Genomic DNA, 60,618 nt, shown 5'->3' on the forward strand with positions numbered 1-60,618 from the left:
GCAAGAACAGCAAGTTTTGTTCAGGCTCGATGCAAGTTCTTCTTGGATAACGATACAAATTTAACTTTATGCAAACCATTATTGGAGTATCATCCTCCTGCAACTGTAGCCTTCAGCAACACATTTGGAGAAGCATATAAAGAGGCTTCCTTCATGCAGCAATATGTCTAGAGCCAATCCTAATATATATTATGCTAATTTTTTGGCAAGACACCTATAAACTGTTATAAAGATGGCTAAGCTGAGCCTGGGCTACAAGCATCTACTCTTTGGTTAGCAATGCCTCTTGCAGGAGGAGGTAAGACTCAACTCAAGGCCTGTCTGATGTCAGGCAACTATCCCTTACTTTAAAGTCTCACTGTTACCTACTAAAAGGCACCAAATATGAGACGAAATTATTCCCTTTTGACTAAGACCTGGATGAGGTGAAGACCTTGCGATTTGTTTTTAGTACTTGTCTCCCTCTCACATGATGAGTTTGTTCCAAGAACACACAGCTCTATCTCTAACAGGTGATGGCTCTAAGAAGCAGCCTGGGGATTTGTTTTCTCCATGGTAGGGAGTAATTCTCCTGCTCAATAAACAGGCACAGTTTGGTTGCCAATCAAAAGCCACCCAAGGATTCAAAGTGAACATAAATCTCATGCAGGACACCTAGGTAGCAGCTCCCTGAATACACTGCTGATGCAGGACTGTTAGCTGAGGCAAAACCCACCAACCAACATGAGCTAAAATCCAAGCTGTTTAATGTTGCCATCAAGCAACTCCTCCCAACCCCAACAAGAGGATCCTCCAGCATCACATAAATCTGGAATACCATTTCTCCCATCTCTCCCGGGAACAGAGCAGCTCTGTGCTCATCCCTTCAAAAAACTTCAAGGCAGATTTACCTCCAGTAAGACAAATCCATTGAGGATTTTGCAACAGAGGCCTGTCCCAAGCTGGGTAGCATTTCATTAAAATCAGAAATACAAGTGCTGTGGTGCCGAGGCAGATACACAGCTCAGACTCCTCCTGCCTTACCAGCTCCTGCTGCTTTAGTAATTGTACTAATGTTGTTTCATTACCTGTGTCTCTCCCTAGGATGAAGTCTGGGTATTTCTGGTATATGATGGAACCTTCACCACAAGCTGCTGAGCTCTTTAATGTATGATCAATAAACAATTGTTGAACTCCATAACCCTTTGAAGCTGAGGACATGCTTGGTAGCCAGGCCGTGTTGTGTGATACATCTAAGGTGTATTGCTCTTGGGGCCATTGGCACAGTGAGCAGCATGGACTCGTAGCTCTTCCCAGAACAGAACTCCTCAGAAGTGTTCATTTTCATTTGAAGAGTTGCCACAAGCTGTGAGGCAGACACACCTTCCCCCTGCTGTGCATGTTTATGTATAAATGTAAATCTTTCTTACCTTTCATCTGTGAAAACTGAAACTTTACCAAATGTTCTCGTTTACTGAAAACCCACATGCTGGGGGTTTTCAGAGAAGCAGCTTTCCATCCAGCATTATGTAGATTCCTCTAGACCTGTGCTAAACCAATCCTGTGTTTTAATAAACAATTGCACTATTATTTTTACATGAACCATGAAGGCAATCACTATATATTGTAGCTAATGTGTTCTATACACAGTGAAATGCAGGAATACTTTTGGAGACTTGAAGATATTTGAAAGATTAATCATTCCTTTTTAGGGCAGGCCTAGCATGGGGCAACTATATTTGGGTTAAGAAAGGATTTCTGAGTGGTTTTTTTACCTCTGCCTAAGATGTCACCCTTTCAAATCATGTTTTTGCATAAGTAATTTTGACAAATTGCCCACAGAGCAATCAAGCCAGCCAGCCAATTCTGCAGTAGGGCATACTGAAGCATCAAATTGGAAATGATTATGCCTCTCTAAGGTGTTCAGCTTTTCACACCACTATTTTTAAATGGATGGTGAGATTTCACCCCCCAACAGTGTGCCAAACAATAACAAATCTTCTGCTAACACAGAATCAACCCTACTAAGTGTCACTCTGCCTTAAGTTCAATAGCCTGCAGTGCTCAAACAAATTCAGACCAACTACAGATGGGACAAACATCAAGTAAAAGCAATAGTGGTAACTAAAATTATCCTGGCATTTGACAAGAAAACAAAAGAGAACCAGGGTCAGGGCCTTTTTCACATCCTACCTCTCAAATGCTAGGCGGCGAGCCATAGCTTCAGTTTGTTTCTCATGGTGCTTCTAAAGAGATGTCCTTTAACACAGGTGACCTACAGCACAGTTAATTTTAAATTCTGAGAAGCACTGGTGACGTGCTTAATAATTGCTATTCTATAGTACTTGGAAGTAGTCAAAATCAGGGAGATTGACTATAAAATTGCTCAATATTGATCCATAGATGTAGAGTTTACAGTATGCAAGCTTGTGTTTGTGAAGTCTATACTACAAGACACAAAGAGCCTTCCCTCATCCCACTGTCCTCTGGGGAAGAAGCAAATTGCAAATTATTTTCCCACCTGAAAATAATTTTCAGGAACTGAGAAAAATTCTCCACCCCTAATCAGGATAAGCAGTGTTTGTATCAATTGAGGGAAAAAAAAAAACAAACCACCAGAGTTTAAAATAGATTTCAGTTCAGTTTTGATGATTTGGGGTTTTTTTTCATCATCAATTTCAGTAGAAAAGTCACTTTCAAATGAGAAAAATGGAACTGTCTACATGTAAATCTTGAAATCTCTCATTTCATATCTCCAAAGCCAATGGTTTTTCAGCTCACATGCCTCTGACTGTGGCACTACCTTCTCTTGTTCTAAGTTAGGTGTGTTATGAAGGGGACAGAGATCCTATTTTCATTCCCCATACAGCATCCAGAACAAGTCCTCAATGTACTACTATCAACAAGTGTAGCAATAATACAAACAATAAATAATAACTGAATAACTGGAAGAAACAGGTTGTCCTTTATGTCAGCAAGTCATGATAAATGTAAAGCCTTATAAAGACAAAACCCATACCCCAAAGGCCAGGGAGAAACATAGAGGCTGTTGTACATCACAATGAGGCAGCAGTGCCCTGGCAGCCAGGAGGGCCAACCCTGTCCTGGGGGGCATCAGGCACAGCATGGCCGGGCAAGGGAGGGGATTGTCCTGCTCTGCTCTGCACTGGGGCGGCCTCACCTCCAGTGCTGGGGGCAGTTCTGGGTGCCACCATATAAAAAAGACATTAAAGTATTAGAGAGTGTCCAAAGGAGGGCAATGAAGATGGTGAAGGGCCTTTGAGGGAAAGACCCCCTCATGGCTGAGGTCACTTGGTGTGTTCAGCCTGGAGAGGAGGAGACTGAGGGGAGATGTCATTGCAGTCTGCAGCTTCCTTGTGAGGGGAACAGGAGGGGCAGGCACTGATCTCTTCTCTGTGGTGACCAGTGACAGGACCTGAGGGAATGGCCTGAAGTTGTGTCAGGGGAGGTTTAGGTTGGATATCAGGAAAAGGTTCTTCACCCAGAGGGTGGTTGGGCACTGGAACAGCTCCCCAGGGAAGTGGTCACAGCACCAGCTTGGCAGAGTTCAAGGAGCATTTGGACAATGCTGTCAGGCACATGGTGTGACTCTTGAGGATGATGCTGTGCAGGGCCAGGCGCTGGACTCAATGATCCTTTTGGGTCCCTTCCATCTTAGAAGATTCTGTGATTCTGTGTTTCTATGAATAAACTGATTCTGATTTGCCGATAACTTAATTTCAAACTTATATCAAGTAGCAGTAACAATAGTAAGGAGAACACTGCAGGAGAGCTTTGTTAATGAATAGCAATATGAATTCAAAGCCCTATGGTGCCAGTGGAAAATCTTAAATATTATTAGATAATATCACTAAGCAGAAAGTATTCTATCAAGATGTTGATTCATCTTCAGTTTCAGAATCACAAAACCAAAGAATTCTTAGGTTTTTTACATAAGAGCCTTCAGTCCATCTGTCAGGTCCTGTAGCTGTGACCCATGCAGGGTCTGCATCAAAACAACTGATCAAAAAAACTTATTCCAGTAGGCTCTGCCCTAGGAATCTGAAGGTGCAAGGACAGTTTATACATGAAAAATTAATTAATCTCTGTCTTCACAAAGACAAGTATGTCCTATCTTTCCTCTCAGATGACTTTGAATCCAGAATATTAAAGCAGCAGGAGCTAAATATGATGTTTCTAGATGAACACTGGAAACAGCACATTAAATAAATTTTCTATCTTCAGTCTTAGTTTCTGTCCTTGAAATTTTGATTATTTCTCTAAACCAATTATAATCATGTGAAATTCAAAATCCCAAGTTACATATGCCTTATGTTCATTATTAGTATCATAATGCCATTAAACGTAGGGTATGATCAAAGTAGCATGGATTTATCCCAAATGCTCTTTGCAGTTACCCATGCATTCTCCCACAGTCCTAACATCAGTCTGGTCATTTGTATTTCATTTTCCTTGGTATTTCATTTGACTTCAGACAATTCACTCTACTTGAAGTTTGTTCTGTAATTCTCAGAAAGCTGTTCTGAGTTTCATATAGATTGATTGACGGATGAAAAAGTAGAAGATTCAGAAGCAATTATCCTCCATCATAGGAGGTACTATAGAAATAAGGATTTTTTTAAGGAACTATTATTTAAGCTGTTTATAAAAATAGAAATGAAAAGAGTAATATTTCTGAACACTTAACTAAATGGACTGTATTTTTAGATCAACTTGCTTTTCAGATACATGAAAAAAATCCTCTCAGTATTCCTCCCTCATATGTCAATTTGAAAATTTACTCCACAACTTCAAGAATGAAGATGATACCTTCTTAAACCTGCAATAAAGATAATAAAAGAGCACTTCTGGCATATTGTTTTGCATGCATCTTTTTTAAAGTATTGTAGACATAAAACATCAAGAAAGAGTCAGCACTCTTTTGCTGCTATGGCACCTGCTTATTTCGATAATCTCCCACCAGGCCTTGTGGCTCACTGGTATGCAGCACTCAGCTTCACAGCAAATATAGCCTGAAGTAAGCAACACAGAGCTGCATGTGCTGCTTTTGCTTCAGTGGTGATGTAATTGGAGAGGGCTTTTCCTCTTATCAAGTTTTCCACCCGCCCTCCTAAAAGATAAGCTGAGGTTCTTGCAGACGATGTTTAATGTCATGCAGTCTCTCATCCAACATGTGCTTAGTTTCAAGTTCCTTATTATGAGAACTATGTGAACCAGCTGAAAGGATCAAAAGAGGAACAAAAAGGATGAGTTGGAAATAAACAGTGTTTAAAGAAATAGCAACTGGTTTAGCCTTTAGAAGAGAGAAGCAACATGAAAAAAATAAGGATAAAGGGCACAAGAAAGAGGACAGGAATAAATTGCACTCCATCCTTGTCCTATGAATGAGACAGAGTGGAATGGTTTTCAATACAGATTAGACATTAGGAGTGTTCTTTTTATCTCAGACAGGTCTAAAGGCCCATCTGTAGACAAAGAATAATCCATATCTCCACTTCTTCTAGCAGAAACTTAGAAGCCTACAGTATTTGTAGGTATGTACCAATAGACATGTACAATTAGATAATTAATCCTATGATGATTATTTGAAAGGCATTTCCCAGGGAAACTATGAAAACAGTGCAGACCAGTCAGTACTAGAGAGTTTTGCCTACAGAGTATATGGTGTCTCCATCAACACACATTATCTAGAAGTAGGACAAACGCCTTCATCACTAATTTACATGGAGATGATCCTGCTGTGGAGTATAATGATGGGCCAAATAACATCTCTTCTCATACTAGTTTCTATGATTTCTGTGATTCTGCTTATAATCACAAAAGCATAGAATGGTTTGGGTGGGAAGGGACCTTAAACACCATCCACTTCTAACCCCTCTGCTGTGGGAGGGACGCCTTCCACCAGATCAGGTTCCATCAAACCTTGCCTTGAACACTTCTAAGGATGGGGCATCCACAATGTCTCTGAGCAACATGTGCCAGTCCCTTACCACTACCTCAGTAAAGGACATACAAAGGTGACTAGGAATGGGGGGAAAAGGCTCCAAGCGACTCAGAGGGTGGAGCAGAGTGAAGGGAAGTGTCTAAATTCAATATTGCTCCCCAGCTAAAATACAGACACTGGAAACTGTTCTGCTGGTTCAAAAATTGTTAAAGAAATCAAAGTGAAACAAAGTCTGACAACATGGATGCTCAGTCTCAGCTATCATAGCATTTCTATCTCAAATATAATGAATTAATAAATACTGTCTTGAATTTGCTTGCTTTCAGGTCTTCGTTCAAGACAAGAGGGCAGAAAATTATATGAATGGAGGGAATAAAGAAAGTAGAGATTCTCACCTCCAAGGAGATGAAGTAAAAAGAACAGCAATCATTAGGAGGGAAGATATTACTGCTTTCTCATTAATGATATGCAAAACCACTAAGAAAATGGTAGCATGTTGTTAGCAGCTTTTGGGCAAATTGCACAGTTCCTGAAAAAAACATATTTTCACTGCACTCAAAGGCCATTTTGTTCATTTATGGTAACTGTTATGTTCAGTTCTGAGCCATTATGAAACAGAACTCTATAGGAAATAATACTAACTCCCCTCCAGGAAGAAAAAAAAAAGCACATGCATTGGTGTTTGGGGGGGGCGGGGGGGGTTTGCATCAGTAAGATCAGATTTCACCAGAATTAAGGAAACAAAATGGTATCACTTCACCTTAAAGAAACACCAACTTCTCACAATACTGAGGTATAAAAGTTATAATAAAAATACTATCTAGTGAAACAGCAAAATGTGACTAAGACTCATATTGCTTGCAAAAGAACAGAAAAGAGCTTGTTCCTCAGTAATTCTCTGGCAATTTTTGCCTGCTGTGAAGAAAATAAAACATTTGAGTATCTGAAAATTATCTCCCAAGTGCTCTTTCATTTGACTTTTTAGCATTTAAAATATTTTCAAATAAACTAAAGGAAATTCCAGTGCAAATTTATTCCTAGTCAAGAAGTCAAAACCACAACCAAAGATGGAAGCACAATTTTTTTTTAATTTAATACAAATTCTGTAAAACGTATGAATGCAAAACTGCTAAATGTTTTAAGGTTTTTGTTTCAAAATTTGAAATGTTGTAGCAACTACTTTTGCTTGAATTTTCATTGCTTCCAAACACCCAATACTAAATACATGGTATGAGGTAATTTTATACTCCTATATCCTTCTCTCCTTATTCACTAAACACAACATGACAGTCACAACAGATGAATATATGGGGTAAAGACCTCCCTAAACTGTTTTTTCACTGCTGGGTTGCTCCATCACCCTCTACCAGTGTTCTCCACAGACTAGAGGGTCACCCTAGGTGTAACCCTAATCCTTGGCAGAGCAGTAAAAGCAGCATTGGGCTAAGGCTGGTTCAAAGGAGAAAGCTATAGTAAAAAATGCAGTGAACCCCAGCTCAGGGAGGAAATGAATCTGTCTGGCTCAGGATCAGAAGGCAGAAGGATAGCATTATTAAAACTATACTATATTACATCTATATACTATTTAAAGAGATCCTATACTACATACTTACTTCATACTAACCTAACTACCTAACAACTCCTGACACTCTGCTGAGAGTCTGAGACACAGCTGGATCTGATTGGTCATTGAACCCAAACAATCTTCACCAGAATTCCAATCAAGCAATCACTTGTGGTAAACAACCTCCATACAACATTCAACATGGGGAAAAGAAAGGAGCAGACATAAAGATTGTGTTCTCTTCTTCTCTCTGTTTCTCCTAAGAGAGAGAATGATGTCTCTCAGTCCAGAGAATGTGAATGTCACAGAAAGCTGTGGAAGAAGCTATTTTTTGGCGGTTCTGTGTTCCCCTTGGCATGCCTTTTGCAGCTGCAGAGCCTGGAGCTCTGGGCTTTGTGGTTTTCAAAACCCTAACCCTAGGCAGAGCAGTAAGACCATCCATGGTCTCAGGCTGGTTCAAAGGAGAAAGCTGTGGAGGAAGCCATGTTTTGGCAGTTCTGTGTTCCCCTTGGCATGCCTTTTGCAGCTGCAGAGCCTGGAGCTCTGGGCTTTATGGTTTTCAAAACCCTAACCCTTTTCCTCCTTGATGCAATTTAAGTCCATTACATCTTACCCTTCCTACCAAGAATAGATAATTCCCCTTCTCTTTGCAATGGCTTTTTAAGTATATGAAGAGTCTTAGCATGTCCATCTTCGGCCTTGTTTTCTCTATCCTTTACAACTCCAGGTTCCTCTGTCTTCTCAGTCCTCTGTCCACCCTGCATTGACTCCTGTTGGCTCATATCTTCTTGAGCTGTGGTGCACAAAAGTAGCTCTCCCACTGATGTCCTACCAATATTACATAGTGCCCACAGATTTCTCCCCACATCTATATCTTTCCAGAATGTTTATTGTTTTTGCCAGGAAAACACATTGCTGACTCATACTCAGCTTGTGACTTATTGTAGACTCCAGATTCCTTTCTGGGAGATTGCTTTTTCACCCCTTGTTTGCTGTATTGTGTTTTTACGTTTCTGTAACCGTTCTGTAATAGTTTGCCCCTTCATCCCCCATTTTCTCCCAATGGTTTTACCCCAAGTTTTCCCGCTTCTTTCCCCAATGTCAATCATCCCAAAACTGCCAAGTCACGCCCCCCCCCGTCCCCTCCCTGGTACCTTGTCCATCACTCGGCTCCCCATCCCACTCTTCCAGAACCTTCTACCTTGGGCGTCAAGTGATTGGGCGAGGGCCAGGGGCCCCTCCCTTAAACTTCCCCTATTGGTTTGTGTATCTGTCCATTCCCCCACCTTCCACTCACCCAAATCCCCTCATTGGTTGGAGGGTGATCCCTTCCCCCTGTTATCACGCCTGTATTTAAGTTGTTGCGATAGTCCTGAGCTCGCTCTCAGCTGCTGGATTACCTGGAGTTTGGAGCTCCTCGGAGCCCTGGAATAAACTTCAGACTATTACCCCAGCCTTGAGTTGGCCCCTTCTTTACCTCCTCGGACGCCACCTCTCCTCCATACAAGACTGACAGTGCAGCGCTCAGCCTTAGCCGCTCCCTGAATCTCCCTGAGACACAGGGAAGTGTCCCCTGCAGCCAACCGTGCCTTTGCTGGGTGGGTGAAGCCAGGGGGCTTTCAGGTGGGCACAGCGGCACTTGTTCACTTCCTAAATTTGTGCAATTTTTCATACCTATCTCAGCTCACTGTTTTTTTCCCCCCAATCTTTGTCTTATGTTTTCTAGACCAGTTTTCTACATGTCAAGATCCTAATACCCTCTTCCAGCATGCCTCTAATTTCTCACAAAACTGAACAGAACAGGATTTCGATTCCTACAGGATCCTACCTGCTATGCCCATTTTGACAGTAGCTATTGATACCTACTCGATAGGCACGGTTATCTACCTAGTTAAGACCCAGCTCCATAGCAGCTGCATACAGACTACATTCCCCTAGCTTTTTATCAGAATGCCAAAGTGCAATACCAAACAATGAAACACTACATTTTTGCATGACTCAGTTGCTGTGGTAACATAAATTAACAAAATGTACATTGTTGTAGCAGCTTTGTCATGTAAGTACGTAGGCTTTTCCACACAAATAATGGCAGAAGCATCACAAGATTCTCTGATGAAAAAATATCTGGGTAAAATGTGATGGCTAAAAAAGGTAAAAAAATGCCAGGTGAAGGCTTAAAAAAGAGTTGACGAACCATCTGGATATTTCAAGGATATCAGTTTGGAATCAAGGACCATAATTGTGGTTACATGGAAGGAAAGGGTAAGTGTCTACCTGCCAAAGGAACTCAAACAACCAGTGCAGAAAGCCAACAAGAAATACACTTAATGTTCAGAATCTTCAAGTAAAGCAGCAGTTATTTAAGAAGACAAAAGCAACAGGCACTGATACTGATGACATTATGCTGAAATCAGTTATCTGCTCTGGCATATCTGATAGTCTCAAGCACAAGGTGGATGAAGAGAGTTTGGGGGGTTACCTTAGAAACACGTTGTTGTGGATAGAAGCACAAAACACAGGCTTCCCAAGCTGAGAGGGTGATGAGTAGGTTCAATTAGAAGGGCTGGCCAGTGCATTGGACAACCAAAGGAATGAAAGAGCCATTCCCTGAGGCAGAAAATATTCAAGTAATGGAAAATAGCTAAAGTGCCCAACATAATTGAGAAGGTAAAGAAATTCTGAAAAGATGAATGTGCATTTCTTACTCTAAAAAGAGAGATAACTGATGTAGAGCTGTTAATGGAAGTTTGACTTGACAGAGATTGATAAGGAAGACAAGGGAAATCAGAGTTAACACATACAGGAGATCAGTTTTACAGAAAATGTATTGTTTATAAATTTTTGCTATTCTATATTACGTTGTAGTTATGCCCATACAGATTCTGGAAACAAAGGAGGTTCTGGTTTCTAAAGAGGGCAGCTGCTCCCGCTTTCCCTTTTCTTGCTTTTTAAGTACTGATTAATCCTGTGAGTATGTTCTCATTTATTAACAACTTTTTCTTTCATTAGCTGACTAGGAAAGTGTTGTGAAAGTCCCAAAGAAGCCATGGAAATCCTGAGTTTCAGCAAAACCCGAAGAACAGTGATGTAGGAATGACTGGAGACATACAATGGGGAAGAAAGAAAGAGATGCGGGAAGTTCTGAAGGCATATAAATCCCCAGCCTCTGACTGTCCTACTCCGAGAAAGTCTTTTAACACTTACAACCCCTCCTTCAAAAGTACTATTACCATATCGTGGGTGTGTGGTCACAGAACAGAACAATCCTGGTTTCTGACTCCCAAGTCAGAATCCTGTTTCTGTTTTAACTGAGAAACAAGTTGTTTCCTAAGGCAATAAGGAGGAAATGAGGTTTTACCAACAAGCAGTGCAGCGACATCAAGCACCTCTCTTCATTTTGAGTAGCCCTCCCATTTGAGCAGACGTAACTCATGCCTATGAGTGGCATGTTTTAATCACTCACAATGTACTTTAGGTTTACAGAATCACAAGATCTTCTAAACAGGAGACAAGGTCAAAAAAAAAAAAAACCACTTCAGACGAACTCAGAAGGAGCTATAGTACTAAGAAAAAGAAGTTAATGTGAAATTCTCATGATTTTACGTAGTTTCAAAATCAATTCCATATTGCCCTGTTCTCTCTTATTCTGATAATTGAGAATCATTTTCTCCAGCACTGCAGTGCTTTTAACTGACTCATATGCTCCTCAATCACCGGCAAAGGCTTCCATAATAAGCAGCAAAGTAGCACTACAAGTGTCTCATTCTTTTGTTTTGCTTTCACCAATTTCCCCTATTAAATTAATATTCATAGTCACATTTGGACACCACTCTGGCTCTGAAACAGCATCAGCATATGGGACTGAGGAAACAAGCATTTTAATTTCTTAAGTAGAAACCTCAAATTCCTTCCATACAGCTAAGCAAACTAACCAGGGGAGAGAGGTCATTTGCATCATGAACTGAACCCTCCAAATTTGTGCCTGGGATGGAGATGAGATCCACTGAGAAATTCAACAGACTATGTCATGAATGAGTCAAATGAACTAAATCATGACGTCATTCTACAGGCTATGTCAGCTCTAAGAGAGAAGGTTTGTGGAAACATACAGGAAAGCAACATAGCCCTGTGCCTCCACAGTTATTTGTTGAGGCAAATCTATCACATTTTATTGAAAAAAATAATCCCTTCAAAGTGGTGTGTTGGGCTCACATTTCTGTGTAGAATTTGTGTAAATTGGATGCATTTTTTAAAAAATTAGCTTATTTTCTGGTGGGTACCAGAAGAGGTTTTTATAAATTCCAATAGTAGAATAGTAGTGGGTGACAATTATACACATACATATATATATATATACATATATACACACACACAGACACATTTGCAGCCTGTGAGTAGCAATGGCTGTATGTCGTATCTTGTATACGATATGCTCCATCAGCTACAAGCCGTAATCACAATACCAGACTTTCATTCATATCTTTAAGCAGCTCCTGGCGCTCAGCCGCCTCGGCATAAGCACAGAAGGCTGGGTGGGATGGTGAGAGGTAGATTACTTCAACTGCATAAAAGTAACTGCGAGGTGGGAGGAAACATCTCGTAATTAGAACACGGGACGGAAATTAAGGTCTCTACCAACTCTGTCACAAAGGGAGTTCGTGATCTTTGGCGAAAAGCTTTCCGACCGCCCTCTCTCCACCTGCACAGCCGGGGCGGTGGGGCACAGGGCCACTTGCACAGCGAGCGCCCGTGAGCACCCGGAGGTTTTCTCCGATGGCGGCAGGACCTTTGCCGGGCCGGAGGATCAGCTGCCCGGGCCGCGCCGCCCAGGCCCTCCCCGCTGGCCCCAGCCGGTAACGTAGCGGCGTTTAGGGAGGGGGGCACTGCGGAAACCTTCGGGAATTCACGGCGGGAACCCACGGCGCGGGGGGTGAGCCGTGTCCCTCGCCTGCCCGGCACCCACCAAAGCCGGGCCGGGCGGTTCCCCCGCCGGGTTTCGTGGCGCCCCGGCACCAAGTCCCCTCTCGTCCGTCCGCCCCGGCCGTGCCCGGCGAGGGGCGGCCCGCGGAGCGCCGCCCGCGGCACGGCGGGGATGCGGGCGGCGGCGCCGCGGCGGGCGAGGTGAAAGCGACCTTGCGGCCGCTCCTCACGCCCGCAGCGGCGGCTGCCGGCGGGCCGCAGGTGGGTGGCTGCGGGACCGCGGGGCTCGGCGGCCCCGGGCGGGCCCCAGCGATGGCGGCGGGGGAGCGCCGGGCCGAGGCTGCCGCGCTCCCACCCCGGCGCCGCCCATTGCCGGGGCCGGGCCGGCGTCGCGGCCCCGTGTTGACACACGCGCCGGCCCGGCCCCCGGCGCCTCCCCGAGGTCGCCCGGTGGAGGTCGCCCGGGCGGCAGAGGCCGCGGCGCGGCGGCGCTTCCCGGTGAAGGAGGAGACAGCCCCGGCCCTCTGCCCCGAGGGCCCGGCGGGGTCGCCCCGCGCCTCGGCAGGCCCCGTCCCTCCGGAAAGTTTTCCCCGACCTGTTCGCTGCCGACCCCGGCGGGAGCCGCGGGCCGAGGCGGCGGGGGTGACCGTGCCCCCTTGCTAACGCCGGGCTGGCCCGCCCGCCGCGCCGCGCCCCGCCCGCGGCCGTGCCGGAGCTGCGGCCGGCCCGGGGGACCCGCGTACCCACGCGCTCCGGGAGCCTGACAAGGAATTTAAAACTTGTTTCAGGTACTCTACCTACCCTGCCGTTCCCCTGCTTCTAACTTTTGAGGTTGTTTTTGTGGCTGTTTTGTTTTCAATTTTGTTTTCTGTGAGGAAAGTGTAGATTTATTCCCTCCGCTTTGTGTGAGAGGACAGGCTGCATAATCTGGTTTGCTCTGTTTAACCGAACCGCAATATGTGTTGGTTTCACCATTCTCAGATCTGGTTGTGGCTTCTAAGCCGTAATTTCTCGTAAAAATTAATTTCGAATCACCCGTGTGTTTTTGGGCATAATTTTGCAGGCATGTCTGAATAGCGCCGGGCATGTAAGGTTTTATTTGTGGAGCGGTGACACTATTTTATAATGCCCCGGGGGAGGAAACTCCGCCGGGCTGTGCTTGTGCAGCACCTTCTGCAGCCGGACCTGGCCCTGCCTCACACTCCCCTGCCTGCCTCTGGTTTGGTGCGTCTGACAGGGCGAAATAGCCCTGAAGCGATACTGTTGCCAAAAGTTGGGTTAAGTAAATGCATCCCGCTGAACGGCAGCCTACATTTCTTGAACAACAGATGTATTGAAATGTCGTGTTTACTGTGTCTTGTCCTCTTGATCTGTGTTTGCAAAGTGGAGACATAACTCATAGTTGCAGCTCTTAGGGTTATGCAATTAACAACATACTTAAGATATCAGTAGCACAGTCTTTTGATCTGCAAGGAAAATAAAGCATTCAAGTATGTCTGGGTTTTCAAACTGGCAGGGTACTTCCTCTTCCACTGTCTCCTTACCATGTAGCATTTGCCTGTATAGCAAGCCAGTGAGCTGACACATAAGACTTCTTCAAGGATTATATTAGTCTTAGTAAACTGAATTTTCTAACTGGCAATGCTCCAGGTTGATACTACACTTCAACAGAGTGTAATCTATCATTAATGAATCTGAACTCACGCATGTTGGCAAAACTCAAGCATCTTTTTAAAATTCTTTTAAAAAGAATTTGTTTTGTCAGTGTAAAACACATTTGCAACAATTTTAGGGAATTAGGGGGAAAATTTTCTGTTTTCTCTCTCCTGCTCCCTCTTCTTTATTACTTAGACCACTTACTCTTGAAAATTTGAAAACTTACTTTTTGTTTTTTACTAATGGATGTAGTTGAACCAATTCGAAGTACTTCATCTCCCTACAAATCTTACCTTGGTTATTACACCTTTATTGCTACACCAGGCTTTGGGCAGCAGTCACACAGTGGAGCTACAGTTACCATTACCATTTGCAATCCTTTTAAAAAGGCAGTTATTATTTGTAAGATCCTGATAGACAGAATTCCACTAACAGTATTTTTACAAAATCAAAATACGCATTCAAAAATTTTTCTTAAAATCTGAATGCAGAGAAGTGGAGTTTATTGAAGGTATGCAATTTAAAAACAAACCTCATACTCTCAACCTGACAGAGCATGAAGGGATTATCCAGACTTGACTCATCTGTGCAGATTGTGCATTTCATGCTGACTGCTGTGCTGAACAACACTCTGCTGCAGTGATTTCATTGCCTGCTTCTCTGGGTTGTACAAACCTTTAAAAACACTGTTGGTGTTCCAGAGTTGTTGATACTTTTGAAGAAAACTAGGCTTGCAGTTGGTGAGACTTGAAAAGATTGGAGGTACAGTTAGATATTTGATGAAACCTATTGACTATATATTTACTGTTCATTTTTACATGGGTAAGTAAAAAACCTTATGAAATTTTATTTTGTGAGATCTTATACATGCTACGTACAGTTGAAAGTACTCTTTAACCAAGCAAGCTGGAGAAAAAGCAGTTCAAAGTCAGTGTGAAATAAAACGAGGAACTTGTTTGGCTCGGGTCAGTTTTTGTTGTACTTGGAAATGGCTGCAGCTAAGCAACTCCATTTGGTGAAAAAGAGATGTGTGATTTAGTTTGACTTCTTTCATTACAGGAGTCATAAAATCTTGTTTAGTATTTTCTGCATCATCTCCCTAACTTCTGTCTTGAACCAGTTATTAAAAAAATTCTGCCCTTGAGAACTAAAGACTCTGTTTCTTTTTTTTTTTTCCCTAATTGTCCTTTATTTTTAAATTAAAGCAGATCATAATCTGGATTTTGTTAGCTTCAGTCTCCAATGATCAATCTCTTCATAATCTGGATTTTAAATAATTCTTAAAAACTGAAATGATTGTGAGTAGTAAAAAAAGGGGGAGGAAGGTTTAGTTACTGGGAGGAAGGGTATAAAATGTGTGATGTAAAACTGCCTTTCCTCTTCTGTAAATATTATTCCACTGCTTTTGCTCTTCTCTGAAGCAATGTCTCACATGTAGCTAGGTAGTCATAGATAAGAGTTTTTCTAAGTTATTCAAGAGATATTTCATCATTCAGTCATTTCCATAGTATTTGTCGCCATGGGAGCTAGCCAGTGGCCTTACTAATGACCGAGGTGATTACACCTTGTTTCTTGACTTGGGGTACTGAAAACTGTGCCTGAGCTACTGTAGGAAACAGATGTTTTACAAAGACTGCAGTGAGTTGCTTCTATGAAGAGACGGAACCATTTCTGTCCTAGGACTGAAGTTGTAGAATGATGCTTTATATCTCTTATCATGCATAGTTATGTGTAAAATGCCTCATGTCTCCAAGCTTGCTAAATATTTACAATAAATATTCTACTTCTACCATATGTTTGAATCAAGAAACCCATTAATTGAACAAGCCCATTTTTTTATGCTTGAAAGAATTGACACTTCGTTTTAATTGCTAAATTATATGTTAAAAGTCGACTACAAAAAAAGCAAAGGTGAGATGGTGTAATAAGAATCAGAGTAATTTTTCTTACTTCCTGGCCTCAAACTGTAGTTATTTTCAGTTAGAAAATAGATAGAAAATCAATTGTAATCTGCTCATAATTGCCTTCCTGGTAGAGTTATGAGGCATTTCACTCCCTCTTCCTTCCCCTCTCCCCCACTCCTTTTTCTTCATTTTTTTTTTTTTTTTTTCTCATTGTCTGTATTTTTTCTTCTGTATGTCTTGTGGAGTAAGCAGATCTCCAGAGTTAAAGGAGATTTTTCATTGAAAAGCTCTTAATCTTTAAATTATTTTGTGTAACAGCTTGAGGTTCTGTCAAAAAGCATGTTCCTTAACAAGTTGTTCAGTGATGAGTAGAAATTGACAGAGGTTTTCCTAACCTGGGGGCTTTCTGCTTAGATGAACCAGGCATTTCTCTTTCACCTATCAGGATTGCTTACTTCAGGTTAGATCACATGTCTTATGTAAAAAGTTTAGCTTGCACTGCCAAAAATCCAAATTGCTTTTTCCTTAGCATGAAGTGCTGAGCTTGACATTTGACAATGACTTTTCACGTTCTGCTAGGGTGTTGTACTGCCCATTAAAGAATTATTTTAGAGCTTTGGTAATCTCAAGCTCCATTCATTCTTGAGTTAAAGCTGCAGAATGAGAATGCTTTGAGAGCGTACCTCAATTTTAAGACTTGCATCTCTGCTCTCCTGACTCAAAAGGTGCAGACGAGATGTTTTTGAAGTTTCCCCTGGGGAGTAACGTAGCTCACCCTCTGTAACTGTGAGGTTCATCATTCTTCCAAGCTTATGTCACAGCAAGCACCAGTCTACCTCTCCTGATGGCTTGACCATTTTAAGGTAATATTTGCTTGATTTATGATACCAGTGTAACACTTTAAAATTTGACATACATCATCCTTTCTCCCTGGGAGAGTGGGTGTCTATTTATATATTTATATGTACATGTGTGTGTGTACAGGTAGATGGATACAGAATAGAATGCTAGACCATCCCAGGTTCTGCTGTCCTTTAAATGTGGAAGCCTTCTATGTGCTTATAAATGTAGCTCCCAATACCTCTGTTTTAGACCAAAGTGATTGGGTTCTAAATTCTTTCAGGATAAAGATGTTCTTTGCATAAAATTTCTGCAGTATTATACAAAGTATTTAAAATGTATTCTTGCTTAAAATTACAGTTTTCTTCAGAGTGGATAATGAGGAAACTAAAGCTTTATTCAGGAGGAGGGATTTTACTTTATGAGAAGTTGGTATTTTGAGAAAAGCGTGGGTAGAGAGGAGGGAGGGGCAAGACATTCAGTGGATGGGAGTGCAGAAAAGTTTAATGGATGTTATTAATCCTCCCAGTGGAAGAAATAGAGTTGCTTCTTTTGGTATGAAAGGAATGTCTTGGGAGGTGGTTGAAAGTTCCAGAAGAGTGCCAGAGAATGGAGAATCAGTGAAGCTGGAGGTGTTCAGTAAATGTGACACAGGTTATTGCAAATACCTGAAAAGCATTTTACTTGCTGTGAGTAGGTAAAGCTCAGAGTCTGGGGAGCATCTTAAGGAGTAAAATCCTTGAGCCCTTTACTGCTTGACAGAAACTCACGTGCTAATTCCTAAATGACCATTTGTATGAGCCATGCTCCCCTATGAGCTGTAAAAAGTAATGTGCTAAGTTGTGAAATCAATGAATCAGTCCCATGAAGCTTTGAAGTTTTGTGATGTATTGAAAATTTCAGTGTTGCTATGACTTAGACCTCTTATCTTAGGATTAATGAAATTTGGTGGTTTGGCAGAGGTTGTCTGGAAAAGGGCAGATTGCATTTCCTTTAGCAGAAGCTACTTTCCTAGTCTACTTTTGTTCTTTAAACTGTTAACACAAGTAGCTGGTATCTAATTCTTTATCTTTCTGCTCTCATAGTTGCCATTATAGCTAGTGCCTTGACTCTCAACAGGTCTCTTCAATCTTTTGTCATCTGTAAAGCTAATATTTGAACTGCTGAGTTATCTATCTTTCCAGATTCAATACATGGCTTCATTATTGATGAGAGACACTTCTCTTATAAGAAGTGCCATAAACACTTACATGGAGATCTCAACTTTATCTTAGTGGAGAGCCTTAGAGCCTCATAGCTTGCAGAACATCCCCTAAGGCTTTTCCACCTTAAAACATTCAACTAATTTGGAAATCTCAGATGATTTTTCCTTCAGCAGAAACTCCAATACATGCTATTTGTAATGCCATATATACCTCTGGAAATGGTTTGTTCTGGCTAGGGAAGGACTGTGATGTGCAAGTGCCCAGGGCTGTGCACCTGGGTTCACAAGTCTCTGTATCAGCTGCTTCTGGGGTTTGTACTGCCATTCTTGCTGGGTTGCCAACTAGGCTTTTGCCATTCTTGCCGAGCTGTGAGTTGGACTCATTAGTGCTGGAACTGTCATTGTTGGGATTACAGTCTGGGTTTCTTGAAGTTGTTGAGCTACAGCCCATGCTTTCTGGTGAAAGATTAAAATCAGAGTCTTCTGCTTCAGCTGCTGTTTCCCAGCCACTTGTTCACTTCTCTTTTCATAGTTTTTTACTGTAGCTGTCCTGTGGAAGAAAATAACATCTGGTATCATGCATACATTGATGGGACTTTAATCTGGCTCCAGGCAAAGACTGTGTGTCTAAATGTGTTTAGGTAGTGCTTACTTCCTGGAGCTTGACCTTACTGCCAGGACTCATTCAAAGTCATGATTTTTGTCTGAGCTCTTTGCCCTCTTCTCTGAATTGAGCATTGTTTATAAATGAAACTTGGTAAACCACCTTTGCCTGATCATTTAGGAGAAGCTAAACTACAGATCTCACAGAGATTTAGGGTGTGTTTGCATTGTGAAATTTTCCAGACAGTTTTTTTTCAGGAGTGAGAATAATTGTTCTTCTATAAGTTTTAATGGTATTGGTGGAGTGCATGGTCTCTCCCTGAGATTTTGTTCAGTATTTGGTGATAGTCTGCCATCTGATTTGTTCATAAAACTGGCTGCTCCATAGTTTTATAAGGCTGTGGTAGGACTCTATAATTAACATGTAATGCCTTGATAAATTTTGGACATTACTATGTTACAAATCAGTTTGCTTTTGATATATACATATGTTGCAAGAGAGACCTCAGATAAGCAAACTCATTAGTGTAAAATAAGCATCATCATCTTAAAGTTGATCTTTGTTGCTACTTCTGTGAGCAATTTGAATTGTTCCTCTACAACTTGAATGCACTCATCATTATGCCTGCGAGATGTCTGATGAGAAAATGTTTGTAGTGGGCAGACTGAAAACAGATGCCTCCAGTGGGCATTGTAAATAGGGTTTAGTTCATCTGCTGACATGGGATCCTTTTGTGGACCGTAAAGCCTCATCCCTTGATGAGTGTAAGATGATGTTGCAGAAATAGATAATAAGGCTAAAGAGGGCATATTAAGAAGAGGATCGCCATTGGGCTAAGTGGAGTGATCATTTACCTCTTTTTGGCGCTGGTGAGATTGTATTTGGAGCACTGAGTCCAGTTTTAGTCTCTAAAGGACAGGAGAAGACACTGCCTTATAGAGGCCAGTCTAGTGGATGGCTACCAGGTTGATTAGGGGGCTGGAATACATTGCGTAACAAGGAGAGACACCGGGAGAATTGAGTTTGTTCAGCCTTATTTAAGAAAAGGCAAAGGGGGATCTTATTGCTGTCTTCAGCTCTGTAACTTGTTTGGAGAAGACAAAGTACTCTATTTGGAGGCATGTAAAAAAAGGACAAGAGGCAGCAGTTGGCAAGGTATAGTGAGAAATTCTGGCTGAAGATGAAGAAAAATGTCACCATGAGAATACTTACACACTGGGGCAGGTTCTTGGGGAAGTTGTGGAGTCTCCAGCCTTGGCAAAGTTCAAAAGGAAAAGACACAGAGCAATCTAGTGTAGCTGAACCTGTCTTAAGTGAGGGTTTGTTGGACTAGTTGACCTCCAGAGATTCCTTCCAAACGAACTTATTTAATACTAAATGTTAATAGCATCACCAGTTCTGAATGAAGTATTCCCATTTGCTTGTCTTTAGCAGATCTAACTTCATGACAAGGACTCTGAAGAGCAAAGTATGAGCACTGAGGGCTCAGAAGGGCTCAAAATGTTAGCCTAATTAAATAAATGTATGCATGAATTCACAGGTCTAAAATCTATCTGGCTTTTTAACTAAATACAGGAAAATTTGGTCAGCAGTATTAATTACTACTTTAAAAGCTGCAGACTTCTGAGCCCAGAATTACTCTGAGACTGCAAATAGCTGGAAAAATATGATAAATCACTAACACAGTTTCTCTTTCTGATGTATTAGGTTATTAAACATTAGCAAGCTGTTTTATTAACATGTAAAATACTAGGATTTCAAAGCCTGTATGTAGCTCAGTGTGGAGACTTTCTTGTGGTCTTTCCTGAGTTCAGGAATACAGTAAATCTGAAGAAAAGCTATACTTAAAAGACAGGTAGTAAGGTAGACTTCTGTGCAGCTATTTTCTTTCATTCCAAGAATCCAAGTTCATTTGAAACTTTGATTTGCAGCTACAGTAACCCACTTCGAGTAAGATCTGGCTATTGTTGCCACTTGTCAGTTCTATTAAAAGCTTCCTCAGAAAGTAAAAAAGTTATGTGCTAAGTGTGTCTCAACAAACCACATGATCATCTCTGTCTTTTCTGATTCTTAGCTTACTAAATCGAGGTAAAAAATTGAACCTTAACATGTTCTCTGACTCTTTCATCCCAGTAAAGAGTGAATGGCAAGGCTGAAAGTCGTGCAGAAAATCCACTGCTGGCAGCTCTCTCGCAGAAGGCTCCAGGCCAAAAAGACAACTGCAGCCGTGTGGTACAGGCATAGGAATTGTGTCTCAAATAAGCATAACACTGTGATGCCATTTAGTTCGACACAGAGTCCAACCAACACCTTGAACTGTGTCCAGGAACCCTGGAGATTATGGGGCTCTATTGCCAGCAACATGGCCTGAAACACAACCTGGCCATGTCTCTAGACAGTTTGAGAGGCCTATTTTCCTCTGACAAACCTTTCAAACTCTTAACAATAGTCTGTGGCACAGATAAAAGATATTAAGTTGACTAGCTAAGTGTATTTAAGTGAAGAGAATACTTTTTTTTTTTCACATAACTGTGTTAGTTTTGTAAGAGGATTTTCTTCTGACAGAAAAATTTGAATAAAAGTACTTTGCTAAGCATGATGTACACTTTGTACAGTTCTAGGCATTGTCTGGCCACCACATATTGTCAAAGGGAAAGTTAATTAGACAGTTTGAATTTTCATGCTCAGAAAGCATCCAGACAACGTGACTCTTTCTGGAAGTGGGAGGAGATCAAATCTAACATGTATTCGTGGAAACTTTTTTTCCCCTTGAATGCTTTGTAGCTCAGTGTCTCCTTCAATTCATAAATAATAAAACTAAAAAATAAATTAAACAGTTACAGTCTTAAAGTAAGCATTGTTCCCCCATTTGTTGCAGAAATGGACAGTGTGTTTCACACTTGAAGTTTATGAGATGGTGTTGATGAAAGCAGTTGCCCAACAGCCACCTTAGTGCATAGAAGGGGGTTTCAGTGCTTTCTGGCTTGCAAACCCCTGAATACTTTCCAGTAGGGCTTTGTGTCTATTCCCAAAAAAAACCCCAGGAATTTCTGGCCATGTGATTTACTGCCCTCAGAAACAAGACTTCTGGGATTGTCCATCTGTGTGCATGCCCTGGTGTGCTTGTGCAGGTGTGGTTACAGTACCTTGTATGTTTGTGCTGGGGTTTAAGCACATTAGAGCTGGAGCATCCGCTTAAAGATGGGAAATGGCATTGTGCTGGAGGCAGTCAGCAGTGGCCTGGTTGTGTTAGGAGGGGTTGGGCAGCAGGGCAAGGGAGGTGATCCTTCCCCTCTGCTTGGCACTGGTGAGATAAATCTGAGCCTTCCGGTGGAAGAGAGACATGGAGTTACTGGAGTGAGTCTAATAAAGGGCCGGAAAGTTGATGAAGGGACTGGAGCATTTCCTCTAGGAGGGAAGGCTGAGAGAGCTGGGGCTGTTCTGCCTGGAGAAGAGACTTGTGATAAAAATCAGTGCATACACACCCTGAAGGGTGTATGCAAAGCAGACAGAACCAGACTCTTTTCAGAGGTGCCCATGGACAGGACCAGAAGCAGTGGGCTCAGACTATTCCTTCTGAACATTAGGAAATGCACTTTTTCTGTGAAGATGACCAAGCACTGACAGCTGCCCAGGGAGGTTGTGGAGTCTCCATTCTTGGAGGTGCTCAGATGCTATCCAGACAGGGTCCAGCATCTGGCTCTTGGTAGCCCTGCTGGAGCAGGGAAATTGGACCTCATGTCCTACAGAGATCTCTTCCAACTTCAGCGATTCTGTGATGTTGCGGAAGGAGCACAGCTTAGGAATCCATGCCTACAGTGAATATCTGTAAGTTACAGTACTGAGGAAATCATCATCATCTTAGGTAAACAGTGGAGGGTTTTTGTCACATGATCAAAACTATTTCATTTTAAAATTAAAATCTGCTTCAGCAAATGTATTTCATTTCAGGTGCTACATCTCAGTGTGGTAGTGAGGGGTGACACCAGTGTTTTTTAGTGTCGCAGAATGCTGCTTTATGCTTTCTGTAGTTGGCTGGTGTGGCTCAGGCCTCTTGGGCTCGTCACGTAGGCAAACTGTGCAGCTGCAGGCAGGTGCCTTGTCATGTTGTGATGAGCAGCTCATGGTCACTGGCTTTGTCTACCAACAGAAAAGTGAAGACTGGATCTGTTTTACCCGTGATTAGCAAAAAAGTAATCACTACTTATGATAACACTTGGGGTTTTCTGCTTCTCTTCAAAACCTCAGAGGACATCCTGATAAATGTTGCAATGGTTTGCTCAGGTCTTGCATGCAGCCAATATACTGATGATATAATGGGATTATACCAGAAACTTAGACATTCTGACTTTCTTTTCAGATGACGCCCTGCTGGAAAATGCATCTCTGCTTTTTTAATTTTAAGGATAACTAGAGATAGAGGAGTCTTTTTTCAAAGAGTGAAAGAACTCTTCACCACTTTGTTTTAATGCATTTGAAAGTGCATATTTTTCTACAGAGCAATTGCACTGCATTTGAAAATACAGTTGAACCTTATTTTAAAATATGGTGGTTTTGAAAGGTTAGTTATTCTCTAGGCAAAACATTACTCATCTTTATCATAATATCAGTTCTTTTTCTGAATTCTAGGTACTCCTTACGGATCATTTAATTCCTTTGTATGGCTGTAGACTGCTGGTTTTTTGTCTGGTTTTGACTGTGAGTAGATCCAGTCTAGAGCACCACTTACCACTCCTCAAAACCAGGTGAACTTCTTTCAAGTGTTCTACTTAAGATAGTCTATCTCTTTGTATAACTTGAAAAGAATATTTTTTTTTTTATTGCCACCTTGTAATTTTAAACATAAGCATTTGCCTTGCAGCTCCCAAGTCCAACAGTAAACATAAGTTTTTCACTTTTTTTTGGGCTGAGTTTTGTCTGTAGCCTATAATCTTAATTTCTATTTCATAAATGCAGTGGTACATGATTGATTTTACTTGTGCAGTGTGTTCTTGCAAAGGCATCATTTAATAAAGGAGACTTAGCAAAAAGTTGTAAAATAAAAGATAATTAAACACATTAATGGAACAAATTGCCTTTCTAATTGCTGCAATAATACCACTGGACTGACAGCCAATTTTATGTATGCTTCTATATTTTATGTATGCTTCCATAAAATAATTCCTTTGTCAATTAGGCTTTATTTTCAACGTGTTTGAAACAACAAGATTTGTCTAGCAGATTTTTGGTTTTTTTTTTAAGGTTTTTTTCTGCCTTATAGTAGTGCTTCCCTAATATCTTCAGCCTCTGTTGTCTGAATTTCCCAGCTGCTCCAGCTCTCCCCCCTTTGGTCTCTCTGGTCCTTCCATGCGTGCTTTTCACACCACACTGGGCAGTGGTGAGGGGGGGAGGATAAAGGGGATGCTCTCTTTCCCACCCCTCACCCAAACCAAGAGACACCCTGGTCTGTGTCTCTCTGCAGCATCCCATCACCTCCAGGCAATTCAGGATTTTATGCTGGCCTGCTGTTTAATCAAGTGGCACTAAGGACCCGATAAGCACTGTACGAAATGTCCCATACCTAGCAGCCACAAATACAGGATTTTATAGCTTACTCATCTTGCAAGACCAGAAATTTGAATGAGCTGTTGCATTTGCTGTGTCTGGATTTAATTTACTACCTCTTTGTATTTTGAGTGTTGCAATAGGAAGCTGTTGAACTCGTTATTGGATTTGGAGGTTTTAGCACAAGAAGTAGAACTTGCTTTGTCCTTTTGTGCTGTGTGCCTTGTGCTTGCTTTGTACTTTCTGGTGATGCTCTTACAGCCTTTCACAGATGTGATGGCAGAGCCCCACTGTTTCCTACTAAGGTGTCTTTGGTGAGCTCATCATTCCCACAAAGAAGCCTCATGTACTTGATAAGCCTTAATATGAATGCTTTTCTGTCATCACAAGCATGATTTCATAGGATGATCTGACTCCTTGTAAACCTTCAACAACCCAACTTCTTTTAGGGAAGAGCTGAGAAGATGCTTCCAGAAGAGGAAGCTGGTTTAAGTAACTGATGTTGTGCACAAGATAGAATTAGAAAATGTCTTCTTAATTCACCCAACTATAGCTTACTAGAATATTTTCTGTAAATTTAACAATATAATGTAAGTCTTCAGATTGTATCCATTCTCATTTTGGTCATAGTGCTGCAGCATGGTATTTGTATGAACTTTAATCTGCAACTAAAGTTCCCTGGTTCCCTGAAAACATGCACTTGGCATGTGGAGAGTTTGGGGGTACACGAAGCAGGGTGATACTGTTACCGTAGAAGGTGTAGAGGGGGGAGGTCTTTGCAAGTTAACTTCTTGCAGCATTATTTTTAAGGCAGTTTTCTAAGCTGGGTAATACACTTGCACTAGCTGTAGTTGTAGAACCATAAGTACAGCACTTCTCTGCCACAGAATTCTCTTTTATAGATGTATATAAAGGGTATATATGTGTATATATGTGTCTCTGCAAAGTAAGCATCTCTGTATTGCAAAAGAAATGCCTGGCTCTAATCAGGGAGATAACAAGTGACTAGCCAAGTGATCCTGTTTGCATTTAAGTGCAGTTCTTGGACATAGGTAAACTGGACTGGCTTCCAGTTTTGCCTACAGAAGTTTTAATATGCTTAACGTTATCCAATACCGGCAACTGAGGTAGTCTAAATACCACAGCAGGGACTGATTAGCTTTTTCAGATCACTGCTTTTATTTGCTGTTTGCAAAGAGGCTTAATCCAGTGCTGGGGATCAGGCATCCCACTGTGCTTGTAGGTAGCTTTCTCTCAGTCTTTGTGTTCACAGTGGCAGAAATTAGTGTGGTGTCTCCTCCTGTCTCTGACTTAAAAGCTCCAAAATTGTGGTGTTAGTAGCTGTTTTTAGGGGTGTTTAATGGACAGTGTGGAGAAACTATGGTTGGAGTTTCTTCTTTGAAGTTTAATATCTGGGCACCTGATAAGTGCATCAGTGTAATAGCATGACAGTATGTAATTTCATTTACTGTGTTGAATTGCTTTAGTATCCACATAAAGCTTAGAAAATTACTCGAAACAGTTCTAATAAACCTATTCTCATTCTTCTCTTCTGTTAAATCACAGTACATATTTCCCAGCAGTTTGCCTGTCCTCACAAGCAGAGAAGGACAGCTGCCTGTGTGTTACTCATTATTGCTTTTAGTCTTGTAATGATGCTGAAGTTCAGTAAATATGCTTTTCTAGTAGTCATTCAGATGAACATTTGCAAATGCACAATCTCTTCCTTCTCTATTTTGATTTGTCTTCAGTTGAAGTTATCAGCAGTGGCAAATTGTTATTTGAAAGTCCACAGTGCACCACCTTTTTTAATCAAGCATCAAACCTTGCTACAAGTATGTTGCTAAATGTCTGTGTTGGGCAACAGAAATGTTGGGCAGTGAGGGGAGATGTGGACTGGAGTTTGTGTTTCTATGTGGATTACTTCAATTGAAAATAAAAACAATAAAGAGCTGGCTATAGCCTAGCTCTAGACTTCTGTTCAAATATTCTGTCATTGAGAAGAGATGGAAAGATCTTGGCATCTAGAACAGATCTGTGAAAAAGTAAAAGAGGAAAGCAGTTGTGTTGTAAACAAATATGAGGGACTCCAGAACAAAAGAGTGGTTTGTAGTTCCTTTCTATCAAGTGCTCTTATGTTTCAGCTGCTTAAAAATATCCATTATTCCATATATTAATATTATGTAGTTTTAAACGCTTTCACCCCTCCATTGAAATTACTCACAACTACTCTTAGAGTTGTGTGTAAATGCAAGCTTATTGCAATTATTGACTAATGTAGAAAAGTGTCAGAAAATTCAGAAAGCAGTTTCTGAATGCATTTCAGTGTTTAGTGTGGGCTCCTTTCGTACCTCCTTGTGCTTTATACCACTATGATTAATTTTGCTAACAAGAAAAGGGGACTACAATAGCTCCTGATAGATTTATTTTTCTTTAATATTTTTCTTGACAAAGAACATTCTGTTTCCATAATAGAAGGGGTTATATTCCTTCAGACTGATACATTTTAACAGAAACTCACAATTTTTACTACTTAAAAAATAATTCTTTTCTTTGTTTCATGAATTAGAAACAATGAGGAGAAGCTGAAGTCTGCCCAAGCCAGGTGTTTCTTGTTGGCAGCCTGCTCCCTAATGACTCTGGCTCTCATACAGCAGCTGCCTGCTAGTCTCTTTTGTATGGCCTATTGTTGCTGCACACCCCTCGTTAATACACATGCTGCCCGGGGCAGACCCTGAGAATGACATCAACTTGCTTATCTTAGAAACCTCGGAACCTGATGCAGGATGGGGAGGTTGCCTTGCATCTGCCCGGCCAACTAATTGTGAGCTCTGCCGGCCGTGATTGGCTCCACAGCCGCTCAGTAGTAGGTTAAGCAAAGACATCGCGGGTCCATCTGTTCGTCCATTCATTGTTCTGCTTGCTTGCCTGAAGTCTGCAGCTGAAATCGTGTTAAGGAGTTGCTTCTGGAACAGCTAAGAGAAACCAATGTCTGTGTGTTTTCCAGCCAACGTAAGTATAGGGGCTTCTCTCTGCACAAACGGGATGGTTCACCTTTCTGGTGTTGAAGCATTATCAGTTTGCGTTTGGACAACAAGCTAGCCTGTGTGTCGGCTGAGATTTGCACACTTTGGGTGTCTCTTGGAAAAAGAGGGATAGAAAAACAGTTAGGTGCTAAGATTAAGTATATTAAAGAGCATTGACTCACACTGCATTCTATTAAGGAACTTTTGAAAGCATCAGTAATGGTGCATTTCCCAGAATTTGAAAATGGTAGGAGTAGCCATCAACAGAACAAATTCTCTAGCCCACTGGGGAGAAGGAGAGGTTTCAACTTCTAAGTTACAGGTATTTACCATTTTTTGCAAACAAGCTGTTATTTAAATTGTGACTAATAGAAAAAGCTCTAAAGAAAAACAGAATTAAATACCTTTTCCATTATACTACACCTTGGGTGAAATTTACCATGTTTGTGGAAGTAGGAAGAGCTCCATTATAGGCTATCTGAAGATACTGATGTGTAAGATTGAGCATTAGGGTGATCTCAGATAGGAATGTGTTAGTCAAAGGTTTTGAGTTTTTAAAACCAGTTATCAGTGTGTCAGATGTAGTCCAGCTGTTTTTATAAAGTTTCTAATCTGTTTTGTTTTATATTTTGAGTTCAGATGTTAGGCTGAAGAACAAACACTGTGTACTCCATGAGCCTATGTTTCAAGGATCCTGTAGAAAAAAAAGTCCAAAACAAAGACCTTCATATATCAGTTGAGAGGGAAAGAGAGCATATAAAAGGGTTAAAAAGAGGTTTGCATTTCTACCACATGCCCTATTGTGTGAACATATGCATGAGTCTATTGAAAGTTTTCAGAAGATGGGCAGGCCACCAGTTGCTGGTCTCCTGCAGTTCCAGTAGACATCTGTTGCCCCAGAGCATTAACCAATCTGTTCAATGGGACATCCCTCCTTTGTTGGATAGAATGATGCAGACAACAGCACTTCGCTCAAATACAATGGTAATTAAATACATAGAAACTACAGCAGTAGGTATTTATTACATATTCATTATTTTATTTGCATTGTTGCAGTATCTTTATCATTTGGATAATGGATACATTCTTATTTTTTCTGATCAACTCTGCACTTCTGTTTGTGACAAGCAGTGAGTGTTTCAACAAAATTATTTCAATATTTTACATGTTGTGTTTAGGAGACTTAGAAAAAGTCTACATCTGTGAAAACATGTTGAACTCTTTCCTTGTAGACTGTATCTTCAGAAACTTGTTGATGGTCTTTTGAGAATACACATTTGCTGTTATACTGTGCCACATGACACTACTTTACTCTCTTATTTTCCTCTGTGAAGTAATTTTGCATTAAATTATTTATTTTATGCTCAACTGTAAGTGGAAAATATTCTGAATACACAGTAAAAGATTAGGTGATCTACTAGCCCACATCCCTTTGAGAGATATTTCTGTTTTGTATGGAGGTGAATCGATGGGCTGATTGTTGTTAATGGTTAGTCGAAAATAGTGGCAACTTCTAAGAAATTGTAAAAGATTATACTTCTGCAATGAAGTGCTCATCTGGATTATTATATTTATACCTGATAAATGTATGTACAGTACTTTAAGCCTTTAACAGTGAACACAGTGTGAGGTTTCAAACAGGCTACAGTTTAAAACTTTTGTTATCATAGGTATGTCTAAATTGGGAGTTACCCATTTTATTAACCTTTTCATAAATACCAATCTTTTACTGAGCTGTGGTGAGCATAACCAAAAGGTGAAGACTTTCATGATTGGAATTTTTTTTATTATTTTTGTTTGTTTATCTTTCATTTGAGTCAGAATTCATAGTAGATGCTTTTCTTAGCTATATTGCATTGTATCAGTCAGCATATTTTAAAACCATATGTGTGTATTAAAAGCTCCTTGTGAATAAAGGAATTCTTAGCTGCTGTTGCTCCTTAGGTAAGTGTGACCTTTTCTGGTTTTCATGAGCTTCGTTGTCCTGTATATAGGTACACTGGCGTTTATTTGGAATACAAATTATTTGGAATTCAAATTCACTGCCTGGCATGTTGCTCTTCACTAAACAAACCCAGACAAAATAATCAGCAGCATTCAACAGTGACATCTGATTTTCATGGTTCTAGTCAGTGAATCTCATAAAGGACATCATGATTGGATCTCCAAAGTGTAATGTTTCTAAGACGTGCTACTGACCACAAATACGATATGCAAAGTTTCCAGGCATTGTGAAAATTTGTTTGAAAATAAATGCATTTTGCATGCAGGGTTTAGGCCAAATGCCAGGAATAGTGTACTGCTTATGTAAAACTATTTCAGAAATATTTAGCTTTGGATTTACAGTACAAATATAATTTTAACTACTCTTTTAAAGCAATAATATAATGACTGTATATTATCTGTGGGATATGTTAAAGCTGCTGCTTTTATTACTCTGTTCCTTAAGTAGTTTCTGAAAAACAGTGGAGTTCATTGCAAAACAAGCAATTACATATTGAAGCATGATGGAGATTGACAGGAAAATTGAAGCAGATAGATGTGAGGCTGATTATGTATATATTTCTAACAATGGACCAAGCTCAGGCTATGGTCATTTTTCATATACAGTTGATGTGCAAATCATCTAAAGTACGTTTCATATAATGCCTGATCTTCAGACACATTCATATGCTAGTGACTTCTTTGAATCGCACTGGAGGGTGTTATGATTGTAGTTGCTGTAAAGCACTTAAACTTCAAGAAAGAAGTGATTGAAGAATGACTTAAGTATTACTTTAACTAACGCTAAAAAAAAAAAATCCTCTTTCTAATCTATGCACTTCAGGCTTTTGGTATTTGATGCTGTTAATATGCAAACTCTTCTTCCCCCCCTTCCAAAAAAACCCCTCCCTTCACTTTTAGTTCAATACAAAAATGACATTTCACAGTACATGGATTTAGGCAGTGACCCATTATCTCCCTGTATTCTGCAGCAGCAGTACATGAGCCAGCTCAACTTTTCAGTCCAGCTTAAAAGTATTGCCCATTAACTAGACTTCCTCGAGTCAGAGCAGATTGTGGGGTTGGTGGAACAATGATGTCGGGGCTTCCAGATTGGTTTGGCAGCTGCATTGTTCTCCTAGGGGAAACCAGACGCACTTAAGTCCCGCTCTCTTTCATGGGCTTTTGTTCATACCAAATTATTCTTTGGCTGTGCTAGTATTCATGATGGTATGTTAAAGGAGCGCATCCTAGCAACTAGAGGCTGGTTGCTAGGCAGCCTGGCTTCCAATAGGGGCTGCTTGTTTGCGATTTGTTTTAATTTTTGTATGTGTGTGTGTGTCAGTTCTGAGAAGGCCACAGTGTTGGTTTTTTAACTGTATCTTTTTTTTTGGAAAATTGTGATTTGTTACTACCTCTGTGCTATCAAGTGTATTATTTTAGTTAATAAATCACCATGTGAAAAGGTCTATTTCCTAAATTCTTGTTGTGTTTAATCTCTGGGTTTCTTGAAATCCTAAAGCTTTTTGTTCAGAGAAGGCAATATTCATTAATTCATTAATGCATGAGAATTACAGCCCTACTGCCTTGTAACAAGATAAGATCTAAATAAAACTTTCTTTTCTTCAATATCAGTCTTGCTGGGATTAAGGTGTTGGAGATGAAAGCACTGATGATAGACAAGATTTATTTATGTTAGCTAGAACTGTTTGGGTAAAGTAAGATTTTTGTGCCCCATAACCAGAACACTCTACCACAATGGTAATGTCTTGGCACTCCCTGCCTTTTATTGAGCCATAGATTGGGTTGATTGTTTGATTCTCTCTAATCTTAAACCTGGATTAATTTCTCTGGTGCACTCTCTCAAATATTTATTGCAAGAAGAGGAAAGCACACTGTATTTTAAAAATACAGTCTTAAATGCTCACCTGTAAGGGGATGGGAGAGTTAATGTATTTGCTGACAGAAATTTTAAGTCCAAGTGAAGTCCTTTGTCTCTATATCTTGCTTTATATTCTGCCTTACAAGATAGAAGTGTGAAAGAACTCTTTGTTTCATAGTCTTTCCTTAATTTAAATTATTCTTTTTCATGGTAACCTTGCAGTACAATTGGTCCATATGGTCCATTTTTATTTATGAGAAATAATTTATGTTTTATTTTCCTTATTGAAGCATTTAGCAAAGATTGCTGTTTCAAAGAATAAAGTAAGGGAAAGAGGTAGCGATCTCCCTTTAAATGTAGGTTGTTGAAGTAATGTTTCTGATGAAACGGGTAACTAACTTCTGTAACTAACTACTGCTATGCAAAATTCTTCAAGAAAATCTGATATGGCAAGTATATGAAGTCCTGAAAATGGCAACATTTTTCTTCCATTCTTCCTAAATGGCTCATATCTATACGTGTATAGTTCTGATTTATCAAAAGGTTTGCACAAATCTAGTGCAGGAGCTGAAAGCAGCTTATAATTTTGTTGGCTTGATGAATGGTCTGTTGGAATTAGTGCAAAGACTTCCACTGGCTTTATTGGCCATTAGATCAATCCACGTCCCTAAATGCTGTATGTGTTAGTAATACAACACTCTGTTGAGAGCAATTAGTCTTTCTTGACTTAATTATCACTTTATAAGGGAATTCAAAAATAGTTTCAGTGTATTCAGTTGAGCTGATAGTGTCTTTCAGGGCCAATAAGTTTTTATTTAATCATGTTTTCTGTTACTAATAAGCCAGAGAATCTAGCACTATGCTAATTTCTTTCTGTTCAACATACTGTAAGGCATTTTGTTTGAAAACCTTTTCTAGTGTATTTTATAGTCACTTTTTTTTATTGTTACAGCATAGTCTTATACTAGAAGAAATATCTCATTTTTTTAAAATAATTACTTTACTCCTGTCTCTACATTACAGTAGGTAAAGTTGGAGTCTTTGGTATCATATTCTGTCATAAATCCTTTTCTAGAAATGTATAAGTAAAAATATTTGATGCATTCAGAAGACAGGTGGTTAGTTAGCTATAGATATTCCTCAGAAGGAGTTTTTTCCACAAAAAGCCTTCCATGTTTAAAAAAAGAAAGAAGTTCTATTTCTCAGCTGCAAGAGAATAAATGCAGTTCTGAGGAAGCAGCAAGAAAATAGAAAACAAATAATGCATGTAACCAGTTGCAACGTTTTTGTTTTCTCTTTAGGAATACGGAACACTTTATATTCAGGAATACAAGAAAAACAGCAAAGTGGAGTCAAGTGCATGCAGCAGCTTCATGGGCTTGAAGGATCATCTGGGGCATGACTTAGGCCACCTTTATGTGGGGAGCACTGGCACAGAGATAAATGCAATTGTACCTTGGTCGATGGCGGAGAAGCCAACGATGGATAAGGTTAATTCTAGGAAAGAAGACAGAGAAAAGGAGACATCTGAAGAGACTTCTGGAAGCTCCAGCTGTGACTCTGAAGAAAGCACAAATTCTGATAATGATTCAGAGAGACTGAATAATTCTGCATCGGAGTCACATTTATTGCCTAAGACTCATCAACAGCTGTGCCGATCTCCTTGCTTAGAGCCGCATATACTAAAAAGAAATGAAATCTTGCAAGACTTTAGGATAGAAGAGGCTCAGATAGTACCTAAGGAAGTCAAAAAGCCTCCTGATGTGGTGAAAGAATATCAAACCAAACTGGAATTTGCACTTAAGTTGGGTTACTCTGAAGAGCAGGTTCAACTTGTACTAAATAAACTTGGTACTGATGCTTTAATAAATGATATTTTGGGAGAACTTGTCAAACTTGGGAATAAAACTGAGACTGATCAGACTGTAACTAATGCTAACACTAGTGTAATGCGTGAAGCGTCTTCCATAGAGTCTCAGAGGTCAGAGTCTCCACTGCAGGAGGATGTGACAGAGGATGGAGACAACCTGAGGCCAATAGTTATTGATGGCAGCAATGTTGCAATGAGGTATGTGACTATGAAGGTTTTGCTTTGCTATTTAAATGGAAACAGAAGGTTCTTGCCCACAGTTCAAGCAGTGATGTTTGGTGTGACTGCCTTAAACTGTATGCAGGGTCTCTTTTAAGTGTCTTTGTCAACCACACTGTATGCTGATATTGTAATCAGGCTACAGGTCTATAGGACTACAGTGGTGTACTACTCACTGTTAGAACAACCAGAGGTTAGTGCCGTTGTCCCTTTGTAGGCAGATAGCAAATCTCTCCTTCTCACTACCACTCTAGTCCTTAATTTTTGGTAGTCAGCATTGCTACAGGCAATTGCTGGATGGAGTTATGTACAGAAAGTTACAGCAAATGTAAAATTCCTTAAGATTATAAAATAGTGATGTAGAATTAAGCAGCTTAAGGGATACTTCTTAGTTGACTAATCTGTGAGAATTGATCTGCCCATAGCATTGGTCTTGGTTATCAGTCTTGGAGTTAGGTTTTATGGCCATTAATTACTGAGATTAGTGTGTGAAAGATGACTTTCACTTATATGCCCACAGATAGCACATTTACCTGCAGTGTTCACTGATCCTTACCCAGTCATCTGGGTGCATAACGAGAAACTTGCCTGTGAAGGCGAGAGGTTCATACTTCATCGGTGATTAAAGAGAGAAGGAAATGGCAGAGAGCTGTGCTGAGAGATTAGGTTTTTATGGCAATATAAATGATTAAATGATAAATTGATTGCTAACTGTTTCAGTAAGTCATAAAGATTATCTGATTACTAACAGCAAGGTTTAGGAGGTCAATTTTAGTTTTCTGATGATTTGATATGGTTTTCATTACCTTAGGAATAAAAGTTAATGCAAGACTTTCCTGGGCTAAAAAAAAAAACAACCTGGCATTTTCATGGGACTATTTTTTAGTTTCTAATCAAGTCAATTCCCTTTAAATGAAGTTTTTTTTTAAATGAAATTTAAATATACCACTTATTTATGCTAATGTGATGGGTTTTGTTTTTTTTAAGTAGAGGAGTTAGCACATAAGGCAAGGATATTACTTTTTTAATATGGTATATTCCTGTGAGTTTTTTCTGCTGGATATGTCATTCCTTATCTTTTGGTTCAACTTGAGCTGTAGAGGAGGCATGTCCAGTTGAACAAACACGATTGTGGCACTCAACCAAGAAGTTATGCGGTGACTTCTAAAATGGGTTTTTATTGTATTTCACATATATCCAAAATGGTTGTGTGTTAGCTATTTAGCACAGGTCAGACTTGGTGGGTGGACTCTTAGGTTCAACTTCTCCTACAAACTACTGAACACATTCCAGAATTAGCTCCAGATCTGTAATTTTTCCTTTATGTTTATTCAGCTATTAGCATAAATATTTAGGATCTGCCTTCCTATGTTAAATTTACTTTCTTGACCACCTGCATCAAATGAACCAACTATGAATGTATGTGATACATACTGCAGGATCTTAATAAATAGATTAAATCTATTCACAAAATGGTCATTCTGTATCCAAGAATCAAATTAACAGGTCTTTACTTGTTTTCTACCAAATGTAATCACAGAATCATTCTATTTGGAAGGGGCCTTTGGAGATCCGTACACAGAGCTGTGTCATTTCAAGGCCATGTCCAGCTGGATTTTAAATGTGTCTGAGGAGATGGAGACTCGATGTATTCTCTGGGCCAGTGTTTGAGTGCCCTTATTGTAAGAAAGTTTTCCTTACTTTATGTTAAAGCAACATTTCTTATGTTCTGTTTTGTGCCCATTGCCTCTTGTTCTGTCACTGGACACCAGTGAGAAATCAGTTCCTGTTCCCTTTATTTTTTCCCATCAGGTATTTAGACACATGGATAATATCTTCCCAAGCCTTCTCCTCTCTAAGCTACACAGTCCTAGATCTCTCAGCTCCTCATTCTTGTATGAAAGGTGCTCCAGTCCCTTGATTAATTTTGTTGTGCTTCACTGGCCTTTCTCCAGTGTTGTCTTTGTCTGTCTTGTATAGAGGAGCCCAGAACTGAGCCCAGCACTCCATATGCATGAGTAGAGAAGGATCCCCTCCCTCAACCTACTGGCAGTGCTTTTCCTAATGCAGCCCAGAAGGCTGTTGGCCTTCTGTGCTGCAAATGCACATTGGTGCCTCATGATCAGCTTGGTGTTCACCAGAACCCCAATGTCCTTCACTTCAGAGTTGCTTTCCTGGTGGTGATCAGCTCCTAGCCTGTAGTGATGATTAGTGTTAGACTTATGCAGCTGGAGGATTGGCATTTCCCTCTGTTGGATTTGCTGAAGTAGATGTTGGCCTGTTGCTCTACCCTGACCAGGGTCCCTCTGAATGAGAGTACACCCATCTGGTGTTCTCCTCCCAGCTCAGCATCCTCTGCAAACTTGCTGAGCATGGACTCTGTTCTACTATCTAGGTCATTATGAAGATGTTAAGCTCCCAGTGTCAGCCCCTGGAGTACACAGATACTGATTGACTTTCAACTGGACTTTATGCCACTAATCACCTTTGAGCACAGCGGTTCAGTCAGATTTCAGTCCCTCTCTGCTCTAACCTTGCTCCTGCTTCCCTAGTTTGTCAGTGAGGCTGTGATAAGAGAAGGCTGCTACAAGAACAAAGCTGTCAGAAGCTTTGTTAAAGCCACAATAAACAGTGTGTCCACTGCTCTCCTCATCCACTGAACAAGTCATCTCACCATAGAAGGCTGTAAGGCTGCTCAAGCATATTTCTTCTTCCTAAATCCATGCTGACTGTTCCCAGTCATCTTCATCCAGTCATTTCATACAGAAATGGTTTACAGGATGATTTGCTCTATCACCCTTGCAGGAATCAGGGTGAGGCTGACCAGCTTTATAGGTCCCTGAATTACCCTTCTTTCCCTCCTTTAAAATGGAAGGGATATTTGCCCTTTTCTAGACATTAGGAATATCCCCAATTACCACAACCTTTCAAATATTGCCAAGAGAGGCCATACGATGTCATTAGCCAGCTCCCGTAATACCCATCAGGGCCCAGCAGCCTGGCAATATCCCATTTCAGTGTTCCCAAAAGTTATCTGAGGGAAAGTCTTGTCCTGTTACTTTTGCCCAACCTCCTGCATATTACTGTGGGCCAATCTTGAGCTTGGCATGGGTGATCCTTGAAAAATCCACCATCTCTCCTGTGCACTCTTCTCTGCATGGGATTCTCCTCAGTAGGCCAAAATCTGCTCTCCAGAATTCTGATCTCATAATTCTGATTTTGCCTTGCTCTTTTTTCACAGGATCTGCCTCTCATGGTCACTGCAGCAAAGGCTGCCCCTGACCTTCCCATCTGTCTCCTTCTCCCTTGTTTCTGAAGCCCAGCTGGTGCACTTGTTAGGTACTCAGTCACCCATGTTAAGATGTTACTGCAAAAGCACTCCAGAAACTTCATGGATTACTGATGCCTTGCTGTGTTGATCAGAACAAAAGCATCTTTGACAACTGGCTGGTTGGTCCAGTCCATCCCACCTTTTTCTAGAAATTAGTCCTTGATTAGGAAAGCCTGTCCCACATATGTAAAAGCTGAGTCTCAGCTGCTGATGCCAGTTTTGCAGCCAGTTGTTTGCCCACAGGATCTGTCCTTTCCCCTTAGAGAAAATAGGTACTGGTAACTAAGCACTTCAAATACTGGAAAGATTTCAGCTTTTACATGCAGGAGAGACTTGGAGCCTCTTGGACTCTTGGAGACTAGGAGTCCACTTGCAGTTCAGTCTTCTTCAGATTTCTGTATGTAATTGTCCAGGGTCATGTTACGGGTAGCTATAATTTGTCACAGTTTCGTCTTTCCTCTTTGCTCTTTCAAGTTGTGACCAAGTTCACTCTGGAATTGCTAAAGGGAAATGGGCCTGTGCCCTAAGCAAGACTGTAGATAGTCTTTTGAGAGGTGTTCTTGGAAGCTTTCTCACAGGTTATCACAGGAATGGTTAAACTGCGATCTTTATTCTTACTCCCATGTTGTTGTAATGCACATACGTGATGATAGCATTTGCTATTAGAATTATTCTAGATAAGAGCTACTAATTTTCATTTAAAGGATGTATTTGACAGGGAGGGAAAGTTTTATGGAGAAGGTTCAATGTCCAATGATTGTCCAATCATTCAAGTAGGATGAGCTGGCTGTCCTCTTCTGGAAGGATCAAACACTGTGCTACCCTGTGACTCCATTCCATGACTAATTAAGGACGTAGTTTCACAAAACATCCAGTGAGTGACACAGAGTGATTTACTTTTAGGCTTACCTCTATCCCACTGCCAGGGATGCTTTCCTATCTGCATCTCATCTAGTGACTGGGTGGCTGCAAAATGAGTTGATTCACCTTCCTAATTCAGAGAGCAGGGGGAATCAGAAAGGATTATTTTTCCATTAGAGATGTTAACATAACCTGATGTTTTTGTCGTTGGGAGAACAACTTGGTCTGACACAAAGGAGGAAGGATATGTCTCGTTATGTGACTGGATATTCATATCTGTGGAACTGGTTGCATCTAATGAACTGATGGATTCATGAATTTCTTTAGAGCCGCACAGAAAAAAGCTTGAGTCAGAACAACTTATTCTGGCAAGCCAGAGCTCACATGTATGCCAGTCGTCTGGTGACTACTCCTGTTACAGACAAGCTGTTTTAGCAAACTGTAGATTCAGAAAAACCCAACAGTCATTTTTTCTGCCTTTTGGTAACATTTGGAAAGCTTTCCTTAAACTTTCATGTGACACTGCTTGTCATTTGTGCATTAAACTGTAAATGAGTCATCAAATGCATCTTGTGTATATCAAGTTTAAAGCTACAATATGGTCTAAATAATGTGAATTGGCTAAAGTTTTAAAAGCAAAGAAAACATCCTCTTTCAACTGAATAGCAGAAAGGAGGCTTTTGCAAGCTATGACTTGAAGAATTGCTGTTTAGCTTCCTATAGGATACTTCAAGTCTGGTCTTGTTTTGTTATTCTACCTTTCTTGGTGTTGAGTTAACCTTTATTCAAAAGAGGAAAGATGCCCACAGTTTAAGCCTTAAACATCAAGGTTTTTTGTTAGAATGCTCTTATAGATGAGACTGATTTTTCTGTGTATATAAATTTAAAATCAGAGTTGAACAGCAAATTAGATAATCCCCTAGAGCTATTGTGGACCTTGATAGTTTTCGCTGGGTGTCCCGGGTGCCTTCAGGCTTCCTTTGCTGACTGTGAAAAGAATGTTTCAAATATATATAAAACTTTATGCTGAAAACTTTTTGGCAGAAAAGAAGTTTGCTTTGCTTACAGAGAGTGCAACATGAAGATAACACTGATGTAAAATTATTTGACTACTTTACTTGCTTTATTATTAGTTTTAGACACCAACTTTCAGAAGTTTATGGGCAAAGGAATCAAAGTACTTTGATAATGTTGTTTTCATTTGCAGATTGAAATCAATTGATCTTGTTTTGGTCAATTAGATTCCTCTGAAAACTTTACCCTTGGGATTCTCAGGCCATGGAGGTGATACATTTCAGCTTCCCTTTCTGGAAAACCTTGGTCTGTGTATTTAAGTGGTCCTTGATTGTGCATCATTGCACAAAGGAAAACACAGCATGAGATAAATGGTGTACTAATTTTTGTTTAGGAAGAGGAAGATACTGATCTGGGGAGTTGGTTTTTAGTTAAGCACATTCCCACTTTTAAGACAGATATTTTACAATTTTTTTCTAGCTTTCATGCCCAGGCATCCTGACAAATGTGGATGTTGTAGGTGCTTGGTGGCACCAGAAACATACACCCAGGCCTGACAGTCATGGGAAGAGCACCCAGTGCCATTCAGGAGTGGCATTCAGCTGGAGAAAGTGTCACTGCGGTGTCTAACCAGTGTTAGACATCTCTGTTCAGACAACTGAGCCTTGGTCCCCTGTGTTAACCCTGAGGCACGTTGGGCTGCAGTAAAAGGTTCACTGATACCCTACTGACACAGAAGGTTCTCCACAACTGCACATTGTGTCAGCCAAAGGATGGCTCAATTGTCTTATCTATGCCACATTGAGTTTTCATGTGACAATTTAATTGCTCATTTATTTTAACAAACTAACAATGTAGCTGCATTAGCTTCTCCTCAGATTGTGTTGGTTGTATCTTGGTACCTTGATTCAGACATTCATCTTTCAGTACCACTATCTATCTATTTTTTAGTTTATTTTGAGATGTCACTATAAGGAATAGATAAAAATATTTTTCCAGCAAGTAACAATCACATGGATAGGAGCTTGTTACTGGCAGCTTTGAGTGTAGCTTCTCTTTGCCTGTTTTGACGTTGAGTGCTGCGTGTATGGCTCCAACAGAGACCCACATGCAGTTCTGGCTGGAGACAGCACCTGCTGCACTTGCAGAGTGCTCCAGCATTGGAAGCCCTACAGACAAAAGGTATCTTGAAATATGTGACAGCTTCCAAGTTTTTTTTCTTTAAAACACCTCAAAGCATTGAAGTAATTTTGGCTAATGGAAAAAAAAAAAAAAACAAACATTTGGCGCCTGTTCTATCTGCTTCGTATCAGCATCAAAATATATATATATAGAGGGAACAAATGCAGGACTGATAGAAGGCTCAGGTTAATGAGAAATGGTTTGGGGCAAATGATTTCTGTGATTAGGGAATTGGTAGAGCTTAAGAAAAGTAATTAAAAAGGGATGAGGCTAGTTACAAAACCAGTCTGCGAGGGTTATGAGTCACTGATATGATACAAGTTTTCTTCTCTGTCTGTGCTATGGACTAAACACTCTTCCTCCCATGATATGACAGAAGGAAATAATTTGGTAACTCTGTAATAACTTGTAATGGGCAGGTATGTGTTTTAGTTTTGTTCTTGCTTTTAGTCAATATGCTTTTGCATAGTAGGTGTGTAGATGTGTCCAGATTTCAGTTGTAAAAAACCTGTATGCAACAGATGTTATTGTAGACATCGCCTCTTGTCATCAATGTGCATGTTTTCTGTAGCTTTCAGAATCTGATTCTTGGTTTGGATATTGTATTAGAGCACACTAGAAGTCTTGCAAGTATTTTAAGTAGTCTTTTAAGCATGTGTACCACAAGTCTTTCCAAGACAGTCACTAGGAAATCTAATTTGGGGTCTAGGAAGGTAACCGAGAAAATGAAAAGTGTTCTCATCAGAAGTTTTACACTTTTTACTAATTCTCCTAGCTTAAAAAAATGCTTTGTTGATTTTTTGCTCAGGAAACATGCTACTTTGTTTTCTTTCATTTAAAAATAAAATTAGAACTATCAACAGACCAAATATAAAAGTGATGGTAAAAGGAATCATTCATACATGATATGAAAAAGAAATAGGCATTTCTAAAGGAATGTAATTTATCTTGCAACTGAGAGTGGTAGGTGAAACATAGTCAGCAAACAGAACCAAAGTACTATAAACCAGTATCTCACTCAGGACTACAGCTGTCAACCTGACTGGTCTGAGCTTTCTCATATTCCTAATGATTGGAAAGAGATTTTTAAAAGGAAGTTTATTGACAAAGAAGTACAAACATTTTTCATCTTTTTCACAACTAAGAAGAAGGAAAAGAAATCAGAAGCAGTAGCATGATTTCAGTCTTTTCACCATATGACATCATAAAGCTGATGAAGCACAAAGATCACAAAATGAAGAGCATCAATTCTGCCTAACAACAAAAGAACAAATTTTAATTACACATCTCCTTCACAGACTTTCTCACTAATGATCTCAATTCCTTGGAATTTGTATCCACTCACATCCGAGTTTAGGCGTGTGTCTGAAAAGGAGTGGAAAAAAGAGTAAAGATTTATACAAGTTACAAATTCACTTGCTCAGCAGTGCAGAATAGCTGGTATGCATTGTAATGCATTCGCCACTTCTGTTTCATACAGTTGAAGTATATTTAAAATTTCTGTTGTGGATGAAAGAATTTTGATAGTCTGTACTATGCAATAGAAAACTAAGGAGCTGAACTGCCTGGTCCCCCCTCTGCCTTTAAAAGCATGGCCTGAACTACAACCTGATGGAAAGCAATAGGCAAGAACGTCCAAGAGTCCAGGATTTTTTTCCTGAAATTATGTCTCAGATTTGCAGAAAGAAACATAGTGCTGCTAAAATGTAGTCTAACACACCACTTTTTCATTGTCAGGAGTGAAAGGTAGGTTTATCCACTTGAAACCATGGAGATTGTTTAGAGTAATCACAGTACAGTGATTCCACTGGAATTTAATAGCTGGAACAAGATCTTCCTGACTGTTTTAAAATGGATTACAATATATTTATAGTTGCACCCAGCCTGCTGATAGCATGAGCAGTAACCTCTTGTCTCAGGCTTTGCAAAGGAGGCCTTATGGCTGCCCCCTGGGCGTTGAATATGCACCAAGTGTCCCAATCTTGTCTTGTCAAGGGAAGATGGAATTAGACCATAGATTAAATACTGTTGGCCATTTTTGCTATGCATTGTGTGCATGTGCACTTTGTGTCACATCTGTGTGTGGTTTGGTTTTCTATTCCTGGTAAGTCTTGAAATACACAGAGATACCACTCTTGCAGCCAAACAAGCACAAGAATAGTTGTGTAGTATAAAACAATGCCTAGAAAAAAATACTGGTCTGTGTTTTATTATTACAATGTTATTATGATGTAATACAGTATTGTGTGATATAATCATAGAAAACAGGGAATTCGTTACTGCAGAGGCCTACAGCTAAAGCTGAATAGGATATTGAGGTACATAGATACATTGTTCCTGACAGTGTTCCTAGTGTAGCCCTAAAGGCACAGAAGATGGGCTTAAACTATCCTTTAAGTACCCCAGGGCAGCTAAAATCCACAAGCTTTGATCATTATGGCTGGCAACAATTGCAATATCAGAGTATCAGAGTATATGCTTATGTTTGCAGGTACTGTCTCCAGTTTCATTACAAGAGGAAGTAGGACACTTCCTCACTTAAATCCGGTTTATGGTAGTGGGCTCTTCTTTTCCTTTTTCCTTTTCTTTTTTTTTTTTTTTTCCCTTTTGTTTGGGATCTGTGACATTCAACAGAGCCTTTGCTGAGAATGATGCTTTGTAAGGAGTGTTAGCCATGACTCATTCTCTCTTGACTCAGGTGCAAGTGTACACCACCTCCATCACAGGCTGCTGAAATCAGAATATTTTTGCAAAAGTTTTCTCACTTTTTCTTTGGCACTTTGTCTATTGCACAATTACTCAAGCTCCCACAGTGTCAAGAAAGACACAGCAGTGCTGTGTTTTAGAAGGTGGAAAAAGTAGGTACCTACTTTCCTACGGAAGGGGAAAAAGTTTTTAAATAACTTTCTGATGTTTCATTTACCCCAAAACATGCAAGGAGAAAGGGACTCCTAAAATTCCTGTGGCTATCTGTCATTATATTGTCCCCTTCAGTAATCACAGACAAAGAATTTTCTTTTACCCTTCTGGAAAGCAGATTGTGGCACACCTGCTATACATGACAAGCCAGCCAAGTGAAAGGTGATGACTTCTTTCCATGCCCCTGTGTTTCTTCTGCTATACAGAGCTGCAGCGTTGGGAGGGGTGTCACAAAAGTTGCATGTCTCTTGTGCACAGAGAACCTAGATGGGCCTCAGAGGAGCTGTCTGTCTTGTTCTGCAAAGAGTCCGATGAGGAGATCCCAAAATCCATGGCCAGACTGTACCGCAGATCAGGGAGAAAGCTTTCACTAACATTGTGCTTAACTATGTTAGTTAAGGACTTTTCTAGCTCTAGTTAAGGACTTTTCTGTCCTTATCTGGCGGGACTGTAGTGGGTTGGCTGTGGCTTGCCTCCTCCCAGCAGAATGGGAGAGAAAACAGGAGGAGCAGAAGCAAGAAAACCCATGGGTCAAAATAATGACAGGGAGATCACTCATCATGTAATTTTTTTATGTTAGGCAGACTCAGCTTCAGGAATTCAATTTAATTTATAGCCAGTTAATATAAATATTTATTTCCAAATCAGGTATTAGGAAACAAAAAGGACAAACATTAAACTATTTAGGGGAAAGACTGTCTCCCCTTTTCCAGGCTTGCTTCACTCCAAACATGTGTCCTCCTCACTATCTCACCACAGCATCACTCTTACACCTTGTCACAGCTGCAGGTGGCAGTCAGTGCTTTCAGAGCAGCTGTGAGCAGTGCAGGGGACTGGGGTCAGAATGTCACAGTTTTCAGTTTTTCTCTGCTGCTCCTTCCTTCTTGTACTTTTCCTGTTCTCTACTCTGCAAGTCCCTCTGGGCATGTACCTGCTCCTCATAAAGCAGCTCCTCATCCTCATGCCATGGTGTTCCCTCATTCCCATCTCCTGCACTGTTGAGCTGGCTAGAGCTGGGTGTGCCCATCATGGGGCAATCCCAAATTCTTCTCACAGCAACCATGTCACAATCTATGGACACCCATTGGTTGATTGCTATCCTCCATTTCAGTTACTTCCTATACACGGATGATTGGTTTGTTCTTCCACAAGCTGCTTTTTTTTTTTTTTTTTTTTTTCAGATTAGCTAAATGTGCTTCCTTCAGCCTTTCCCCATAGGTCTCCTTTAACTTTCTTTTGGATTCTTTCCATTTCATCTATGTCTTTTATAATGTCATGCCTGAAACTGGATGTAGAAGTAGGGCAAGGACTTGTCTGCCTTTAGAAAATGACATAATTGCGTCTCTTGCCTTACCCCAGACAGTTATTGCACAACAGACAGATATTTTGTTTTGCTTTTGTGTGATCACAATTAATTGTCTCTACACAGCGTTTAAAATACACATTAATTTCTCCTTCTGAAGTACGTACTAAGCACATTCTTAGTTCTGCCATGTTGATTTTGGACAGTCTCCTCAGTTTGCCTAATTTGTCCTGCCATCCCCTTGGACTTGGAGGCCTCCTCTCTCATTCCCTGTTCACACAGGACCTTGAGGAGCTCCTGCAGCAGCTGGTTCTGCTGTGCCTTCCCCTGCTGCTGTGCACACCTGTGCTCATCTGCTACCATTTCCTAAGCACAGTGCACTCTTGTGTTGGTATTTTGGACCTCCTGCTTTCCCTCATCAAGTCTTTGAGCTGCCTGTTAAACCCCATACTCTTGGTTGGGCTATGAGGATTTTTAAAAACCCCTACTTATATTTTTCTTTGTTTGTCAAATATGTGTACAGGTAATAAATGTGTTTGGAAGATTTAGCAGGCCTCTCCCCCACTGTTTTGGAAATGATGGCTGTGTTTGGGCATGGCTCAGACAGACTCCCAGGTGCCTTTAGAAACCATGGAGCAAGTGAAAAGCATGGCTATGACATCTGCATTTTACTGAGCTCCATTTATGGTCATAGAAAAAGTCATCTAATAAAGAATTTTAATGTGTGTGTTTCAGCCATGGGAACAAAGAAGTATTTTCTTGTCGAGGAATCAAACTGGCAGTAGATTGGTTTTTGGAAAGAGGCCACAAGGATGTTACTGTGTTTGTGCCAGCGTGGAGGAAAGAACAGTCAAGACCAGATGCACTTATAACAGGTAAGCTGTATCTTTGCTTGTTTGTTCAGTGCTTTGCCCAGCAGGAGTGCTACTGCTCAAATGAACAAACCTTCTGCAATGAAAGGCTGTAACAGAAAGTATCTTTGGTGCAGTAATTACATCGTGATCTATAGGCAGGAAAAAGACAAAGCAATGCCCTTTCCAAGCCCTCCTGTTCTGTTCTGATCATCTGCTTAAGTTTCTATACCATTGCTACTTACTTCTTGAAGGATGTAATTGCCTTTTTTAAAATCTGCTATGTCCATGCAGCATTAGTAGCAAAGAGGTTTGAAGTTAGTCATTTGCTGGGTATTATTTCTTGTGGTGAGCAGATTCTGTCAGGCTTGCCTGTCACTGCCCACTTTGGATTATGGGAATTATCCAGACAAAAAGGGAATGAATGGCTCCCCTCTTTGTCATTACTATTAGCAAATAGACAACTTTTGAAAAATTTAATTTTGAATGTGTTTATCTAGGAAAAAATTTGGTGTAAAGATATTTATTCCTTCATCAAACTAACAAGTTCTTTGTGAAGGCTGGAGAGACATCCTCCAACTGCCCTAAAGTTGGAATAGAAAGCAATTGGGGGTTAAAAAAACCCTAGAAGTTGGAGAGGAGGAAGGGTTGTTGGTTTTTTTTTTGGGGGGGGGGGGGGGGGGAAGAGAGGTAGCACAGCTACCATTAAAGGAGGGGAAGCTTTTTGAGACTAATAGCTGTAGCTTCTAAAAGAATACAGAAGTATGTTTTGATTGCCACGTGCATCTTCAAATATCTGGAAAGATCCTATCAACACTTCATTCCATTTTCTTGATTGCTACTAGAATATAGCATGTTAACACAAGGAAACATTTGGAAAGCTGCTGTTACCCTGTGGAGCCTTCCTCTTGAATCCATTCTCTTTTGCTGTACTAGTGTTTGGAGTGTGAGAAGAGCATTAGCTAAGTAATAAAAATTTGGCCACTTAGAATTAAATTGTGACATCTGCTTGGACTGTGCGTAGGGCTAAATGCCCCAAACGGTGTTTCAAGAAAGCAGCAAGGCTAGAATTGACCTAGCAATGGTGAATTGTCTAGCAATGAGAAATCAGTATTCCATGTGTCAACATGGACCCTGAAAATGGGAGGAAGATCAGAGCAGGTTATTGTATCTTTTGTAAAAATACTGCATCTTCTTTTTTCCTCTAAGGATGCAGGAAGCCTGTGTGCTACCAGGCATGTAATATTCCTGATGCTGACACTTGTTTCCAGAATTATGCACCTGAAATACATGGCCAGCTGGAGTTTTGAAAAAGCCCTAGTTGACTAACATGGGATGGTTCTAGACTGTCAGCATTCATGAGAAACCTCTTGGACAAAACAACAGCCACATCTTTCTTACCAGTACCTGCCAGTCATCACATGGCAGATTTTTTTTATTCTTTCCTAGCAGGGAAAAAATAATCACCCTCCATCTCACTCTCACTCATCATTTAGCACATTGTGGGGGCTTGAATACAAAAAGGTTGTATTTCATTTAAAATTTTGTGCTTTTTCTATTAAGCAAATAAATGCTTGTATCAAATATATTGCTTATATGTTATATTAATGCTGTATTTCTCCCTGTTGGAATCTTCTTTTTTTTTTTTTCCCAGATGGAACATGTTCCCTGTCAAGTTTCTTATGCTACAAAACAGTTGAGTTATTTGAGATCTTAACCATTGCTTATAGCCATGGCTCATATTCACTATGCAAGCATCTTTTGCTGTTTTAGATGTTGCCTAGTATTTTGTGTATTTTTCTTTCATAGCTTGTCTGCTCCAAGGAGAGTGATAGGTAGGAGAATCAACATAAGGGGTAGGTGCCCCAGTACTAGGTACAACTTCCTTCGTAGCCTGAGGTCTGTCTTTCAAAGCTCCTTGGGATCTCCAGGTTCTACACAGGAAAAGGGAAAATAAAATACTTTTGGGACATGTGAGTGACAGATTGTGTAGAACAAGAAGGAACTACATAAAATGCTAAATATGCTTATTTAGAAGGATTGAAGAGAAATCTGTCTGGCTTTCATAAGAACTTATATAAATGTGTACACATCTATACACATATATATACATATTATACACATATATAAATGTGTAAACCATTCAAGGAAAGATACAATCTAAACTATTACTGTTGTTAATAAAAAAAACCAAACCAAATCACCACCATTTTTGCTGTTGGTTACAAAATTTCATCAGATGCCTTTCTGGGGAATGCTGTTAATATTTGTGGAGAACCTTAGTGCTTGTACAGAATGTGGATTTTCTAGTCCTTGTGGGTACCCCTTCTGTTGATGGGCAGAGACTTTCATGAGACTGTCCCATTAATATGAGCTACTAGAATTCTTTCAAAAGATATTTCTTGCTGGGTTCTACAAAGAGATGGAAAAGGTCTGTCTTCACCAAGGAGAAGATACGAGAAAACCATGGCTGTACGTGGGTATAGTCTTCATAGTCAGTGGTGATAAAAATGACCCCCTCACCAGAGGGGTGATAAAATGGTTTTTCTTTTGAGCCACAGGAACATGAACAAGGTCCCCTGTGTTAGTCCTAGAGAAATGGTGTGGAGCAGGAGGTTTTGATTTGTTTTGGGGGTTTTTTGAAACTATTGTCAGCTGACTGCTGACTATAAGTTCAGATATCATATGTGGACTATAACATATAAGACATTTTTAGTCCTAAATGCTTGGATTTTCTTCCTCAAGCCTAATATCTTTAGAGGTTAAACAAACTTTTTTCTTTTCTTTCTTGTTTGACTTTTGATTCTTATTCCTTGTAGATCAAGAAATCTTGCGTAAATTAGAAAAGGAGAAGATTCTCGTGTTCACACCATCCCGGCGTGTGCAAGGGAGAAGGGTGGTGTGCTACGATGACCGATTTATAGTGAAGTTGGCCTTTGAGTCAGATGGCATCATTGTCTCTAATGATAACTACAGGGATCTAGCTAATGAAAAGCCAGAATGGAAGAAGTTCATAGATGAACGCTTGTTGATGTATTCTTTTGTTAATGACAAGTAAGTCATTCTGTCTTTACATGTGCCACTAAAATAATTGAGGAAAGGACAGTTTGAAGATTTGTACAAATTTTTCATCTTACACCCAGATCATTAGGTATATGTAGGAAAACAGGAGGAATAGTCAATCATAAATTTGGTCTTCTGATTAGAAGTACTTGAAACTGTTTTTGTAGCAACATTTTTAGGTCTTTTTATGCTATTTTTTTCCTCTTTGGTGTATGCCAATGTATATTTGATGTATGCTATGGTATAATATTCCAGCTCTGTTGATATACTGAACAAACATTTTCAAGTGCCTGTAGTTGGACTTCTAAGTCCTAGAGTCATAGAAAAACCCAAGTTGGAATGAACTTCAGGGGGTCTGTAATTCAACTGTCTGATTAGATCCATCTATAGTAAATGTACCCCAGCCTGCAGATAAACTGCAGTTACTGCTGGTGGCTTCTTGTAGTGCTCCCCTAAGCAGGCGCTCGTGTTGAGGTGCCTGAATGCTGATGCAAGAATCCTAGGCCATCACCACAGTTTTGAAAAGCTAGTAGTGGTGTTTTAAGAAATGGCTGCCTGTATTGCAGCCCTTACTTTTGATTTTGGGATGGGTTATTTGTAGCCCTGCTTTGCCATAAAGCATCAACTGAGCTGGACCAAAGGTGTCTGAAGCAGTCTAGAGGTGTCCACACAGTCTGTTCCTGTGACCTACCTCTAAGGCAGTACCTGCAGCAGAAAGATGGCCTTCCAAAACTGCTCTTGAGGTTCCCGGATTTAAAAATGACAGGATGGCAGATTATCATGTAGCATAGTCATGAGGTTCTTGGTCATTGCATGAGAAGTATGAAAAGGCTTGTTTGCGTCCATAATACATTGTTCTTTCTTTGTAGATTTATGCCTCCTGATGATCCTCTTGGCCGCCATGGTCCGAGTCTGGACAATTTTCTTAGGAAGAAGCCTATTGTGCCAGAACATAAGAAGCAACCATGTCCATATGGTAATTTGATTTAACCCATCAATTTTTATGTACTGGGACTGGAGACCAAGATCCTGTTTTATTTTAATACTGCCAAAACTGTTTAAGACTCTTTAACACTGGTTTTAACATTGTTTTCTTAGCCTGAGATGGGTTGAAATGCTGAGCTGATGGTGGAAACTGAAGCAATTTTTTCATGTGCTGCTTAAAAAACATTTCTGTCTACTAATTGAACTAAAGGAACAACTTAATTAAACATTCATTGGAATAAATCCAAATCAACACCTAAATTCTGCAGGTTCCAGAAGCCCTTTCTAATGTCATGAGATATTGAGGTTTTCTTCCAGAGAATTAATTGAGCTATCTGAAGTTTAGCTACTGAGCATTCCTACAGGCATCTTGACTGAGCTGAAACCTGCTGGCCTTATAGCTGTGGGACTTCTCTATTTTTTCTGCCTTGGCCTGAGACAGCAGGTGTGTACAGCCTCCCTGGCAGTGCCACATCCAGTTCAAAATGTGGCTGGTCGTGTTAGTCTGCATTCCCAGAGCACCAGCTGCAGGACACTACCATCACCTCTTTTTTCCCCACAAAACAGGAGAGGAGTTCTTAGAGCACACCCTGTGTTGCACAAAACCAATCTTACTTGCAAGATCTTTCAAATCAACAGTAGAACTTCAAATGAGGGGCATTTCTGTTATTTGATGTCGAACAGATTTTGTTTGAAGTTTTTTAAATCTGATTGTGTTTGTATTAATAGGGAAGAAATGTACCTATGGACACAAATGCAAATACTATCATCCAGAAAGAGGAAATCAGCCTCAGAGATCTGTAGCTGATGAACTTCGTGCCATGTCTAGAAGCACAGCTGCCAAAACTACAAGTGAAGGAGGACTGGTAAAAAGCAATAGCGTTCCCTGTAGCACTAAAAGTGATGGCACTTCAGAGCTGAAGCGTGTTGCTCCAAAGAGGCAATCGGATCCTAGTATAAGGACTCAAGTCTATCAAGACTTGGAGGAAAAGCTTCCCACCAAAAACAAATTGGAAACCAGGTCTGTACCTTCTTTAGTTAGTATACCAAGTTCCTCTGCTGGAAAACCCCAAAGTACTGCACCTTTAACTAATGGCCTTCCATCCGGAGTTCACTTCCCACCTCAGGATCAAAGACCACAGGGACAGTATCCTACAGTGATGATGGCAACCAAAAATCATGGAACACCAATGCCTTATGACCAGTATCCAAAATGTGAGTCTCCGGTGGATGTAGGGTATTACTCTATGCTGAGTGCGTATTCAAACCTCAGCATATCTGGACCGCGTAGTCCTGAGAGGCGCTTCTCCTTGGACACAGACTATCGGATTAGCTCTGTAGCTTCCGACTGCAGCAGCGAGGGGAGCGTCAGCTGTGGCAGCAGCGATTCCTACGTGGGTTATAGCGACCGCTCTTACATGAGTTCACCTGACCCACAGCTGGAGGAGAACTTGAAGTGTCAGCACATGCACCCCCACGGCCGCCTTAACGCTCAGCCCTTCCTGCAGAGCTACCATGAGCCCCTCACTCGAGTGCAGAGCTATAGTCACGAAGAACCAAAGCATCACCACAAATCTCCCATTCCGTATATGGCTGTGCATCTGCAGCATCCAGCAGTCGGTGCTCGTTCCAGTTGTCCGAATGACTACTCCGCATCTCAGAGCTCGTCTCATTCGAAGACGCTGCATCTGGGGAGAGCCCTGGTGTCCACGAGAATAGACAGCATTTCAGACTCGCGTTTGTACGAAAACTCTCCGTTAAGACACAGGAAGCCTTACTCTGGCCAGGAGGGGCTGGGAGGTTGGGATAGGCAGAGTTACGGGATGGATGCCTACGGCTACCGCCAGACGTACTCCTTGCCCAGCAACCCCACGCAGCCGTGCTACGAGCAGTTTGCCTTCCAAAGCCTTCCCGAGCAGCAGGACCAGCCCTGGCGCGTACCTTACTGTGGAATCCCGCAAGACCCCCCAAGGCTCCAAGACACCCGGGAGAAGGTTTACATTAACCTCTGCAACATCTTCCCCCCTGATCTTGTGAGGATGGTGATGAAGAAGAACCCTCACGTGACAGACGCTCAGCAGCTCGCTGCTGCCATCTTAGTGGAGAAATCTCAGCTAGGTTATTGAGAGACGACGCATCTTTGTGGTGTCTGGTAGTTTTCAGCTCAGCTCTAACGCTGAGGGAGGTTTGCTACAATAGCATTTGGGATCTCCTTCTCAGCAAGGAGGTTATATAGTAATCCATTTATGTGAAATACTGTATCATGGAGTCTGTATGTATAGCCCCATGCATTGAAAGTACCAGATAAGTCTTGTGTTGTAGTTTGAAAATTTTTAAATGGCTATTTTCACATCTGGAGGATGTTCCAGTTTAAATTAATATATATATATATATATATATATAAAAAAAAATCTGTGGTCTCTGGTTATAATCTTTGGTGCATCAGGGGTTTATATGCAGCACTTTCTTATCATTGTTACATTTTGTTGGGATTTTTGGTTTCGTTTTTTAACTTGCTGGATGCTTATCCTTGGGCTGTGAGATATTAAACTGCAGAATGAGGATTCTGCTACTTCTGGCAGGCAATTTTCAAGCCAATTTTCAAGCCAAGTTTCTGAACTTTTTAAACCACCACGAGTATGTCTGATGTATGTTTGTTTGTTTTTGTGAGCTTTTTCGTGCTGTAATCACCTGTTTGTAGAAAACAAAGATTTCCTACAGCACTGACTACATTTTTTGAAACAAATAATTAAGTTACCAGTTAACAGTGAAATGGGTAACAATATATTGGTAATTTATAGTATGGCACTTTTTGTTGCTTTCTTTGTTTTGCTAAAATAGTTACATGTTTTTGTTGGTGCAGTCAATTAGTAAGATCAGATGCAAACAGAGGAGGAAAAGATTTTTTATTTTTTACTAATTTATGGATATGTTAAAAGCCTTATTGCCTGATTTTCAGAGGTACTGAGAATTTGCAGACCCCTTGGAAGCTAAGAGAAACTGCAAATGCTCAGAACCACCCCAAACCAGGCCACCCTGTTTCAGTTCCCGTGTGTTTTTAACCAGCTCTGTGTATCTCTGGTCAGTAGATGGAGACCTGAAACCGTAGGGCCCTGTTTAGTTGTTTTATATGTTTTTCCTTTGTATTGCTGCACAACTGTACTGGATAAAATATGCTTTTCATAAAGTATTTACCTGTTTTTAAATGAATTTAATTATCTCAATGCAAGTTTTGTATTTAAGATACTGTTTGATTTTTCTTGCTATTTATCAAGGCTGGCCTGAAAAGGTTTTGTGTGTTCAGGATATGCAACATTTATTATCTGCACTATGGTAATGATATTGTAGCTCAAAAAAATAACTTAAACTTTTTTTTTTTTCTTTTTTGGCTGGGGAGGGGAGGGTTGTGGGGAGAGAAGATACCATATGTGTTCCTGGAGTTAGTTTTTGCTTTTTTTCATTGTGTAGGCCTGATTCTTGCCACAAATAGTGTAGTTTTAGAAACAGACAAGCCAAGTCTGTTTTAGCATTAGTAAGGGATATTTCTGGTTTAAAGTCATGGGTTTTACTAGCACCTCTTAAGCTTTTATATATATATACATATATATATATGAAAAATAGAAATTGTTTTTGCAATTGATGTCAGATGTACTTCCATGACATGATCAGTTGCCGACAGTTTTAGGTTTCCATACATTGTAATGATGTTCAGTGTTAAAAAATGTCACTCGTTTACACTATTACAGCCGATAATTTTGGTACACTTGCTGGAGTTTTAAGTAAGGCCCTGAAGAACCAGAAAGTACCTTTTACTGTTGATACAAATTGTATCTTTTTAACTGAGAACTATTTTGATTTGTAGATTAGAAACACAGATGTAAAATTATAACTAGTCTTTTGGGCAACATTTTATCCCTTATTTAAAAAATTAGAGATTTCAGACATAGAATAGATTTAGGCAAGTAAAAGTAGGTATTTATTTAGGTGTCTGTCTCAATTTTGCATACTAAAACAAAAAAGTAGACTATTGGCATCTTATTCCTTCTAAAATCTTTGTAGTGGGAACTCACTAAAATAAAGGTAAAATGCTGCCTGAAAATGATGTCCAAGCACCTTTGAATATGAAGACGTTTTCACTACTTGTGTGACACCATGTGTTGCAGCAAGTAGGGTTTGGGTATACAGTAAATGCTTCTAAAGAGCATTGTGCTATAGACATATCCAATAATCTGAACCATGTTCAGCAAACCAATTCAGGACGTGGTGCTCCTGCAGCTTCCACTGCCAGAGCGCTGCAGGTTCTGCCATTGCCTGTTCCCATGGCATGGCCAGAGGGGCTCTACACCATCTGTCCTGCATTGTCTGTTTAGGGAGAAGACCTCTTCACCTGTGGCAACAGTTTTTCCCTGGATTTGGTTGGTCGCCATCCGTAGAGCATGTTTTAATTAGAGATTGATGCAGCGCTGATGCTGAGGTTTGGACTGGGAAATGGGTCTCATCTTAGTTGTACACTAAGATTTGGTTAAACTGAATTACACTGAAGTACTACACCATAGTGTAGATGCAGCTGTTTTAATAATGCAATTATTGTGTTTGTGGTTTTAATAGGTTTCTACGTTTATTTTTTATATGTAGGTATTTACTTCTGCCAAAAGTTCAACTCCTTTAAGCATGAACTGAAACGTGCATATATAATAGAAGTGTTTTGTATTTTTTCCTGTGATGTGGGCACCAGGATGCTCCTGCCATGCACATGTAACAGTCTGGCCTAGAGCAGGGGCTCAGCAGCTGAGATATCAGTGTGAGGAGCTGCACTGCCCAGGCCTGAGTTACCTGTGTCCATTGCCTCCACACACAGCCAGGGCAGTACTGAATCCCCAAAGGGTGGTGATCGCTAGGGAATTCTTGTGATAGGTTCTATGCTTTGCACCCAAGCACTGAAAAGGCTTTAAAAATACAAGAGCAGGAGTAATTTGGTGGATTTTAATGTTGTGCAATGATGTGCTAGTTCCCCTTAGACTCGCTTATGTTGGGTAAAGGAAATTTACTGTGGACAAAATGTTTGCCTTGATACTTCCTTTTGTTTTGCTGTGGTAACAGATGGAGGAATTGTGTGTGAACATCTCCATGATGAGATCAGTCTGTATATTTAACAACTTCTAAAGAGTACACCAGTAACAAACATGGATGCAGTGGTACTACCTTTGTCTATGTAATTGCATTGATGCAAATAACTGAGCTGTAACCTCCCGTGATCCTTAAATAGCAGAGGTAATTCAGTGATACTGTCTTGGCTCCAGCTGAGTGCCAGAGATGCAATGAAGGATTTAGTACCTTTAAATTATAGCTGTCCCTCAGCTAAGAAGAGGGCAAAACTTCCCTTTGTCTTCAGTACTTGAGAGTTGTTTTGATACCTAGCAGAAACTCTGTATTTTTAGATAAAATCCCAAGCTGTTATAACTGCATCAGTAATAGTATATAGATATGCAGTATTTTTAATGCACATACATTAGGCATCTCCCCACAACTGTTTTCAATACATGTCGCAAATATTAAAGAGTTTTTAAGTATGTCCTGTAGATAACTAACTTTGAGCTAAATATACCCAGGCTATGACAGTATTAATAACTTTGTTGTTTTTTATTTTTTCAAATATGTGGGTTTTATATATATGTATATGTATATATTTGTATATATACACACATATATTTGGCAAGTGGGTTTAAGATACTGCTAATGGTCTGAGGTAAGATCATACCTTCCCAGGTGTCCCATTTTCTTTGGTATGTCTGAATTGTAGCTTAGTCCTCCATTGCAGAGTAGCTCTGGGGAGAGCCAAAAGCCCGATGTGCTCGTGTGATGCCCTGAAAAGAGAAGGCATGCCAGGCTGGGGAAGCCCTTGAAGGAGACTCCTGCAGCCTTGGCGGGTGCGGACTGTAGCTGAGATGTTGATGAACTTCTACTGTGAAAGTTGTAGTTAATGGTGAATGCCTTCCCAAAAATATCAAAGCTGCCAGTGCAAACCAGAGTACCTCACTTGGAAAGGAACACTGGGGTTTGCCCCAGCAGGGTGAGCACCAGAGGACTGAATGCCTTGGGTGAGAGATACTGCACCGTCTTGCCACAGTAAGAGACTACCAAAACATTTACCAGTTTTACCAGTTGATGGTTTGACCAAGGTGTTTTGAATGTGTAACGCTTGAAAAATGAGACATAATGCTTTCCTGCTCTCTGGAGCATTTAGAAAAATACCCAACTGACTTTTCATTGCTACTGAAAATTTAAAATACTGTGCAATTAAAAAGACAATTAAAAAAGAAAAAAAACTTAGAAATTATTTATTTTTATTTACAGTGTGACTTGCTAATTTATTCCTTGCATTATAAGGCCATGGTGGAATGCTGTTTGTTGAAGTTTTTTTTATCATAGGAACTAAAACTGCTGAGAAGAAAAACCAATAGATTTAAACTTAAAATTCTATGGCCTTGTTTTGTTTTCTGTAAAAGGGCTGAGGTTTTATAAATGTCAAATCACATGTTTTATATACTTTGTAAATTTTAGAGAGGCATAGTTTAAGAATTTTGTTCAAATTAAATATGTTTGGGCGTATTGTTTAGACTAATAATGTAACTAAACCTGTTTTAAATGGTTTTTCCAGCTAACCTTTTGCTCAGTAACATGAGAGATGTTCAAATTTCATCTTTAGATATTCTAGAATACATTTCTTAAGGTTTCATGAGAAGCTGCTGGGCCAGGCACCCAATCACACAGGAAATGCACAGTTGCAAGGGAAGCATCCTGCAGAGTGCTGAGTTTTCCTTGCCATGCAGTACAGGGAAATGTGCTGGTGCACATCAAATCTCTCATAGATGTTTATAGAGGCACTACCAAATATCATGTGTGGTTCATAGTTATCAGTGTGCTTGAAATAATTTTCCACCTTCCATTTTCAGGTCTTAAAGGGTTGTCATAACTTGTGCTTGGAGTGTTTATTACTCTGTCTACCCTTTAAGCTAAATAACTGCAATAGTTCTCGTTCCCTCTCACACTCAATAGCCGTGGGAGGGCCCAGTCTCCCAAACACCAACACGTACACCTGACTTCAGCAGAAGCAGAGGTGTGGGCTGGTTTAGTGGTGTGAGAGAATACCTGAGTCAGACTGGCGTGTGTGTAAGTGCAGCTGGGCTGGGACCTTGAGGAGCCCAGCTGGAGAGCCACCTCCTCCCAAGCACAGGGGAGATCTCACTGGTGCTGGCAGGTCATTTGGCCAGGGTTGCCCTTTGCAGGCTTTGGGAACACCTACAAACCAAATTTACTTACATGTTTAAGAACATCCACCCTCTCTTTTTCAAAGTATAACAATCTACTCTTCTTAATGAAACTGAAATTTAAGAACTGCTCTCCCAGCATACAGTAGAGTATCCTGCAAGGAAGCAATGCAGATACAACAGCAATAATTGTATTTTGTAGCTCTTTTCCCAGTTGTTATCTCTGTATTTGTGTTCAGTAGGTGAGATTTTTATATTGTCCTGAAGTCCACTGTGGCAAAACCATTAGCTAAAAATAATGTTTGGGCTACTTGATAAAGGAATTGTCAAACTGGCTCTTCATTCCATCATTGGTTGTTCTGTATTGTTTCTGTGATGTGACTATTCACATCTTAAAACCACCACTAAACCATATAAAGAACCATGTACATGGATACTGCTTTTAGAGAAAAAAAATAAAGATTCATTTTCCTTATTGATGGGCTGGTTTTGTTTCATAAAAAAAAAAAAAAATCTCTGGAGCAGTTAGCAGTGAGTTATAGACAGCTTTGTATTCCTACCTGCACAAAACCTGCAACAAAACTGCTCACATTGAGTAAACTGGAACAGTTTCAAAAATAGAATCATAGAAAGGTTTGGTTTAGAAGGGACCTCAGAAATCACGCAGTCCCAACCCCCTTGCCATGGGCAAAGACACCTTTCATGGGACCTGGTCAACCTGGCCTTGGACATCACCAGGGATAGGCCATCCATAGCTTCCCTGGGCAACCTGTTCTAGTGCCTCACCACTGTCACTGTGAAGAATTTCTTCCTAACATCTGTTCTAAACCTATTTTCTTTTAGTTCAAAACCTTTGCCCTTTGTCCTGTCTGCCCATACAAAGAGTCCAATTTCTTCCTTTCTGTAATCCTTCTTAAGATCCTAGAAGGTACTGTAATGCCTCCTGGCACCCTCTCTTCTCCAGGCTGAACAAACACAACTCTCTCAGGCTGTCTTCACAGGCGAGGTGCTCCAGTCCTCTGATCATCTCTGTGACCCTCTGGACCTGCTCATACAGGTCAACACCTTTCTTGAGCTGAGGACCCCAGAGCTGGATGCAGCAGCATTGCAGGTGGGGTCTCACAAGGGCAGGATCCCCTTCCTCACCCTCCTGGCCACAGGCAGGATACAAGTGGCTTTCTGGGCTATGAGCCCACATTGTTGACTCATGTCCAGCTTTTCATCCACAAGCAACCCCCGATCTCCACAGGGCTTCTTTCAGTAAGTTCTCCTGGTCTGTGCTCGTGTCTAGGGTTGCCTTGACCCAGGTGTAGCACCTTGCACCTGGACTTATTTATTTGTCTTCCATTGCATAATTGTTAGTGTGGCCTAGCTCTGGATACTGCAGGGGTAAATAGAACAGAATAGAATTTAGAACAGAATAGTTGTGAACTATTCTAATGAGTGCAAAGATTCAATAGAAGGTGCTAAAAACTGCGATAAAGTGAGTCCTCAAAATACATGGAGCTGTTGAGTTGTAATTTTTCCAAATTGCATTTTCCTGGCTAGGCCTGGCAGTCCAAACTTGCTGGAACCCTCTTACTTCCCTCTCCAGTTGTGGACACAGGAGCATCTTGACAGCCCTGCAATGAGAAATGTAGTGGGGTGACATGAATGCAGATAAAATGAATGGTCGTCTTAAGAAAAGAAGGAACAACATAGTGTTGCTCTTCATTAGTTATGACCACTATCAGTTTCCTTAATGCAAATGTTGTGCACAGCTGTGAAGGTGCTGTTCCACTGCATCCAGCCTGAGTGCATCATCTGGCTGTGCCTCCTCTCAGGGCAAACAACCACTGGAGTGAGACATAAAGGTCCCTCCCCTAGCACGTTGATGGAAAAGCTGCAGCAATGCACCTCTGGGAATGTTGATCTCCAGACTCATCATGGTGAGCATAAACCAGACTGATCACAACGGCAGCAGAGCGGAGGAGCAATGGGAAGCTGTACGTGTAATGCGAGGGGTGGGAAGCGCTTTCCTGGCTCCCTGGGTGAGGTGGCCCCAGCCCAGGAGATAACACTGATATGTGCTTAGCTTGAGGTGGTGTCTCTTCTGCAAGCTCTGGTGTGAGGCTGCTTGGCCCCTGACATACCAGTCCGTGTTTGCTTTGTATTTTTCTGATCTGCTGCTGGACACTGAGCACCTCTGTTTCCTTGTCAGAATTCAGGCTGGGGCAGTGCTGGCCCAGATGCTCCCATTGCCTCCAGGTCAGCTGAGCCCTTATATTCTCCACATGGAAATACTTATTTTTTAATGAATTACACTGTTTGAATTGTCATTGCTACTTTTCATTAAATCAGTGCTTGGAGCTTCTGCAGAAAGGAATCTGAGTGAATGATCACATCTCTGGTGGTCAAGGATCCAATGGATTGATGCTCCAAGGTGAGGTTTCCTTGGCTGCTGATCTGCACAGTCCTGCTCCACTTACTCTGCAGCCTCCACTCCAGCAAGTTGTGTTGCTTTCCCTGCAAGTCCCTATTCTCTCAAAGACATTGCTTAGAGCAAAAGAAAAGGAAAAACCACATCATCAATTTCAGTTGCAGAAAAAACTGACAGTGCTGCTGACACTGTGCTGTTCCAAAGCTCAGAGCTGTAACTCCTGACAGCTGAGGAGCAGATGGTGGGGTTGGGTGGATGACCAACCACAGCCATCAGTTCATTGTCCCTGCAGAGTGAGAGCTAACAGGGCCTGGGGCATGTCCAGAGTTTGGACTGTAAGACCAGTACAAGAAGGAATGAACAGATGATAACCTTTCTCTGTTACTAAGTTGTTTGGCACACTGAAGTTATTTTCTAAAAAATAGCTGCCACTTCCCTGCTGGCATTGCTCACTTCCCTCAGCTGTAGGATGGCCCAGCTCTTGAGCTGTGGGATGCTGGCTGACCATCATGCTCCTCTCTCCTGCAAGGGGGCCAAGCACCCCAAAGCCCAGCTTCCAGCCACAAGTGGTTATAAAGATCCACCCACTCTGTTCCACACAGGGTGTTCAGCAGCAGCAGCAGTGTTAAACACTGAGGGAAGGGCAGTAGAAGTGTTGTAGCTGATCTGGACCGATGAACTGCTTTAAACATCTGTATTCCAGCTGTAACTCTTGTCTTCAGTGAGGCCTCACAGCCACTACCACACTTACACTCATTCCTTATTTTGGAAGAAACTGGTGTGCTGGATAATTAAGAGTTACAAAGCCACAACTGTGTTTTGTCATGTCCCTGAACATGCTGGTTTCTGCATTTGCTGGCACAGGTTGGATTTCAGTTTTTCAGATTGCTTCAAGAATGGTAAATACAGCGCTTTTTTTTTTTTTTTTTTTTTTTTTTTTTTTTTTTTTTTTTTTTTTTGTTTTTTTTTCTTTTTTTTTTTTGGTTTATTTTTTTTCCCCAAAACATCAAGCTGCTGGTGTTTGTATAATCTGGTTTGGTCTCTTTGGATGGTGTTCCCACCATCCAAACACCACCTGGTGTTTGGATGGTGTACCTGAGGCTTCTTCTCTATAGCTCTGCTTTCTCCCTTGGGCTGATCAAGGACCATGAGTTTCCCCAGTTCAGTCAATTCTCTAAATCCCATAAGATCTGTCTACATCACCTGCAGGGCAGGCCTAGAGACCCTGTCACCAGTATACAAATTTCTCTTGCAAAAGCTGTAACAAAATGCCTGTGAGCCTGGCAGGCATCACAGCAGCCCCTGATGCAGGCTGAAGTGTTGTGACACTGGAGATGAAAGGGCTCTGTCACTCATCCTGGAGCTGAAACCTGAACTTGACAACCTGCATGACCTTGTCTGGAGAAGCTAAGGAGGGGTTGCTGTACACACAGGGATGCTCCTTGCGAGACCATTTCCAAGCAGGACAAAGTGTCACTTGGGCTGCTCTGGGCAGCATCCTCCACCCTCACAGGATCTTTGAGATCATTCTGTGCTGAAGAAATGGAAGGGACATTTAGAGATTTGTGTCCCAGTGCATAAGTGCCCCCTTTACTGTAATTGTAAAGAAAAAGCTGGCACAGGAACGGGCCCATTATGAGCACGTGCATTAAACAGCACCATCATCCTGCTCCTCAGTGTCACAGCAGAGGACCTGTGTTCAGTAACCTCAGCACCCACTCCTGGGACACCTGGAGTGGCAGAGCCAGCAGCACAAGTGTTGGAAATGGTTGAAGCTGCCTCCATCAACCAGCTTTGTCACACTGTGACCTGTTTCACTCAGCCTTCCCAGCAGTCTCCCACAGTCCTACAACCAGCACCAGGAAGGAGCTGCTGCCCTGCATTTCCCTGCCCGTCCCTGGGGACATGTCCAACCCACAAGTCTGTTCAAAGAGAGGCTGGGAGAAGCTTCACACTGAGGAAGATCTGCATAAATCTAGCTTGTAGGAGACCCAGGAGATCAGTCCTTCCTGGGGTTCTGCAGGGCAGGACAGGGGTGGCTCAAGGATCAGAGGTGTCCCACTCCCAGCACGGCCACCAGTTGGGTGCTGGGACACAGGTGAGCACTCGGTGGCAGTGGTGCAGAAGATGTTCTGGTGCCACTCCATCTGATGGTCTCTATAGCAACATTCAGGCTTTTTCTTTCCCAGCTGAACTGCCAGGAGCAGCAGGTAGATATGACAGAAATTCAACGCTGCTATTAATTTACATGAGCTGGGTGAAG

At 40.9% G+C, this 60,618-nt stretch overlaps 1 protein-coding gene across 1 annotated transcript; it reads left to right on the forward strand.

Annotated features, from left to right (window-relative positions):
• Window positions 1-12,890: 12,890 nt before the first annotated feature.
• Window positions 12,891-52,000, forward strand: ZC3H12C (zinc finger CCCH-type containing 12C). Its single transcript, XM_053971828.1, has 6 exons — window positions 12,891-13,216; window positions 32,373-33,139; window positions 44,506-44,645; window positions 47,441-47,675; window positions 48,554-48,660; window positions 49,398-52,000. Exons 2-6 carry the CDS (start codon window positions 32,445-32,447, stop codon window positions 50,792-50,794), a joined length of 2,574 nt encoding a protein of 857 aa, XP_053827803.1. The 5' UTR covers window positions 12,891-13,216; window positions 32,373-32,444; the 3' UTR covers window positions 50,795-52,000.
• The last annotated feature ends 8,618 nt before the right edge of the window (window positions 52,001-60,618 follow it).

This window comes from Vidua macroura, chromosome 2 (genome assembly GCF_024509145.1).
Source record: "Vidua macroura isolate BioBank_ID:100142 chromosome 2, ASM2450914v1, whole genome shotgun sequence".
NCBI lineage: Eukaryota > Metazoa > Chordata > Aves > Passeriformes > Viduidae > Vidua > Vidua macroura.

Coding starts and splice junctions, on each gene's coding strand:
- ZC3H12C (XM_053971828.1), top strand. CDS start 32,445: ATGGGCTTGAAGGATCATCTGGGGCATGACTTAGGCCACCTTTATGTG. Junction 33,140..44,505: donor GGCAGCAATGTTGCAATGAG/GTATGTGACTAT, acceptor TGTGTGTTTCAG/CCATGGGAACAAAGAAGTAT. Junction 44,646..47,440: donor ACCAGATGCACTTATAACAG/GTAAGCTGTATC, acceptor TATTCCTTGTAG/ATCAAGAAATCTTGCGTAAA.